The sequence below is a fragment of the Notolepis coatsorum genome, assembly GCF_963971535.1.
Source record: "Notolepis coatsorum genome assembly, chromosome: 10".
Taxonomy (NCBI): domain Eukaryota; kingdom Metazoa; phylum Chordata; class Actinopteri; order Aulopiformes; family Paralepididae; genus Notolepis; species Notolepis coatsorum.
The window spans coordinates 65,927,725-65,999,813 of record NC_140174.1 but is presented as its reverse complement, the minus strand read 5'-3'; positions in this window follow the sequence as shown (position 1 = coordinate 65,999,813).

Sequence of the window (72,089 nt, the reverse complement as noted above, 5' to 3'; positions counted from 1 at the left end):
ACTTTTAATTGTACCTAAACTGCACCTCGTCCATTTATGCCTTGCACTATATAGTATAGTATTGTATATTAGTAAACTGCACAGTATTGTATATTGTATGGTAACTACGTCTACGAACATTGTACATATGTCTAAACTGAACACTGTGACCTCTTTTTTTACTTCTAATTTTTACTATGTTTTTATTTCATACTTATCTTGTCATGCACAGTCTCTGGAGCGCAACAGTAAGAAGCATTTTGTACAAAAGTATTCTGTACTTCTGTATGACAACTATTAAAGAAACTTGAAACTTGAAACCAGTACTGAGAGTGTGATGTACGTGGGTTGGTCATTATCATTGTTACTGTATTAGGAGGCCATATGAACATCAGATTGGTATCATGAGTGGGCTATGTTGTTCTTGGTGGTGTGATGTGTCATCTTTTAATGCTGTTCCTTCTCTTTCCCCAGAGACCACTCATCCTCCTGATTGAGCTGATTGCACCTGCTTGAGTACACCTGTGGGCAGTTAGTTGGATGAGTGAATATAAGCGGAAAGATGACACACACACGGTCTCGTTGCTGGAGTCACTTGCCTTATGGTATAGTGGGGAGGCTGCTGTCTCGCTTATCTATGGCCTAAGCACAATACTGTGTGGCACGGTGCCATCTTATTTGCATGGAGTGTGGGTTAGACTCCACAGCTGTGGTGGCCTGGGATGGGCCCAAGGTAGTATCGTGACTACTAAGTGTTTGTTTGAGTTGTCTCATATGTATGTCTTGTTTGTCCTCCCATACCTTTTTCCCTTTGTGTGTGTTGTGGGTTGAAATCCCCACTGACAACATCCCTTTTCCCTTTGGGAAAAGGCCGTGGGTTGGAACCCCCACATTGCAATAAAACATAATTTACCATTTGAAAAACGTCTTTGTTTACTATCTGCCTACCCGGGACTGTTTAAAAAGCATTTTTCTACTGAAGGGGTTGTTTCTGCTCATGTACCACCTGCCCAGTTACTATCTTGTATGGTCGATAGACCTCTGTACATGACAGAGAGCCTGCTGCAGGGAGAGAAAGGAGAGCCTACAATACTACACTGTAAACCCGCATGTTCAAAATAATCAATTAGTTAACTCAATATTCTATGGAAGTTCACCTAACTTACATATGTTGAGTTTGTGTGACTTGTTCTTATGTTTTGATTAAATTAAACTCATCGTTTTTGATTGCCTTGGAACTATTCACATATTAAGTAAGTATAATGTAAAAGCATACCTTAAGTACAACTTAAAATAATTAAGTAAATACAGAGTATTGCGGTTCAGTGGTAGAATTCAATAAAGGAATATCTTATCTTATCTTATAAAAATATATATTTTCCACTAATTTCTATGTTTCAACATTACTGTCTGATGCAGTAACATTAGTGTGATGATGTGTGCATGAGAACATGCAACCAGCATGTTTTTGTGAGCACTTGATGCAGAACCACAGCCACCCGCAGGCTGGGGTCCCGCAGGCTGAGGCCCGCAGGCTGAGGCCCCTCACGCTTCCATTGGCTGATTTGGGTCACGTGACCGTCCCACCCAATGGCTGAATTGGAGTGTTGCACTGCGGGCATTGGCTGATTTGGGTCACGTTGCACTGCGGGATTGATTGATTGATTGATTGATTGATTGATTGATTGATTGATTGATTGATTGATTGATTGATTGATTGAAAACTTTATTAACAGATTGCAGAATGGGTACAGTGACCGTGACAGGCCCGGATTGATTGATTGATTGATTGATTGATTGAAAACTTTATTAACAGATTGCAGAATGGGTACAGTGACATCACAGACCCGGATTGATTGATTGATTAATTGATTGATTGATTGATTGATTGATTGATTGAAAACTTTATTAACAGATTGCAGAATGGGTATAGAGGTGTGATAGGTGTGATAGGTGTGATAGGTGTGATAGGTGTGAGAGGTGTGATAAGTGTGAGAGGTGTGATAGGTGGGATAGGTGTGATAGGTGTGATAGGTGTGAGAAGTGTGATAGGTGTGAGAGGTGTGATAGGTGTTATAGGTGTGAGAGGTGTGATAGGTGTGATAGGTGTGATAGGTGTGAGAGGTGTGATAGGTGTGAGAGGTGTGATAGGTGTGATAGGTGTGAGAGGTGTGATAGGTGTGATAGGTGTGAGAGGTGTGATAGGTGTGATAGGTGTGATAGGTGTGAGAGGTGTGATAGGTGGGATAGGTGTGAGAGGTGTGAGAGGTGTGATAGGTGGGATAGGTGTGATAGGTGTGATAGGTGTGAGAGGTGTGATAGGTGTGATAGGTGTGATAGGTGTGAGAGGTGTGATAGGTGTGAGAGGTGTGTGAGGTGTGAGAGGTGTGATAGGTGGGATAGGTGTGATAGGTGTGAGAGGTGTGATAGGTGTGATAGGTGTGAGAGGTGTGATAGGTGTGATAGGTGTCAAAATTCGTTCTGACAGGCTGCGCCTGTACTCCGACCCTCTGCTCAGATACCTACCTCTGTGTGTCTCAGAAGGATATGCACAGAATTACACTTCCTAATTACACTGTGTGTAAATGTGGTGATAGCAGTGCTCAGTGCTGTCTGACGTGACGTGATGGCGCCTGTATGTGTGGCTTGCCGTCTGCCGCTGTCAGTTTTGTTTGTGTTTATACTGCTTTTGTCATTTGTCACGAAAAACGTCAACTCTCTACTGGTTTATGATCGCCAAGCACTGCTTGATATCCGGCTTGCTAGTGAAAATCTGGCCAAGTTTGATCTGGGACATAAAACGTTTCCTCCACCGCTTCTGGCAGGAATACCGGCTCACCTCTACCGGGCATCGGCTCCTCCTCCCCGGCTGAGGCGTATCAGACGCCGAGGTAAACGAAGCGGCTGACTGGTGAAGCTAAAAGCCTCCCTGAAACTTTCTCCCGGGTCTATATTATTGACTGGATATGGATCGAACCATCGCTCTGCTGTTTCCCGTCGCTCTCTGGAGCCTGTCGGCACCTGGCTGGTACCTGTCATCACCGGCGGGGATGAGGAGTTTCATACACGCAGCCGCCTCTGTTCTCCCCGACTCCACAGAGGAGTGGTAAACCCCCGCAGCCTCAGGCCTCTGGCCCGGGCACCTCGGACGGCTCGGCCGGTCCCAGCTCCCGCCAGGATAGCCCTGGTAAACGCTAGATCGCTAGCAAATAAGACTTTTATCTTGAACGACTTCTTCACCACCCGCAACTTGGATTTCCTGTGCATCACAGAGACTTGGCAGAGCGTTGGTGAGTCAAGCTCTTTTTCTGAACTTTTGCCACCTGCGTGCACGTATTTTAGCGCTCCACGGACGACTGGCCGAGGAGGGGGAATTGCAACAGTGTTCAAGCAAAACTTTGACTGTAAACAATTGTCATCGGTCTCATTCTCCAGCTTTGAGCTGAACATGTTTGAACTGGGTCGCTATCCCCCTGTACTGTGCGCGGTGATTTACCGACCCCCAAAATACAATAAGCACTTCATCACTGACCTCTCTGATTTCTTGGCTGAAATTATGCCTAAATATGACTGCGTCTTAATCTTGGGTGACATGAACATACATGTGTGCTGTCCTTCTAAGCCGTTGGCTAGAGACTTTTTAAATCTTATTGACTCATTCGATCTTTTGCAGTCTGTGTCTGGTCCCACACAAGAACACGGGCACACACTGGATCTTGTCCTATCATATGGTCTACCCGTTTCTAATGTTGAAGTCTGTGATGCTTTTTTCTCTGACCACATGCCAGTTTTATTTGATGTAGCTCTCCCATGCTGTATTGACAAGCCATCTGCACCGGCCCGCCGATGCCGTATGTTTAGCCCTTCCACTGCTGTGCTTTTCTCGTCCGCTTTTACTAGCGCTACTGTAACTAGCTCAGCTAGCCCCGTGTGTGTTAACACAGAGGAATTAACCAGGTTTGACTCCACCTGTCTGGAGATCCTTGATACCGTCGCTCCATTAAAAACCAGGCGCTCCAAACCTAAACCTGAGCCCTGGTTGAACGACAGCCCTCGTGAAGCCAGACGAGAGTGCAGGAGGGCTGAACGACAGTGGAAAAAGGACAAGCTGCAGGTGTCTTTCGACATTCTGAGGGACAGCTGGTGTAGATATCAGCAAACTGTTAAGGCTGAAAAGAATATCATTTTAAACAACTGCCACAAGCCTTGTGTTCTTCTTAAAACGATTAATTATATTCTTGATGTTCCCCAGCCTGTTTGTCTTGAAGCTTCCACTGAAACATGTGAGCTTTTTATTCAGTTTTTTATTGAAAAAGTTGCCAACATTAGAGCTAGCACGTCCACCCCTACTTGTGACCATTCTACTACTACTGCCACCTGCCCTGCCACGTTTAGCCAGTTTGAGCCTGTGTCCCTTGCTCAGCTAGAGGAAATTATTACCCATATGAAGCCCTCAGGCTCCCCCCTAGACGTCCTCCCCCCTCACCTTATCAAAAAGGTCAGCAGGGTCATAGGACCAAATGTCCTAACAATTATGAACAACAGCCTTACAGGTGATATACCTGTACATTTTAAACATGCTGTGGTGCAACCGCTTATCAAAAAGCCTAGCCTGGACGCCTCTGTCCTCTCTAATTTTAGGCCTATCTCCAAGCTCCCGTTTTTATCCAAAATCTTGGAAAAAATTTTACTTGTCCAACTAATGTCTTTCCTTGACACACATGGCATTCTAGAGGTCTTCCAATCTGGTTTTAGAGCACTGCACAGTACAGAGACTGCACTTTTAAGAGTTTTTAATGATATCCTTCTCGCCACTGACTCTGGTGACTCCCTTATTCTCGTACTTTTAGATCTCACTGCTGCCTTTGACACAGTGGATCACAATATTCTGCTCTCCCGTTTGGAGCACTGGGTTGGCATTAAAGGCCAAGCCCTGGAGTTTTTTAGATCATATTTGTCTATGTGTGTGTGTCTATGTCTTTTTGTGTTAGCCTGGGCGACGCTGTATCCTCCACAGCACCTCTCCCCTGCGGGGTTCCCCAAGGCTCAATTCTCGGGCCAATTTTATTTGTGTTGTACCTGCTCCCCTTAGGGCCTATACTCCGAAAGCATGGCGTCTCCTTTCACTGCTACGCAGATGACAGCCAGATTTACATGCCATTAAAAAGAAACACTATCAACCCGGTAAAACCACTATTAGCATGCCTTGATGATGTTAAGGCATGGCTGGCATCAAACTGTCTTTGTCTCAATGACAGTAAAACAGAGGTCATGGTGTTTGGTCCCAGCAATGGTCATGTGCCTCCTCCTGGTGATTTGGGCCCTCTTGGGCTTTTTGTGAAGCCAACAGTCACCAACCTAGGGGTGAAATTCGATTGTGACCTAAAGCTGGACAAGCAGATCAATACTGTGGTGGGAAGGAGCTTTTTCCAGCTTAGGAGGCTGTCCAAGGTCAAACCTTTTTTATCCCGTTCCGTTTTTGAAACGGTTATCCATGCTTTTATGACCTCTCGCCTTGATTATTGTAATGCCCTGTACGTGGGCGTCAGTCAGGCCTCCCTCTCTCGTTTGCAGTTGGTGCAAAACGCCGCTGCCCGTCTGCTGACGGGAACACGAAAGAGGGAGCACATTTCCCCTGTGCTGGCTGCCCTCCACTGGCTTCCTGTGCGTTTTAGGATTGATTTTAAGGTTTTACTGTTTGTTTTTAAATGTTTGAACGGCTTGGCACCGGGTTACCTCTCAGACCTGCTGGAACCCTATGTTCCTCTAAGGTCCCTCAGGTCCTCTGACCAGCTCCTCTTGGCCGTTCCAAACTCCAGGCTGAAGCTTAGGGGGGACCGTGCTTTTGCAGTGGCAGCCCCAAAGCTCTGGAATGAGCTGCCACTGCATGTTAGGCAGGCCCCCACTCTGCAGGTGTTTAAATCACGCCTAAAAACACACTTATTTGCTCTGGCTTTTGTTTTTTAAACCGTTTTTTGAGAGATTGGCCTTTTTATGTGACACATTGTACTGTTTTATTATGTGTTTTTATTACATTTTTATGTTTTATGTTTTATCCTATGTTTGTGGACTTGTACAGCACTTTGGTCAACTTTGTTGTTTTAAATGTGCTATATAAATAAAGTGGATTGGATTGGATTGGATTGGTGTGAGAGGTGTGATAGGTGTGAGAGGTGTGATAGGTGGGATCGGTGTGAGAGGTGTGATAGGTGTGAGAGGTGTTAGCTTTTTATGGGTTTTCTTGCTAAAGCTTGCTTGATATTGCCTTCAGTGATATACTGACTGGATTTAGTCTGGAAATCTGCTTGGATTACCTGCTTGGATAAACAAACAAGCCTGCTAGGAGCAGTCAGCTAACACCAGGCCAGGCCCAGGCTCCAGCAGCAGCCAGCTACCACCAGGCCAGGCCCTGCAGCAGCTCAGGCCAACCGGGCTAGTAGTAGCCTAGTTGCTACCAGCCATCACCACCAGGCCAGCCCCAGCCTACCAGCTACCAGCCACCAGGCCAGGCCAGGCCCAGGCTCCAGCAGCAGCCAGCTACCACCAGGCCAGGCCCTGCAGCAGCTCAGGCCAACCGGGCTAGTAGTAGCCTAGCTGCTACCAGCCATCACCACCAGGCCAGCCCCAGCCTACCAGCTACCACCCACCAGGCCAGGCCAGGCCAGGCCCAGGCTCCAGCAGCAGCCAGCTACCACCAGGCCAGGCCCTGCAGCAGCTCAGGCCAACCGGGCTAGTAGTAGCCTAGCTGCTACCAGCCATCACCACCAGGCCAGCCCCAGCCTACCAGCTACCAGCCACCAGGCCAGGCCCAGGCTCCAGCAGCAGCCAGCTACCACCAGGCCCTGCAGCAGCTCAGGCCAGACTCCTCTTCCTCTTCCCCCTCCTCCTCCTCCCTCTCTTGGCATGTGAACCTCCGGGCCGCTGATAACCTGAAACAAAAGCAGGTGGAAAAACACGGCCTGCGTCAGTATACCTCTCCATGCTGTCGTTGCCTCCTGTCTAGCGGATACGGTGACGTGTCATACAGGAGTCATACAGGAGTCACCAGCTCATACAGGAGTCATACAGGCGTACATGCATAGTTGCATATACATAGCATGTTCTCAACATGAAGACATAGTGTGTTCTCTAATGTTCTCAACATGAAGACATAGTGTGTTCTCTCCTAACGTTCTCAACATGAAAAGAAGACATCTCTCAGCTAACCATCATGTCTGGTTAGTAGTAGGGCTGACCTTCAAATTTTTTTTGGCCTTCGAAGCTTTTTTTTTTTTTTTTTTTTTTTTATTGCAAAACAAAAATTATTAAAAGTCAGTACTCAACACATAATGCATAATGAAACTAACAGACAAGGTGGCTAAAATGACATGCAAGTACAGAAACAGAAAACAAAAAAAAGTCTATAATAATATTTTAACGTATATAGTGTATATCCAACGAAATTACCAATTATACAAATGCCTTATACAGGATATACCCCTATTACCTATTTTCGAAAACCCTACACACATATGCTCCAGCTCGAACCCCCCCCTCCCGGACCCCTCCTTGGATAGTACCTCCATTATCCCTCACTCTAACCAGACACTACCATTATAAGCTAGCTTTTATTCTCTCCACCACTTTTTTTTTTTTTATTGGTCTTTTTCCCCCTCCATTTTCCTCCGATTTTCTCCCATCCCAATGTTAGTCGTATGCCAATTCCCAGTCCCTTCCTGGTCGCTGCGCACTTACCCCCCACAGTCAGATCATCTGGGAGAGTGGAGGCTACCACGTGCTTCCTCCGACACACGTCCAGCCAATCACTGCTTCTTTTCACCTGGCAGCGCGGATTCTCATTGAGAGGGCGTAGCGTGTGGGAGGACCACACTATCCCCCTCACGTCCAATCCGCGCTTAGCAGGCGCCCCGACCGAACTGTAGGAGTCGCTGTTTACAACGACCCGGACCCACCCCGCCAGCTTCTCCCACCCTCTGATACAGCCAATTGTATCAGTGCAGACGGCCAGCCAAGCTGGTGACAACCCCGGAGCTGTGAGATGGATTCGAACAGGCAAATCCAGCTCAGCTCCGGGGCTGGTGACGAACGCAATCTCCGCTCGGCCACCTAACCGCCTCGCTCTCTCCACCACTTCTAACCACATTGACATTTTGGATTCGTTGAGACCCAGAATTCTTGCTGTAGATATTTCTTGATAAATCACATCGAGATATGTAATAGACCAAACCTTCCTGCACATTTTTTCCGGTTGAAACCAACGTGATGCGATCAGTTTTTTAGCTACTGTGATACCCGATAAAACCAATCTCTTTAGCTGTGGATTTACTGCAAACTCAAAAACATCATTCAATAGTAATACAGAGGGGTGTACTGGTATATTCCAAGATACGAGATTTGATAATTGATGGGTCACATCTTTCCAGAATGCCTTAACTGGTGGGCAGTCCCAATACATGTGCATAAATGTCCCTTCGTCTCCATTTGTACATTGGGAGCATTTTGAGTCTTGTTTAAGGCCCATTCTGGCCTTCGAAGCTTCTATATATTATATATATATATATATTATTCATAAAAAAAATCTTATGTTGTGGGACAGAGAGAGAGAGAGAGAGAGAGAGAGAGAGAGAGAGAGAGAGAGAGAGAGAGAGAGAGAGAGAGAGAGAGAGAGAGAGAGAGAGAGAGAGAGAGAGAGAGAGAGAGAGAGAGAGAGAGAGAATCACGGAATCACGTTAGTTAGTTTAGCATTAGCTGAGTGGCTAACAGCAGCTAACGTTAGCTGAGTGGCTAAGAGAGAGAGAGAGAGAGAGAGAGAGAGAGAGAGAGAGAGAGAGAGAGAATTAACTCACTTTGTTTAATTGAAACGTGGTCCAGCCGGAGGGCTTGATAAAGTGTATGTCCATTGACTGTCCCCCAGACTGTTGTCGATGTATATCCACTGCCCACTGTCCAGACTCCAGACTGCATCACAACACACAGCATCGAACATCCTGCAAACTACCTGGCGTTCTATCGTCCACACAAGCAAAACCGAGAAATGCGGCTACGGAAAAGTACTGGCATCGCGTCGGCCAATCAGAGAGCAGATTTTGATTATGATGTTCAGCCAAACATTACTTTGCATAATCTATGCAATAGTGTCATTGCATAAAATAGCAGTGCTATAGGCGCCCTCGTTGTATAATAGTATAATTATTATATGCTAGCACTGTACTACAATACCCAGAATGCACGTTAGGTCATGAGCAGCCAATAAAAAAATCCCCTCTCAGACCACGTGAGGTCACGTAGCTAGCTGCGTGCATGCAGATGAGTGACAGGTCACGAGCAGCCAATCAAAACAATCCCCTCTCAGACCAACCAATCAAAAATAGTCTCCAAAGGTCCTCACACACATCTGCGCCAAACACACATTTCCCCTGCAGTTCTCGAGTGTGTCCTGAAGGAATGCTGATGAGTCCGGGTGAAATCAATAATTATACCAGTGTGAGGACCTATTCTAAAAAAATTTATATTAGGGACTTAACGATCATTTTAAAGTCATCTAAAGTATATTATTTCTGAGGACCAGGAAAAAGTCCTCACAAGTGGATTTGTCCTCACAATGAAGGTTGGCCGAGCATAGAATGTCCTCGCAAGTACCTATAAACAAACACACACACAAACACACAGACACACACACACACACACACACACACACACACACACACACACACACACACACACACACACACACACACACACACACATGCCCACACACACTAGGAACCAAGATGTGACTGTCAGTGTGTGGTAGGCTATATATGACTTATGGCACACACACAGGCACATGCAGTGCATACTGTGTGTGTGTGTGTGTGTGTGTGTGTGTGTGTGTGTGTGTGTGTGTGTGTGTGTGTGTGTGTGTGTGTGTGTGTGTGTGTGTGTGTGTGTGTGTGTGTGTGTGTGTGTGTGTGTGTGTGTGTGTGTGTGTTTGTGTGTGTGTGTGTGTGTGTGTGTGTGTGTGTGTGTGTGTGTGTGTGTGTGTGTGTGTGTGTGTGTGTGTGTGTGTGTGTGTGTGTGTGTGTGTGTGTGTAAAGATTGTTGTATGTCCCCATGTGTTTTATCGGAAAATGTCATGACCTAATTTCACATGACATAAAGATGGTAAGAGTGTGTGTGTGTGTGTGTGTGTGTGTGTGTGTATGTGTGAGCGAGAGAGAAAGCGAGAGAGAAAGAGAGAGAGACAAAGATAGTGTGTGTGTTTGTGTGTGTGTGCGTATGTGTGTGTATGTTTGCACCATATTGTGCGGCCCACTTGAAAAGACCAGCAACCCGTATATCATTTAGAAAGAAATATTACTTTTAATCTTAAAGTGACAACGTGTAATTTTCTATATTAATTAAGTTTGGCATGAACCATGAATATTACATAGCAACATACTTTTAAATCCTTATCATTCTAGCAAATGCAAATTCCTTTAATAATCTATTAGAGAGAGAGAGAGAGAGAGAGAGAGAGAGAGAGAGAGAGAGAGAGAGAGAGAGAGAGAGAGAGAGAGAGAGAGAGAGAGAGAGAGAGAGAGAGAGAGAGAGAGAGAGAGAGAGAGAGAGAGAGAGAGAGAGAGAGAGAGAGAGAGAGAGAGAGAGAGAGAAGGAAATAGGCTTGGAGGGGGGTACCAGAGAGATTTGCTGATGTCATATACATTTACAGGACATTAAGTGTGTGTGCATGCGCGTCTGTGCGTGTGTGTGCACATGTGAATCTGTGTGTGTGTATCCTGCTGATGTCCTGTATTCATTTGACAGGCCATAATGATCCATATCTTCTCATTAACTTCCTTATCACATGACCTTTAGGAACACCAATCAAAATGGATGGTAATGGTGTCACAGGCTAAGCGCTCATTAAACATTTAACATTTATCATAGAAATACCACCATACCACGTGAAATCTTACCACCTTGGTGACTTGTTTCAGCCAGAAACTGAAAACACAGGAAGTAGATGAGGAAGTCGTTTTTTACATTTTTAAAAAGCAATAAAACACATAGTAATTTTGCTGCCCCCTAGTGGTAGATATTTTCACCCTGCTGTGCACTCTGCCCCCCCCCCCATGTGATTTCAACAGTAGGCCTACCTTGTCTTTTTTTGGTGCATCCAGCCGGTCCTCACCAACTTGTAGAGTTGTGATGGTCATGTGACCTAATTGTGATAGTGTTTGGGTGCGTTGGATAGATGAGAAGGTCAGGGCCAATCAGATCCAAAGCTGCAGTTTCAGCCACACTATTCATCCTTTCTCTCTTGATGCAGGTGGTTTCGATCAACTTTTAGGAATCACAGTATGTTGATGATATTCTTGGTTACACTGTTACACTGTTAGTGCTTTCGCTACCTGTTGAAATTTCCACACGGCCCTTGCATTATAATGAGCTGGACCAGGCGTGTTTGTATGTAAATGAAGTAAACGGGAACGACGTATCTCATTCTGGGCATCACAGCTGTGACCTTTTTGGCAATTTAAGACAGCCTGTTGTCAAGTTTCTCTTATGACCTTCCAAGGAGGTTGTCGTAAGAGAAATCTTAAGACCATGTTTTGAATGAGGTCCAACGTCCCTGATGACATCACCAGTGGCCATATTCAGACTTGTTTAATAAGAAGTCTTTATTTGGCATGCAGATGAACACACACACATGCAATATGGGTGACACACAGGAACACACACACACACACACACATGCATTGGGATGTCGATGAAATGCCTCATGTGTCATATTCTAGCCTGTCAAGACAAGCGGAAATGAACAGCAGAGGTTCGGCATTGCACTCAATCGATCCATTCAACAGGAAGCGATTTGCGACTGACCTCAAAATGAGATTAGATTCCAATGTATTGTTATTATACATGCAATGTATACATTCAAAATGTATCGTTCCAGCAAAGTAGGCTTCTATTATTCTAATTAGTTGTTTTATTGGGTATCATAATAGTAAGTCCTACTGTAGAACATATTAGCATGACATCTGATTTATTAATGCCAATATTGAACGACTGCGCAATTGGCTCTTGACAAGTGTAAATTATCGATTAGTCCGTTGCAGTTAACGTTGACCACTGTAGCTCAACTGGTTAGCAAATCTCTCGGTTACACAATTTGATTTAATTAAATTAATTTATGCATTTCTTTATCCACTCTGTACTTGTACTGTATAATGACAATACATTTGAATCTAATCTAATTTTGAGATTGCTACCTGTTGAGGGGATCAGCATGGTGCAATGCCGAACCTCCGAAGCAGTTTTATATACGGCACATTTCGCCACTGTCGTGTTCATATATGGTTGTGTTTACCTCCGCCTGAGTAATGCCCCCCTGTTGATGACGTTGGTTCTGCTTAAATAGGTGTAAACCAGTGGAGGTTATTGCATGACTACTAGTGAGGCAGTGCTTCACTAGTATACAGACAAAATATATATATATATATTATTAATTTTTTAAATTAACAAATCTTAATTTTTTTTCAATTTTCAAACACGAAACAACACAACTCACAACACAATAATAACAATAATACATAAAAGACATCCAATAACATAAACTAACACAACAATGATTAGACAATAAAGTTGTCACAGAGGAAAAGTATAATAAAATAAAATAAAATATATACTATAAAAAGTGCTTACCGAGCCCCCTCCACCTCCAGGCCGGGCAACCGCAAGCCACAATCCCGGAGGACCCACAGCCCGGCCCCCCTGTGAGCCAAAGCACCACGCCTCTTTAGTGCCTCGACCCGCAGTGACCCCGAACCGCGCGCCCCCCCCCCCCCCCCCCCCCCCAACCAGAGCACACAATCACCAAACCCAGATCAGAAGGGGGTCAGAAAATATACATAGGATCAGCATTGAATGAAAAATAATAAACAAAACAAAAATACAAAAACACCATTACCACCAACATACATGAATATTTGCTCGTTCTCCCCCCCCCCTCTCACCCCAGGACCCCAACGTGAGACATCCACATAATACCCCATTCAGTACTCAATTTCCAAAGTCATATGGGTTCTTTTAGTTTTTCCACCACAGCTAACCAGACCGCCATAATTGGCTTCATTAACTCTTTCCGTGCCACTCATGAGATATCTCGTGTTTTTTTTATAGGTGGTTGAAAGCCACTCACAAGATTTCTCTGATTTTTTTTTTTTTTTTTTTTTAGCGATCTGAAATCATATTGCATCACCCGAGCCTACCCGAGTATAGCTGAGCGGCGCCGGCGATCATTGTGGAAAAAAGCGCCCCCTGTCGTCTCCCAGATGACATAAGTGATTTTGGAATGGACTCAATGAAAATGAATGGGGGAAAAAATCCGGTACTCCACATTTTCCAGTCCACTGATCCAGCCGGGGTTACCACAGTTCATTCTGGAACCTCATATCCCCGCTGATCATGGAGTTCTACTGTATCGAGTTGGATCCATACACGTATCGATTTTTTCGAATGGTGATCAGGAATTGGAATATACCAGTTGGATACCATCTGATGTCAGGTAAGGACTCTATGTTATCAGTGTTAGGATAATCAGAGTAAGTTTGATGAAGTTATAAGCTGTTTTGTGAAATGTCTTCTTTCGGTTTCACTGTAAAAGTCCATGAGGAAATCAACGGGGCGATTATCCGTGCACGGCTCGAATGTGCTTGCGTGCACGTATAATATTGATCATCTAGCGTTTATTTGAAAACGATTCATAAAAAGGCAGACGAATATCAACGTTGTGGAATATTCCAGTAAAAGGCGATTTTCATAGAATGCTCCAGAATGGGCTGTTTTTTATCTGAAAACGGGTGCTTTTCTAAATGCTCTGAAACGGAAATGCCGCGATAAAAAAACAATCTGCCTTGACAGCACTGACTGGAAAATAGTCTTTGATAATGCGATGGGCAGATTAGACACATAGCCATAATTTAAAACATAGATTAGGCGATATTAACGTTAACATTGGCGCCGATGGTGGCATTCAGCCGGTAAAAAGGACAACCCGGCGTGGCGCTCAACGTGTTAACACCTATGACACGTGCAGTGGAAATCTCCAGATAAATAACATCAAGATAGGTGAGAATCCATACCTTCGGACATAGCTTATCTGGTTGTATCCAGCGTGAGGCAATCAGCTTTTTGGCAGCCGTCAGACCAGCCAAAATGAGTCTCTTTACATGTACAGAGGTCGGCAATTGAGAAACATCATTTAACAATAAAACAGAAGGCAAGGCCGGTATGGTTAAAGAGAAAATCTCTGATAACTGAGTGGTAACACTTTCCCAGAAGATCTCAACAGGAGGGCACTCCCAGTACATGTGCATATATGCTCCAATGGCACCGTCTGGACACAAGGTACATCGAGAGTCAGGCCTGAGACCCATTAGGTTCAATCGCCTGGGGGTCAAATAAGTCCTATGAACAAAATTTAGATGAATCTGTTGGTGATCTGGGTTGCGTGATGATAGTCTAATATTTTCCCAGACTGCATCCCAATCAAAATCTATATCCAACTCAGGGATATCCTTTCTCCAATCATATCTAAGGGTAGGTCTTTATACGAGGACGTAAGTAAGTGCCGATAAAAGTCAGAGACGAAGCCTCTCAATGTCTCCCTGTCATAAAAGAATTTGTGAAACCGGTGTCGCTCTAGTGGAGCGTCCCATGGGACTCCATGAGCCTTCAGAGCTGCCCTCATTTGTAAATAAAGGAAAAAGGAGCTTCTGGGGAGATCAAATCCGTTGGATAGGTCCTGAAAAGACTGGATACCCGAGTCATTGAAAATATCCCCCAATGTATGTATGCCTTTCCCTTCCCATCTAGGATATCTAATGGGTTGTTGTCCAATAAGGAGCTAATTATTATTGAATAGGGGGGAATGCGTGTGCCATTTATGGCGGTTAGTGCGTGCTTTCTGGGTGTCACGCCAAATCTGGATCACATGTGTGATCAGAGGGCCAAATCGTAATTTGCATTGCTTAATTGAAATGTTGGTATACACGACATCTTGAAGTCTATGTTGGGACACCATCTCCTCCTCCAATGGGCGCCAGGACACAGCCGCTTGAGCGTCAAACCAAGTGATAAGAGGTCTCAGAGAGTAAGCTTGAAAATAATACTTGAAGTCTGGAAATGCTAAACCCCCATCTAGTTTACTCCTCTGTGCAGTGGATCTCTTTAAGCGTGGGCGTTTGTTATTCCAGACGAATTTATATGCAGCAGAGTGCAGTTTTTGCCAGTAACCAACAGGGGGAGACAACGGTAGCATGGAGCTGATACAATTAATTTTGGGTAAAACATTCATCTTAATTATTGAGGTGCGGGCTTGTAGTGAGTTCTTCAATTTGGACCACCTGTCAAAATCCTTCGTAATCCTGTCACTCAAGCTGGAGTAGTTATACTTTACTGTCTGGTTAACAGCCAGCCTCAGGTACTCGCCCCAGCCCCTCATTGCCCGTCGCTCGGTGTATGCTCCACCGTGGCCGGTCTGTTCCTCTCAGTCGGAGTGACTGTGTTGCTTTTTCGAATGAAGTCCTCCGCCTCGGATGGTGACTTGAATAGTCGGTTGCACGATACCTCTCCCCATCCCGTCTTCACCTTCAGCGTTGCTGGGAATAGCAGATACACCTCCACCGCCGGATCTCGTGCTAGATCCATTGCGCCGGCGAATGCTCTACGACGTTTAGCTGTGTAGTCGCTAAAGTCAGCGGCGAATCTCAAGGTACGGCCGTTCACCACCGGAGGTTTCAGTCTGGCCTCTCTCAATATATGCTGTCTCGTCTGGAATCTCAGGCAGCAGAATATGAATGTGCGAGGGTTTGCACATTCGCTCTTCAACTGGGTAGCGGGTCTGAAGATCCTATGCGCTCTTTCGATCTCAGGGCGAGCCAGTTTCGGGAACCATTTTGGAATCATCTCCTCTAGGTATTTTATCGGTTCGTCCTCCTCCGTTTCATCCGGCAACCCGTATATTCTAACATTACATCTTCTACCACGGCCCTCCAGGTCCGCCGACTTCATCTCACAATCACGTAGTTTGTCCTCCAAGTATAATATTCCCGCGGCATTGGTCTCAGCTACCTCCACGACCGCGGACATACCTCCCTCCGCCATGGCTAATCGTGCGTCTATGGCAGTCACCGTCTCCTGTAGTGCATCTACCCTGCCAGCTAGCTTAGCCAAGATAGCGTCTGTTTCCTCACGGAATATCGACCTGATGAGTTCCTGAAGTGTATCTTCTTAATTCATGTATCTCTTATCTAAGTTCATTGATCGTATAGTGTTCTATTTCACCCTTTCCTCTGCATGGTTTTAGGTATTTTCAGATGTTCGGTTTCAAGTAAGAGGAGACTGACGATATGGTCAAAATCAACGGGCGGCGGTGTTTATTAATAAAACAGCTTTAGGAATTAAAACAGTACATCGTCTCTTTCATTTGGCTGTTGTCGTCTCTCGGTGCTGTTCGCTGTCTTAGGTTGTCCATGGCCAACACCGAGTCCTCTCTTGTGGTTCGCTGGTCTGGTTGTCAAGACAACCTTGTCTCCTCGCCGATCAGGCAGGGAGTGCTTGATTTCGTATCGGCGGAGTCCGCTATGAACCTCGGCTCGGTCATCTGGTCTCAATGGCTCTCTGAGTCATCGGCTCTTTAGTAGCCTGAGTGGCGAGTCGAGTGGCGAGTCTCCCTCTGTCGGTGGAGGTTTTCAGCGCTCCAGTTGCGATGCGATCTCTGTCATCGTCTGTCCCCATGTCTCTGGGTCTTCAGGTCCTTTCTGGTGTGTCAGCGCTTCTCCTGATGCGAAGCGATTTCGTCTGTCATCGGGTCTCAGTCCCTCTGTGTCACGGCTTGGCTCTGCAGGGATCCTTCTCCGTCTCCTCTGAGTGTCACCGGGTGTGTGTCTGTTTTTGTCCGTCGCCATTCGCCCTTTTTATCAGGGGGAGAGAGATAGAGAGGGGGAGGGGGAGACAGAGAGCGAGAGGGAGGGGGGAGACCCTGCCTGCCTGTTCACGTCCACTTATTTTTGGTCACATTCCAGCAGAAACATGTCTGAGGGTGTCCTGTGACCACATGTTACACAATTTCTTCTGCTGACACAACCGTTTTCATAGTCTATGGGGAGACAGACTGGCTCTTGATCCCTAGATAATACAACATGAGCTATTTCCATCTACAAACTCTTTACCATTCTGTAATTGCATTTTTAGAATACTAAGATAATTAATTTATTGTCTAGCCAGTGACTCACTGTCTTGTCTTCAGTTGGGTCCATTTTTTACTTTATTTGATGGAACTATTTATCTTACTGTTTGTTTTTCCTATTCTAAAGTACGCTGTAATCTAGGTTTTAGCTCTATTTTGATCACTTATTATTTTGTTCAGTATTAACATTAATTTACAAACAATGTCTTTGTATTTGGCTCACTTATGGTCAACTATTCATGCCTGCCAACCTATTTATCTAAGGTGATTTGGTATGACAGCTCACTTTTATCATAATGGTCCTTTCTTTACATATGTGTTGCAATGTTTTCTAAAGCCATCTAACTAATCTCTCTGACAAAGCCAATAGTTTTCTTTATATCCTTAAGGTCTAAAAACCATCTAGTCTACCTATTAGAGTGGCATTCTACTGTGTAAGGGGCCTGTGTCACCTTTCTGACCTCTGGGTTAGTCAGCAGTTGCCGTGTTGTAACTTGAAAGTCCTTACTTGTCTCATACCACTTACTTTAAACAACCTTGCTTCCTGCCAGCTGGCCGGGTGAGGGGCCATTGTCTCTCAACCTCTTTAGCCTAGGGTCTTCAGAAATAACTTCACATGGTGTTCAAATCACCCTGTCTTTCAAATCAACTTCTCTGTTTTATCATTTGGTACATTTATAGTTGCTTATGTTCATGTTTTCATTTAGAAATATACGACAATCCACCCTTAGGGGGTTTAATAACCTCCTATACAACATCAATATTCTAAATTAAAACATGTTAAAAATCATATCCATAATTTTTGCTAATATTTTTCAAAATTTCAAAAAAATCCAAAATTGACCCAAATCAAACTACAAAACCCCTTTCCATCTGTACAGTTACAAAATCATCATTTCACCTACCTTTCCCTCCTTTCACAGTTTATATACATTATCAGTTATTATTATGACATCCAGTCTAGGTCCGTCTCTCTATGCAAAGAGATGATCGTACCATTCTCAGCTTCTTTTCGTTTAAGACTATATTTATCCATGTACTTAGCTTAAATGTCTATTTTGTGTAATGGACTCTGCAAGAAAAGATTAATACATCACACCACTAAAAGATTAACTCTCTAAACATTTGAGGGAAATTCAAACAAGCAACATAAATCATTTTTACTCCTTAAAAAGACCACTGAGGCCTCAATTATCCTTTGCTTTCATCCCTGTCAGTTATCCCTGTTTAAACCTCCTAAGGCCTTTACTGCTGACTCGTTTTTGACCGTTTTGTTTCTTCTTGTTGTATTTTGTGCTAATCACCGCCTCTTTCTTCGTTGTATGCAGGTCTCTGGTACTGCTCCGATTTTCCACAGAAGGAATCGATTTTCCCTCTGTCCTTTTTGCATTTTGGATTATTATTTACAAAACACACAATAGATTGGAAACATTTATTTTCACAGATACATCTTTACTGTTCTGCATTTTGACAATACATTTTTCTCCAATTCATTATCTATGTATTTCACAGCTTCTTACGTTAACATTCAATCAAATCATCTTTGTCTCATTTCTTTTTGTGCTGTACTGTTTTACTAGATTCAATATCTCAAGATCAACACAACTACCTCCACCCTTGACAGTGGAATAACCATCATTTCACTTTCAATTACCTCGTTTCCCGACAGCTCCCCGGTCCGGACAGTCAGCTCTAGACGAGGCCAATCACCAACAGAACCTATGTGCATGGTCAACAAACCACAGTCCCTTTAAACACACATCACACACACTCCGCCAGCTTTCAACAAGCCGGTGCAGAGTCTTCCATAAGTCAATCATCAAATTCACATGTCTGCACCCTACATGAACACTAACTGGCCAAATTGCGACCAACAACCTACAGAGCCTTCTTATAGACAGAGAAATATGTTCCCCCAACACTTACCATAACCCAAAAAGTGACACAACCCTCCAGATTCTACATCTGGAGCCTTAATGAGCGGAAAACAAACCATGAACCAGCTCCCGTCCATCCTCAGTTTCCAGCTCATTATATTAGACCTCCTACCAGCCTCGCTGTGTCACCACCACCTGCTATCCCCGACCGGCGAGAGAACCCTCCCAGCCAGCCAGTTCCCAAAAAAAAATATAGTCAACCAAAAAACAAAGAAAATTAAAAATAAACAAAAAAACTGTGAGTGCCTACATGCTACACACCCATCCAACAGAATTAAACTATCATCCAGAGGCATAAATACCCCCGCAAAACTAAGACAGCAAAATTAGAAATCCAAAAAGAAATAAAATAAGTAATGAAATAATAATATTGTTGTTTTTTTTTTTTTTTTTTTTTTTTTTATTCCACCTTGACCACCCTTTGATCAAGTATTGTAATCACTACTATAAATAGTCCTTTGTTTCTAACTCTGTCTAATATTATATGTTCCATTGTTCCTGTCTAAAACCCAACTGTTTAACCCTTCTCTGACACCGTCTGGTTCAGAGTTCACATGACCACAAGAGCCATTGCGGTGACCATTTTTCTCTCTCTCTCCAATCTGTGCAGCCGGGCCAGGCTGCACAGGTGGGAGATACCAAAAATCGTCCACCATACCATTCTCCCTTACGTTTTTCTCACTGCCACAGCAAGAGTTGATCAGACACACTGTAGCAAAAAGGAAAACCCATGATTTGTCTATTTCTCTACTGTTAGTACGATTGGCTCATGCATCTATCAGTCATTTCATCTCTCCCTGTTAGTTGCACATCCATCTTAGTCGCTTCCACTCATAATCTAATGTACCAACGCTTCTATATATTTTTTATTCTATTTTTTTGTTCCAATCAGTCCTTCTTCCCATTTTAACTTATTAATAACTCTATTTTCCCGAGCACTATTAGCTCCGCTTGTGCATTCCTGCCTCGTTCTTAATTAACCTATGACCTATGCAGACACCCCCTCTGACAATGTCCCAACTCTCCACATTCCCAGCAACCCTGTTTGGACTCTTGCTTCTTTCTGGACGTTCGCTGAGGCCTCCACCCTTTGTCACATGACCGAGCGAAATGGCCAACCTCCCCACAACCCCAGCACACAGCCGACGCCGGCCATCCCAGGGGTTCCAGTTCACCCAGTTTACCACGACTCCCACAGTCTCTCGGCTGGCCTCCCACCGTCCTCTCCAGGTCCACCCCTCTCCTGTCCTCTGGTCGCATGTCCTGTTGCCTGGAGGAGAGAGGGGCATACCTGTCCTTTTCTGCTGCCTCTCCTCGGGCCTTCTCTTGTTGGGAGGGGCCTGGAAACTCACCCCTCCTGCGGTTCTGTTCACCCTGTTGCGGCCCAGTTCCCTGTCCGGGCAACAGAGCACAGGGCATTCTTTGATCACAGCGGCCTAGGTCAGACGCCCGAAGCATGATCTCAACAGCTGTCGCTTCTAGTAGCACAGTCTTTCTCGCCAGTTCTCGTCCCAGTCTCTGAGTCTCGTGTGCGGCTTGACCGATCTCCAGCTGTATCTTCATCAGATCTCGATGAACTGCCTCGTGTTGTTCGAACGCTGTCACAAACGCTCTCTGTTGTCTATAGTATGCTGCCTCTTCCCCCATCTCAGCACCGGCGGTTTGACGTCCCACCGTTGGGCTCCGCCTCTCATCTTGGCTTTGGTGCTGAGGGCAGGATGGATGTGGGAAACGGGTGGGCTGTAGAAACTGTTCGTGTATTCCATACCTGCTGTCGGTCTCAGTTCCAGCCATCCGGCCAGAGTGGACTTCGTGGGACGGCTGTAACCTCAGTCTCTTTTTCTGCCCCTTGGTTAAACCGCAGTCGCCTGCAATGGACACTCCAGCTTGAATCGGTTCTGGTTGGAGTAACACCGTTGTCACTGGTTCACTCCCCTGTGTTGGAATCAAAGTCATCATTCCAAGTCCTTCTGTCGTACTGGTCACATGAGAGAAGTCCATATTCAAATCAATCAGATCATCACTGGTATAGTCTATCTGGGAAATGTCTGCAGAGGCCCTCGGCCTACTCCCCCCAATGGCCCGATCACTAAGGCCCTCCTCCATATCGTTGTTGTTGTTATCCTATTGTTACTGCATTTAACGCTTCAGTTGTTCCTATCAAATGTCCCACTAAAGTGAACTTCCTATGTTACTGTCATTCATTCCACTTTCAACACACTCTTGTAATCACCGTTTGAAAAAACAAGTTTCTCTGTCTTCCCCTACTTCTACTTACTTGAGTTAAAACACTCACACTGTCAAATTTTTACTGTGCAGACAAGGATTGATAACTGGCTTATCATTCATACTTATACCAAGGCGCATTAAAGCCGTTTTCCCTAGATGGTTGTGGAAGTCGTTAGAGCACCTGTCCGGCCGAGCATCTGTATAGAAAGAAAGCAGAAATCCAGACTTAATACAGTGGCATTTCCCTTATTATTTCCACTCTTCGTTACGCATTGGAAATGTCGGGCAACACTATACTAATATTTTAAAGAGACACAGTGTGATTTGCTTGAAAAAATAACGATACAGCTTATCTTGTTTTTTGTCCGTTCCTTCAACAGGAACACTGGAGTTTTCCAATCCCCTGTGTGCTCTCTCCTCCTGATTTCCTGGGAAATATAATCATTAATCCCCTTCCTATCCATTGTCTAATAATCCTTTGTAAACCTGGTCCTTCATCTGATTCTAATCTCTCTTTGCTTGATGAATCTGTTCATCCTAACCTTATTTCTTACTTTTAAATGCCCGATTAGCGTATCGACTAAATGTATTATTCGCTTTCGCTTCACTTCTCATACTACATCCATTTCATTCATCCTTACACACAACCATTACCCCCCACCACACTTAATAAAAATTAATCAGTGTTGCTACTGCTACCAACCACCTAATCAGGGAAAACAATAAACTTTTAGCAACTTAGATCACTAAAACCCTGACCGACACATAGTACAGCTGGCCACGTTAATAATTTCATGGACACCCGCACTATGCCACCGCAATATCCACCCAGTTCTCCGAATACACAAAGAACCGTCAACTCACAGCCCAAAGCGTCCTCCCTTCAGTTTCGAACCTGAACGGAATCACCCCAAGCTTCTACCACACCAAGAATATCACAAATCATCCTACCACCACCTGCACCTAGACAGGCCAGCGCCCATCCGGTACCTACTTCACATATACAATAACAACGCAGTACAAATAAACCTACAACCAAATGCCCACAACACACGCCGCAATCCAGGGATGGCGAAATACAAGGAGAGACAGGGAAGGGAAAAGAAAAAAGGAGGGAGGGATACAGGGATCCAGGGACTAAGGGGAGGAAAGGGGGGGGGGGGGGGGGTCACACAATGCAACATTAACTACTACCAAAACCGTCTAAATCAACCTTAACTTTAATCAGACCAAAAAAATGACCATGAATATTCCATCTATCCTTATGTAATCCTATTTTAGCAAGTAACACTATATTAATATAACCAATACTCCAAACCCATGATGAATTGAAAATGGGGGACCCCGATGTAAACAAGACGAAAGTCTTCCTCCGGTCTGCATCCCCTTAACAATTGTGTGTATTGAGCTGTACCGTATCGTACCCATTAAACAATCCGTTAATAAAAATTTTCAATCAATCAATCAATCAGGCAATCTATACTAAACAAAAACTCCCTTTGTGCACCTGTCCCCTCACAAAGTTAAGCCGGGAGACAGGGATGGAGCGGAGGGGGGGCGGGAGGGGGGAGAGAGGGAGGGAGGGAGGGAAGGAGGGAGAGAGGGAGGGAGGGAGGGAGGGAGGGAGAGAGGGAGGGAGGGAGGGAGGGACAGAGGAAAAAGGGGGGGGGGGGGGTTCACGCCAATCCTATCACAAAACGCCGCTGCTCTCACTTCAACCATACTTGGCCCATAACAAATACAGATTCATAATCAAACCAGTAAACACCCCCATCATCAACAACAGAAAAAACCGAACATAAAGAATTTATAAATCCCCACAAATGGTCGCTACTCAAAACTTATAATAATTACAAACCCTTCTCCACTGCCAACTGCACCCCGTTCCACCTGTAAAGGTGAAACTATAAAAGAGGCAACAGCGCCCTCCGCTGGAACGTCCTGTCCATCACCAACGCACCACAACACTCACCACTTCCTGTAGGAGGCGCCACGCCCCCCCGCAAGTGCGTCATCACGTAAACCACCCCAAGACGTCAACTCGACGTTCTACCTCAACCACAAAACTACAATTCCCAGAACCCTCTACACCGGAAGTACCTGTCCATCGCCTCTCTAAGATCCCGCACTAGCAAAGAGTAGCAACACACGAGATTCCCCGAGAGTTCAATCATGCTATATTGTTAGCACAGGTAGCTTAGCATCTTAGCTTCGTTAGCTCAGTGCCGCTAGCACCAGCTTAGCTTAGCATCCAACATCACTTCTCCTAAACGGCCCAGTCCTGTTGACTCGAGCGGCACAACACATCGCGACGTTTACACAACCCCAGCTACACCCCGTAACATAACTTTAATCCTATTAAGCCCCCGTTTATAAATCCTACAGTATCAGCCCCGGCCGGCTCCGTATTTTAAATCTAACGCTCCCGATCCAGCCCGGTATTTCAAATCTAACGCACCCCCTCTAGGCCCCCACCAAGCAGACGCACCCTAGTGACGTCATCAGTGGTGGCCGCGATCTGCCATTAAATCATTGTAGCAGAAGAAGAACCCTGCTTTCTTTGATATTTACCACATTAAACCACGACCTTATTACCACTGATATAAAAAAAATTCAAATAACGTGACACATCCTTTTGGTTCCATCTCACTCGCCATTCACTCAATTCATTCGATATCGCAACGCAGCGTCCATACGGTATGTACGACGTTCTTGCGGACAGTGCTATGGTGTCCCCGCGGCCGTACCCGTCCCTAGAGTTATCATAATGATACAAAAAATACCGGCATCCACTCCATAACCTCTAGCAGACTCATTCACACACATCCTCTCTCATCCACACAGTTACACTCATACTTCCATTCAGCAACTTAATCATTCTTAGCACTGGTTAACCTTGTACATCATGCAGCATCATTTGGTAGCCTTTCAGCCACCATGGATGAAGCTATAAGTTCCGTCATCTCAACACATCAGTCGTACTAAACATTATTAGCCCCAAGCATTCCCTGTTAGCTTGCAACGTAGCTTAGCATGTATTAGCCCTGCTTTGTATAGCAGTAGCTTCCCGGGTATAAAACGGCTTTATTCCGTATTGGTTGTAATATAGTAATCCGCGACGTTTAGCGTTATGATGACGTACGTTTGATTATAGCCATGATACCATGCATGTGTCATCCTATTTCATCTAAACAACATATATACATTGTTACATACCAAAGTCCTTATATAATGCCTCATCGCTTCTAAGTGCAGTTTTTTAGTTCGAACATAAGCGCAGATCTTTATAACCCCCCAGTGCACAAGTGCTAATTTTTCCGAGGTTTAAGAGGACTACCTTACGCGCTCCAGATCTCTTGTTCCGTAAGAACTAAACGGATTCGTACGACGTCGATTTGTCTTTAGCAACGTACAAACCAGACGTCTCCAGTTATTGTCATTGCATTTGAACCTACGATTCTAAACAAGAGTCTCTGTCGCCTAACCTGGCGCAATCCTCTAGCCCCTCAGCAGTGCGCGACCTGAACTATATTATTGTCCAACCCGATCGCGCCAATCCCCTTCATTTCATTAGTGCCGATACGGCTGTGCGCTCAATCGTTTAACTCGATCGCGCCAATGCAACCATTCCCTACCCCTGTTCGAAATCTGCCCAAACAAACCCCGACAACACAGACACATCTTCAACTCACCGTTTGGCCTCGTACCAATTATAGGCATCCTAACTGAACATAAGTGCAGCGCCGGTGTGTGGCTGAGACCAGAGCCAGGTTGTGAAACCTGGACCCCGGTACCCCTCCAACACCAACATTATCCTGGTCCATTTACAACTCATTTCTACCTAATGCAATAGCAACCCCAAAATGCGAGACTGCTTCGACCATTTACCAATTTTAAACACATTAGTACTACTTACCTATTCCCACTGGCCTCGGTCGCAACGGTGACGATCCTCAGTCCTCAGTCGTAGAGAGCATCGATGAGGGGGAGAGAACCTCTCTGTGTCCTTGAGAAGTGGCTGCTATGGTTTTTAAACCGGTACTGGCCGAATGCAGGACGGGTCATGGCACCAATTGAAGTGTATCTTCTTAATTCATGTATCTCTTATCTAAGTTCATTGATCGTATAGTGTTCTATTTCACCCTTTCCTCTGCATGGTTTTAGGTATTTTCAGATGTTCGGTTTCAAGTAAGAGGAGACTGACGATATGGTCAAAATCAACGGGCGGCGGTGTTTATTAATAAAACAGCTTTAGGAATTAAAACAGTACATCGTCTCTTTCATTTGGCTGTTGTCGTCTCTCGGTGCTGTTCGCTGTCTTAGGTTGTCCATGGCCAACACCGAGTCCTCTCTTGTGGTTCGCTGGTCTGGTTGTCAAGACAACCTTGTCTCCTCGCCGATCAGGCAGGGAGTGCTTGATTTCGTATCGGCGGAGTCCGCTATGAACCTCGGCTCGGTCATCTGGTCTCAATGGCTCTCTGAGTCATCGGCTCTTTAGTAGCCTGAGTGGCGAGTCGAGTGGCGAGTCTCCCTCTGTCGGTGGAGGTTTTCAGCGCTCCAGTTGCGATGCGATCTCTGTCATCGTCTGTCCCCATGTCTCTGGGTCTTCAGGTCCTTTCTGGTGTGTCAGCGCTTCTCCTGATGCGAAGCGATTTCGTCTGTCATCGGGTCTCAGTCCCTCTGTGTCACGGCTTGGCTCTGCAGGGATCCTTCTCCGTCTCCTCTGAGTGTCACCGGGTGTGTGTCTGTTTTTGTCCGTCGCCATTCGCCCTTTTTATCAGGGGGAGAGAGATAGAGAGGGGGAGGGGGAGACAGAGAGCGAGAGGGAGGGGGGAGACCCTGCCTGCCTGTTCACGTCCACTTATTTTTGGTCACATTCCAGCAGAAACATGTCTGAGGGTGTCCTGTGACCACATGTTACACAATTTCTTCTGCTGACACAACCGTTTTCATAGTCTATGGGGAGACAGACTGGCTCTTGATCCCTAGATAATACAACATGAGCTATTTCCATCTACAAACTCTTTACCATTCTGTAATTGCATTTTTAGAATACTAAGATAATTAATTTATTGTCTAGCCAGTGACTCACTGTCTTGTCTTCAGTTGGGTCCATTTTTTACTTTATTTGATGGAACTATTTATCTTACTGTTTGTTTTTCCTATTCTAAAGTACGCTGTAATCTAGGTTTTAGCTCTATTTTGATCACTTATTATTTTGTTCAGTATTAACATTAATTTACAAACAATGTCTTTGTATTTGGCTCACTTATGGTCAACTATTCATGCCTGCCAACCTATTTATCTAAGGTGATTTGGTATGACAGCTCACTTTTATCATAATGGTCCTTTCTTTACATATGTGTTGCAATGTTTTCTAAAGCCATCTAACTAATCTCTCTGACAAAGCCAATAGTTTTCTTTATATCCTTAAGGTCTAAAAACCATCTAGTCTACCTATTAGAGTGGCATTCTACTGTGTAAGGGGCGATTTCCAAATAGCCTGTGTCACCTTTCTGACCTCTGGGTTAGTCAGCAGTTGCCGTGTTGTAACTTGAAAGTCCTTACTTGTCTCATACCACTTACTTTAAACAACCTTGCTTCCTGCCAGCTGGCCGGGTGAGGGGCCATTGTCTCTCAACCTCTTTAGCCTAGGGTCTTCAGAAATAACTTCACATGGTGTTCAAATCACCCTGTCTTTCAAATCAACTTCTCTGTTTTATCATTTGGTACATTTATAGTTGCTTATGTTCATGTTTTCATTTAGAAATATACGACATTCCTTATCCACGTCGTTCAGGGTTCCCAACTTGCTCTGCGTCTGTTTAGACATAATTCTAACTTCAAGAAAATCAAATGGTATAAAAAATTAAATGTAATCAGGGTTAATGTGGTTTGGTTGCCGACCTCCCTAAAATCAGCCAGCTGTGGAACGGAAACGGAAGTCATTATTACATATTTTTATAATTTGTATTATTATAATTTTTTTAATATTTATTTTTATTAGAAATGTTTTCCTCTGTGAAAAAAACAATGCCAGTGAATTTTTTTTTCTTAAAAAATGTCCAAGTGACAGCTCTCTGACCCTGATCCGATAACACATTGATGCTGGTCAGGCTATCAGCTGTCAATCAGTCACTGCAAATTTGGTGCACTGGGCAGGGCTTAAGAATCTAATAATCCAATCAAAATAGGGTATTTGAAAAAAATAAAATAAAAAAAGGCTGTTAGTGAGGCTTAGCGCACTTGATTGATTGGCGTTCACGCCGTGTTACATTGTGTTGACAACCTTGAGATCCAATCAGAGAATGGTGCCAGCTAATGATACGGAACTGCAGCTGGACCCTATTGACTGTGTGTGCAACTTGATTTGAAAGAGACTGACATAACGTTAAAGAAAAGAAGATTCATTTGCCTAATATAATAATTCATATTTTAAGATCTTTATTCAATTGTTCATGAACTTATTGTGCATCGTTTGATGATATATATATATTTTTAAAATCTCAGTTGAAGTAGTGTAATTGACGTGAATGTGCCGTATTGGACTCTGTAAGCTAAATTGTTGTAGCTAACGTTAGCTAATAGCTAAGTCATCGAAACGTTCACCCAGAGGAAGAAGAAGAAGAGGAAGATGGGATAGGTGAGCCCACAGCTTTGATGAGTGCACTGCTTTGGCAATCGCTTGGGTCTGAGTGACCACCTGTCGGAGTCGGAGTCCCGAAAATGGAACATGTGTCACGCATCAACAGAACAATGTTTAGTGGATTTCGACAGCATCCTCACGCAAATGAAGGATCGATTAGATCACAAAAGACTGCTGTTTGTTGCATTGCCTGATTTGCAACTGTTTGCAAGCAGAGCAGGTCATTGAACGTTTCATCAGAAAATATCGAAGGATGGATTTAATTTACAAGTGATCAGATGGGAGGGACACTATTTCCTCGTAAAGAAGTACATCAAATGGTGAGTGGATTTAAAATATATATATATTGGGCCGCTGCGTCCAGTGTGCGTTTACTTTCGAATTACCCATGTAATTGTCCTTGTGTTACATAAAACCCATCTGTGGCCTTGTGCAGAGGAAGGTGGTAAATACATGTTAGAGGAGACTGAGGAAGGGGTTCTATCAGTGTCTGTCTGATCACCAGCTGTTCCTGAAGTCTGGGGCCAGGCGGATGTTTCTCAGGAAGTTTGTCAAAAGGTTATGGGAAGCTCCTTCAGATAAAATCGGTTCCTGAAGTAATCAGGTGTTGTGGCTGATGTTTGACTTAGAGGCTGAGGTTCAGCAGCTTGTTTTCACCGTGCTGCTCTTATTCACGTTTCCCTCGATATTCCAATGTACAGTTTTGCTTGTACAGTTGTACAAGCATGTACCATTGACTCAGAATGGTCTGTTTTATTGAAATCGTCTATGCAGTATAGTTTGTTTATACTTCAGAAGTATGATATTTAAACATGGTCCCCAAAATGAATGGAAGCGAATGAGGAGCCTGACACCTGGGAGGAATGGGGGTGTTGCAGCCTTGGGGATGTTTTAAAAATATAATTTAATAATATAATAATTTGTGCTTCACCAAGAAATTTGGTCAGCAGCCGCCACTAAACACAGGCTGGTTTGCCAGAAAGTTGGTGAATCCGGGGGTAATTGTCGTCGGCTTTCTCTTACGACCTTCCAACGAGGTTGTCGTAAGATAAATCTTAAGACAATGTTGGTGAATGAGGTCCAGTGTGTTGCCAATGGTTTTGGAAACATTGGAAAGAGAAAATGTTAGCATTTGTAAGCATAATGCAAGGCATGCTAGTGGGAGTCAGTGGAAGGCCAGAAGCATGAATATTGCTTAGCAGGAGAATTTAGAAGGCTTCATGAAACAAAGTGTGACACCTAACCAAGCTGCCATGTTTGAAAATATCCATGGACACATACCCACAGGAAGATGTTTTTAGTAGGGGGTGCTGTGCCGAACACGCAACCCCCCGCCCCCCCTCCTGCGAAAAACTGTGTTGTATCTTGCTGCGTTGTATCATGTGGTGGCACTGTATAGAGGCTGTATACACTAGTATAAATGCGACCTTCAGCACCATGGACAGCAACGCTGTCACAAAGGACCATACAAGTCTTATACACTAGTGAATTACTAGGCTATAATTTTTTATTAAGTAAGAAACATAGGCAGTGGCTTTTTAATAATAGCAGGCCTCTCTATCTCTGTAGGCAGCGAAAAGCCCACCGCTTTTTAAAACAATTTGAAATCTTTGATTGATAACAAAAACGCAACTGACACAAGGAATGAATAATCAGGCTTAGATTACAGAGAGATTTTATGACAGAACTCTCTTTAGAATTAAGTGTGGAATGGGGATCTTACGAGACCGGGATGCATTGTCATGCGCACATTTTGCAATATTATACCATATACAGTATGGCTCTGCAGCCCATCAAGCACACGCAGAACATGTACAGTATAACTCTGTGGACGGCGGCCCATCAGAAAATTACAAAGTATGCTATGACATGGCAGATCATGTACAGTATGACTCGGCGGCCCATTAAAAAATAACAGTAAGCTATGACACGGCAGAACATATACAGTATGGCTTGGCGGCCCATCATAGGACAACACAGCTATGGCAGAGCAGGCCATCAGAACACAGTACACAGCGGCCCATCAAAACGCATGTTGCTTAATTATAAACGTATTTACACACACAGCAAGTCAAGTCCAATGTCTTCTTTATAAAACACAATATGACAATACACACAATACAATATTACTATAGTATAGTATAGCGTATAATATACGCTATAGTTATTACCTTAAAATACTCCAAAGGTGCTCTTGCGCTCTTCGGTGACGCTGATGAATTCCTTCATCAGGGCATGTATGTCCAAGGTCCACATTCTCCTCTGGGGCAATTTCCAACGACTCGGCCTCGGGGTTAGATTCAGCCGGAGGCTCTTCCTCGTCTACATATTCAGCAGGTGCAGGTGATGGAGGATCAACGCTGGTTTCTGTGGTCTTTTTGGATTTGGAAGGAATAGGCCTACCAAAGAAATCCGAAATTTGTTTTTGCAGCATGTTAGTTATATCAATTAACGTGTCAATGTGATAATGACGAATGCCCGCAGGGGCATTATGGGTCATTCGGGAAACAGTCTCAGACAGTGCATTCGTGATAATATGTAAACATGTAAATGTAAATGTAAATAATAACCAAAACAAATTAGTTTAAGAATATTTATTTTCTAAAATAGGCGTATGTTCTTTTATTCCCCTACCCCAATTACATTATTATTTATAATAACGTGACAGATTTATTTTGCATCAATATCTGTTTGTGCCGCGAGGGGGTGCTGCACCTGGAGGTGGGGGTGCTGCCGCTCCCGCAGCACCCCTACTTCCCACGGCTATGCATGGATACAGTCTTGCTGTGATGATGGAATTACAATGTACATTCAAACTGAATTTACATTTACGCTTTAAAGGCACTTTGGAACAGTATTGCAATTAACGGTACAAGGCATTTAACTACTAACTGCTCCAGTGGAGCTGCTCAGTTGGGCAACAGTAGAGATACTGTGGTTGTTCTGGGAAGCTCCCAGGTGTGAATGTGTGGAGCTCTGTGAGAACCTACCCTTGGTAATTAATGGTTAAGGCACTTAATTAAGCATGCATTCATGTTGGCTAGCAGTAACATGATGAGATAGGGAACATCATTTACCACCCGGGTAGTTCCAATTAAGGTGACTTTGAGGATTTCTGTGTGAGGGTACTGACGTACTTCAAAGTTCCCCTTTGCTCCTGATTAAAATGATTTAAACAAAACCTAATAACTTTCTGCAACGGTAAGAAAGGAGGAGCAGTACAACTATTGAAGGAACACTCCAACATTTTGGGAAATTAGCTTATTTAACATCTTCCCTGGAGTAAGACAAGAAGATACATACCTTTGTCGTCTCTGTGCGTGCATTAGGCATCGGGAACGCCTGCACCGTTAGCCTAGCTTAGCGTCATTGGAAGTAGGTTACACATTTAGCCTAGTTCCCAACAGTCACGACAGTCATGTATTAATTTATAAATATTTATTTAACAGTCATTGTATTTCGATTGTATTTGGAGTGTATTTCGTGACTGTTGGGAACTAGGCTAAATTGTTCCTTTAAGAAGGTAACAACGTAGGTGACTTTTGTGTTACCATGCCAACCTCGTACTATGTAAACTGCCAGAAAGTACATTACCGATAGGTTATGACTATAACCAAGTTCTGTTAGTTAGGGGCGATGCTTGGCATCACTACTGCACTATCTCGCGTACGTGCACGCGTACTGAATAAACCACAAATGTACCTCTAATACCAGTATTAGTCTGACCACACCCCTCATCAGCTTACCTTCATAAGCAGGTGTGTGGTCACCTGCTCTCCTCCTTCCCAAGCTTTCACCACAAGGTGAGGACAAGGGCTGCAGCGGCCGTCTGATGCCAAGCATCGCCCCTAACTAACAGAACTTGGTTATAGTCATAACCTATCGTTCTGTATCGTTAGTGGCTTAGCTTGGCATCACTACTGCACAAGGGAGGCCAAGCGGAGCCACTTGGCTGACAAATACACCCCGCTGACAGCCCCCCAAAACCATCAGAACAGGGAGGGCCGAGCCCCCCCGACCCCCCCTAATGGAGGGTATCCCCCCTATTAGAGGCTTCACGGGAAGGCGACGGACGCGACCGTGCGAAGAGGCACTCAAGCAACTTAACGCACAGGGTGAGCAGACCGTGGCTTGACCCCACGACTACACACACGCACAACCCGCATGCCACCCGGGAACGAACGGAGGAACAACCTCGTTACTGCCCCCAGAATCACGGGGCCAAGGGCAAACCCAACCCCGTGGCAAGGCCGTAGCAGCTGAGCGCGAAGGAAGACCCAGACCCACCAAAAGGACTGGACTCCCTGGAATGGGGGCCCGGAGAAGTCCATGATGCCAGCATCAAGACCCCACCAGGTGGGCACGTAGTGCCCCGCCCCCCACATCGCCAGCGTATTCGGACAAAGGCCCCTCAGTTACTGCACCTGGTATTCCCAGGCGGAATCCCATCCAAGTACTAACCAGGCCAGAACCTGCTTAGCTTCCGAGATCGGACGAGATCGGGCGTGTTCAGGTTGGTATGGCCGTAAGCCGAGCGGGCCCCGTCCCCCCAATAGTACACCGCCTGGCACACTGACCCTGCAGAACAGGCAGTCAGCATGGCCGTAAGCACACAAAAAGGTTAACCAACGGAAGCAGGCAGCGCACCGGGGAAAAACCAGGCAACAGGCTGTTAACCCTAGCCTGGAGACTGCGGACGAGACAGGCGCCAGAGGGGACAGCTGAACACAGCCGCCCCGGCGGAAGGAGCGTAAGCTGGCGGTGTTGCATGACCAAGCCTCCATTTAAAAACCCCCACCCAGAGGGGTCGAGGCAGAGAAGGCTGACACGATTGGCAGACGTCATGAACGTGCAGGGGCACCCTCAAACGGTGAACCCGGGAGTTGACACTGCTCCAACACACCAGGGAATCAACCACCTCGGTGTTACCCAATGCGGTGGTTGTTCCTATAACCCCTCAAGAAAAAACTCCAAAACACACCTGCGGGCATACACCGGCTATACCGCAGTACAAGTGTTTCAGTTTCCAAAAAGGGTTAACCCAGGCCTACGGGTCGCAAACATCACTTCGGACCGGGCCTGGCGGTACGGGAAGCACAGGGTCACCAGAGGAGGTCAAAAAACCACCCCCACAGGCCCCTCTTCGCCATGCGTGAGAGAGGAGCGAAAAATAATGGAGAACCAGCCCCTAAGCACACCGTACCTGGTATTCCCCGGCGGTCTCCCAACCAAGTACTAACCAGGACCAACCTGTGTAGCGGCCGAGATCCGACGAGATCGAGCGCGTACAGAATGGCATGGCTGTAAGCCATGACGACAGTGCTGAGTAAAAACATACCCAACCAGGGTCTCCATAGCGCTTAACCCTGTGACACCCAGACCGACCTGGCATTTTTCCCCCTGAAAAAAGCCCAAGTCCCTCAGGGTACCAGAACAGCAGATCTGCATCCCCGGCGGACAACGGGTTCAACTGATCTGGACCAGCGTGACCAGAACCAGTCCCGTGCCCTAACCACGCCGACATGCCTACTCCAGGAGAAGGGCAGATATGCGTGTTGATCTTAACATGAAAAGAAGGCGCCACCCAGACGTTCGGACGAACCGCGCCTGGTGGCCCACCCCAAGGGCGTGAGACCCCACTACATATGTTCAGATCCATCCAGTCATCATCCCCCAGACATGAACGAGAATCCGTCGACAACCCACCCAGGTCATGGGATGTGGTCGTCGGAAGAGGAAAAACCCCCATCTCAGTTGCTTTATAAAAACGCTGTTTCAACCACAAGCAACCAAGGCGTGCCAGCCAATCGCCTGTTTACAGCGAGCTAGCACTATACGTGCGTCGGGACACACCCCCATCAATGAACAGGCTATTTAGACCTGTCATTGAATCCCCAAGGCGCCCAGGGGAACGACAAGAGGGGTGTGACACTCCCTAACTCCAACACTTCTGGAATAGAAAGAAGGAAGCATCAACAGTATGTATCCCAGTCTACACAGCCGGGGTAAAAAATGTTCACATTTTTACATCCCACCACCCTCCCATAGGAAAGAGACGGGGATCCCCAGAGAGACTTCCCACGCGAGCTGTACAGATTGAAAAGAATATATTGCACCTTGAGCCATGTAAAAAACTGGTTTTAGGGCCTCCGGGGAAGAGGCACTGAACCCATACACACTCAACAAACGAATTGAATCGAATATACATACAATAGAAAAGGACCCTTCTAGAGGGTCCACTCACTTTGACAATCTGAGGAGGAAGGCTCTGTACTCTGATGGAGGCTTCCTCACATGGAAGAAGGAGTCCGAACTCACAGAAGGCCTGAATAGGCGCTTGGTGAGGAGGAGCCCTGACCACCCCCCCTGAAAACAGATCCATCACATGGACCTGAACAGCACACGGAAGTCCTACCAACAGAGACGCGCACGGTGACGTACTCTATGGCGGGGGAATTCCTGCGGTGCACACGCCCAATATACCAGGCCGTGGGACCAGGAACCCCCTCCCCCCCCCCCCCCCCCCCCCCGTAACGTGCCGGACCGCCACGTGACGGGAACCTTGAAGGACAGGGGGTGTACCCCTGACCGACAGAACAATGGGGAGAGGAAAGGTTACCAGTTCACCCCTTTACGACCCCACACCCATGATACGACGTAACGACAAAAAGAGAATATGACACAGTCATAGTCAGCTCTATGAAGCGTTTCACAGCTCCACACAGCGCATGAGCTAACCTGCTATCTGATTTTTACTAAGGAAAAACACAGAATAGAGAGGGCTCTAAGAACCCCGGTCCAACATACACATGTGCTTCTGTGGCCAGTACAACCCAGTTGTAGGTCACATGACACACACAACCCATCATCACCTACAAAAAATGGCAAAAACACTCAACAGAGGAACGCCGTTTTCTTCACAATGAGAGAATACATCATTCTTGATTAGTATCGACCACAGGCCTTGCTAAGCACACATGACAGCAACCAAACCAATTTCCCTTTAGGAAATAAGTTTCTCCAGCAGATTTAGCACAACCTCAGCAATCAAGCTAAGAGTTACATCGTATCCCTACCACACAAAAGACACAATTAATGCACAACATGTCTGATACTAGGTGATAAAGTCCCCAGGGAACCGGGGGGGAAAACACAATCCTCCTATTTTACCCTCAAAACGGCCAGTTAAAACAGGAAAACCTGTTAATGTGTGAACACACTGTTCATTGTCATTACAGTCTGAGAAAGAACATTCTTTTACTCACTTGTCACCAAGCATAGCTTCATAGGTTAGTTGCCTTAGTAGTGAGTACACGGTACACATAAACACCATGATGTTTCTCACACAACAACCAGATCAATACATCACGATCTGCACGGAGAAGCTAACTGCCAGTGACAAAAACAGCTCACACATAACCCGCAACGTATCCTAAATGCATTGCAACAACACACGTCTTGGGAAAAAACACCGTTATTCACAATACATTTAGCAAAGTAAAACCAGAAGACGTGTTATGAGGTCTGGCCAACCCCGTACCTACCCGGAACGCAGATCAGCGAAGTGCAGTCACAAGACACCGTAGAACACAGCCGACCTGTGTTGTTCGATCCGGGCAGCGTCGCCGCTCCAACCAGTCGCTACAGTCCTCTTTGTTGACGCAATCCCCGTCCAGGCTCAGGGCAGGGTCGACGAAACATCCCCTGTCAAGGATGACGTCGCGGTCAAGAGTGTAAAACATGTTAAAATCAAAGCACGTTCAACAGAATAGCATCAAGCCAACGGCGATCAGAAGCGAGCTCCGGCGGCGCGCGAGAAGCTAAGCTACCCCGCGCCAGCCATGGCCCTAGCAGCAAGCTAACGTTTACCCAGCGACCACGACATGCTAGCCCCGCAGCTAACAGCTGACTGGCTATAGTAGGCCTTAAGCAGGCCATGCAGCGATCCAGCAGGCTAACGCAGCAGTTAACAGCTGACTGGCTAACCGTAAGCTATGAACATGTAAACAATGACATAACACTCACCCAGACAGGCCGCCGTTCTGAACCTCTCCTCACTTTTTAAGAGAAAAGAGAAAACAAGACGTCAACACCGCTTCACAACGGTGAACATCCGGCGGAATCAGTACAGTACCAACTGGCCTGTGTAGCTGACTTCGAACATGAATCTGCCGCTATCGCACATTACATGCACATATCCCCTCGTGAAGGAATACTCTCATTTGGATATGAAAGATGGGGTCTTAACACGGTGACAGAGAGAATCCACTCGTCCAGAACACACAGGGATCACCAGTGTCAATGGTCGCGGCCCACTAGTTAAAACTATAATGGTCTCCAGACCAAGGCCTTCTGTCGCCTAGGCGGCTAAACAAAGGACCCTAGCCTGGGGCCGGTTTCCATAAACTTTGTCAAGTAGCCCCCATAGCACTAACAGACAAGTGGAGCCCGCCAGCAAACACTACTCACCCAACCTGGAACGCACCGCTTCTCACAACAGCGGCATGTCCGACAGTTCAGCTGTGGCCTGACAGGTTTCACCCCAACAAACACAGCAAGGAACTGCAGTTGAGAAGCATGCAGCGGCGTGCTCCCAATACGAAAACCGGTGGAGGGTTTTTAGAATGATCATCATCTTCTAGACACTCCAGTACGAAGACAATATCGCCGTATTTTCTCGAAAAAAGTGAGAGAGAAAATAAAGATATGTCAACGTATCCTTGTTTCCCAAGCTGTTCCTAATCCAATTTCTTCCATCATGGTGTCAAGTGTGGGGATCTACCGAGGCACCTCTTCCTTGTGGTGAAAGCGAGAAGGAGGAGAGCAGGTGACCACACACCTGCTTATGAAGGTAAGCTGATGAGGGGTGTGGTCAGACTAATACTGGTATTAGAGGTACATTTGTGGTTTATTCAGTACGCGTGCACGTACGCGAGATAGTGCAGTAGTGATGCCAAGCTAAGCCACTAACGATACAGAACACAACTTAACATGTGTTGCAAAACAGGCGCATTTCAACAATGTTATCTTGCATCATGTGCAAACCCTATATAAAAATATAACACCTCACAGCCTCATATTCAAGATTTTTCCCTTAGGAATGTAAGGGTACTTTATTTAAACATTATCGCTCCTTAATGAACCTTTTAACATAATGACTTATAATTAAGAGTTTCAAATTTGATTCATTGATTCAATTGTTGTCATAAAGCACTCACACCCCTGGTCTCAGTGACAGTGTGTCTTTACACTGGGAAGCGTTCTGTATAGGGTTTGCATTTAAAGTATGTCATATTTGATTAGGCTATATCTCAATAGAGTTTAATTGCTGTTATTATTGTTATAGCCAGATGAAAGCCATTACATTTTTTGTGTTGATTATTTACCCTTGGGAATGTACAGAGCTGTATTAAAACTAGTATCTTGGTGAATATTTAGACAGGGTACAGTAATTACAGCTGCAGTTTGAAAGTCTCCTCTGGAAGATCATGATTGTTTGATGATTCCTCTGCTTTCTGGTCAAAACATCTATATATTTTTTCTTGACCCCAGCACCATGAGTGTCAATCTGAGAATGACAGCTTGGCCCTTTTTGAGATGTGAGGACACCAACAACCTTTTGTGTCTGACATTATTATTATTATTATTATTATTATTATTATTATTATTATTATTATTATTATTATTATTATTATTATTATTATTATTATTATTATTATTATTATTATTATTATTATTATTATTATTATTATAATAATAATAATAATAATAATAATAATAATAATAATAATAATAATAATAATAATAATAATAATAATAATAATAATAATAATAATAATAATAATAATAATAATAATAATAATAATAATAATAATAATAATAATAATAATAATAATAATAATAATAATAATAATAATAATAATAATAATAATAATAATAATAATAATACGCATATGGGCTTGATACCTTCTCTGAATGGATCAAAACGTTCTACAAAAACCCCAGATCTAGAGTTAGGGTAAATGGACACTGCTCGGAATTCTTCTCTCTGGGGCGCGGTACGCGCCAGGGCGACGCCCTTTTGCCCTCCTTGTTCGCGCTAAGCATTGAACCACTAGCTGAACAAATAAGGACTAATCCCTTAATACGAGGAATTCATGATGAAGGAAATGACCAACACAAATTATCACTATTCGCAGACAATATATTATTATTATTATTTCTGTCCCCGCACTTCTACATAGCCTAAGTGAATACAGTAAAGTGTCAGGATATAAGATAAATATAAACAAATCCGAAGCCATGATGATAGTCTGGGAATGGCCATCCCAATTAGATGATTTGGTCTCTTTTAAAAAATCCAAACAGGGATTCAGATATCTTGTTGTTCTTACACCCTATGCATGTGGTCTATCACAGGTAATTAACAAACCAACTAGGATATGTTTGAAAAAGGATGGTAACCAGGTCTCCACCTGCATTGATCACATTTTTACTAACAATGCGGAGCTACAAGGCGGTATCTGTAACTGTTGGTTGTAGCGACCATAACTTAATTGCTATTGTGAGGAAGACTAAAATGCCAAAACTGGGACCTAAAATAATTTACAAAAGATCGTATAAAATGTTTAATCAAGACAGCTTTGTGAAGGATGTTGAAAATCTATGTTGGTCAAAGGTGTTGAGGGAAAAAGATCCTGAAAAATCTCTATGGGAATTTGATACCATTTTTATGCCACTTGTTGACAAACATGCACCATTGAGAAAGTTTACAGTCAGAAGCGTCAGAACACCATGGTTGGATGATGAACTAAAAGAATATATGATAGAACGTAATCGAGCTAAATTAATAGCAAATACATCAGGTTATAAATCAGACTGGGAGGTATATTGTAAATTAAGAAATGTTGTTACAAAATGTAATAAGAAGAAGAAGAAATTGTATTATGAAAATAGGTTTAATTATATAAAAAATGACAGTAAATTATTATGGAATACTCTAAATGAAATAATGGGCAGGAATAAGAAACCTACCCCATCCTTTCTAGAAACGGAAGGAAAATGTCTCACCAAACCAGTTGAGATTGCTAATCATATTAACAATTATTTTATTGGAAAAGTAGATAATTTAAAAAATAATATGCAAACAATAGATAATGAAAAATCTTATTTATTAATAAAGAATAAAATAATGAAAGATAAAAATTGTCAATTTAATTTTGATAGTGTGACTATAAGTAATGTAGAACATATGTTAAGTACCACTAAAAACAAACCACCAGGTGTTGACGGTCTTGACGGGAAACTTCTGAAATTGGTCCCTGATTTAATTGCCCCTGCTATCTGTCATATTATAAATCAATCCTTTATCAATCTGTTGTATCCGCAACAGTGGAAAACTGCCAAAGTAATACCACTGCCAAAAAAATTGAAATTGCCATTCTCAGGATCTAATAGTCGTCCCATAAGTTTACTGCCAGTTTTGAGTAAACTGATGGAAAGAATAGTAAGTGAACAGATTAAAAGCTACTTTTCTTTTAACACATTGACCACTGATTTTCAACATGCATATCGTGAAGGACATTCAACAGCGACTGCTTTAACCCAAATGACGGATGATTGGCTGAAAGAGATAGATAAAAAGAAAATGGTTGGAGCTGTCTTGCTTGATTTTACTGCAGCATTCGACATCATAGATCACAAATTCTTACTTAAAAAACTTGAATGTTACGGTTTCTCCTCATCTGCACTATCTTGGATGCAAACTTATTTAGCAAACCGGAAACAAATAGTTTGTTTTAATGGGAGTTACTCAGAAGTTAAAACGGTAAGGTGTGGAGTACCCCAAGGAAGTTGCCTTGGGCCTTTGCTCTACACCATATTTACAAATGACATGCCTCTTGTCCTAAATAAGTCCTATATTTCTATGTATGCGGATGATTCAACGATTTACACATCAGCCTCAACAGCCAATGAATTAAATACGGTCCTAAAGGCAGAGTTGCAATCAGTGATGGAATGGATAAAGAATAACAAACTAGTTCTAAACATATCAAAGACAAGTAGCATCATTTTCGGTTCAAACCATACTCTAAGAACGAACCCAGTCTTGAAACTTTTGATAAGTGATGTGGTAATTAATCAAGTCCAGGAGACTAAACTCCTAGGGGTAACATTAGACAGTAAATTGTCATGGTCACACCATATAAACAATATAGTAGTGAAAATGGGAAGAGGGATTTCTGTTGTTAAAAGATGTGCTCATTTGTTACCACTAAATTCTATCAAACAGGTAATTCAAGCTCTGGTTTTGTCAAATCTTGACTATTGTCCTGCAGTATGGTCGAATGTAACAACGAATAAACTGAAAAAATTACAAATGGTACAAAACAAAGCAGCACGTATAGCGCTTCGCTGTGAGTACAGAACTAATGTTGCAGCGATGCACATTTGTTTAACTTGGTTACTTGTCAAACATAAATTACTCTGCTCACTCCTTGTATTCACAAGGAATATTCTTGTTACAAAGATCCCCTCAATTTTATATAACAATTTATCAATAAGTCTTGACAGACACAACCATTCCACCAGACATGCTTCTGCACGAGGTTTTACACTTCCAAAAGTGAGGTCGAATGCAATGAAGCGAACTGTCATGTTCCGTGGTATGCAGGAATGGAACTCTCTTCCCAGACATGTTAAGCAGGAGAATAGTAAATGCCGTTTCAAAATCGTGGTAAAACAACATTTTCAACCAAAGAAATTGACATTCCCTAATAGATAGTGTGTACGTAAATGAAAATGTATGTGTCTGATAAAGAGATAGGTATATATGGATGAAAAGGCATGTGTCTGATAGGGATATATTATTAAAATATTGTATAATTGGCTGATATGAACAGGTATTATTGTATTGTATTATGAATTCATAAGGCGTATATATTTTTATCTTGTATTATGAATTTGATTAGGGTTTTTATTGTTGTTTTAATTGTCTGTATGACATGTAAATGTTGTGAGTGTATAAGGGTTTTTATTGTTGTTTTAATGGTCTGTATGTCATGTAAATGTTATGAGTGTATAAGGGTTTTTATTGTTGTTTTAATTGTCTGTATGATATGTAAATGTTGTGAGTGTATACGTCTGTAACTGTATTTTATGTGTTATGGACCCCAGGAAGAATAGCCCCAGCACTGCTGTGGCTAATGGGGATCCAAATAAACTTTAAACTTTAAACTTTAAACTTTAAACTTTAAACACCCAAGACTACACAACTATTCTCCTCAAACCACGATAAACTGATTAAAGAAATTAAAAAAAGATCTAGATAGATGGGATCTACTACCCCTGTCCCTTTTTGGCAGGATAGAGTCAGTGAGGATGAATATCCTACCAAGACTACTCTCCCAATTTCAATCCATCCCTATACGAGTAACACAATCCACATTTAAGATGTTGGAAAAACTGATATCAAAATTATTATTATTATTATTATTATTATTATTATTATTATTATTATTATTATTATTATTATTATTATTATTATTATTATTATTATTATTATTATTATTATTATTTTTTTTTTTTTTTTTTTTTTTTTTTTTTTTTTTTTTTTTTATTATTATTATTATTATTATTATTATTATTATTATTATTATTATTATTATTATTATTATTATTATTATTATTATTATTATTATTATTATTATTATTATTATTATTATTATTATTATTATTATTATTATTATTATTATTATTATTATTATTATTATTATTATTATTATTATTATTATTATTATTATTATTATTATTATTATTATTATTATTATTATTATTATTATTGTAACTGAGGGGTACAATTCCCTGACTGTATTGATAAGTATGGTATCATTAAACCACTACCGATTATGTACTTTAACTACTGGCCACACAGTACATGATATAGATATGATGAACACTTTCCCACCATGAAACCAAGTCCACACAAATGTATAAATCGAATATTTTATATAGCAAAGGGTATATACAACGTTCACTTAATGACATTTATGATTTGAATGCACTTGTAAGGCAAATGAGTATTCGTAGGCAAATCAACATTGAATGTCCAATCTCTGGTTACGCAGGAAGCAAGTATACAACCTGGTTCTTTAGGGAACTATAGCGATGGTACTTAAATGATTATAGCTGGATATACTAAAAGGGGGTCCCGCTGGTTGTAAGTCAGTAGGGGGGGGGGTTAGGAGAGCCGCTGGCGATATCCCATCTGGCCAACGATTTCTTGGGAGAATTCAGAGTGCTGAACACGGTGCCCACAGAACCTTGGTCCACAGATGAATACAGCTGGGCCCTCTTGTAGACGGTAGCTGCCGGTCCACAACGAAGAGACGTGAGGCGACCTCACTCGGGGTAGAGCGCCGTCTCACCTGGACTCCTCTCGGGGGGTAGTTCCAACACTCACCAGTGTTGGCTGTTATCCATGGCATAAATTTTTTGTTTTGTTGTTATTGTTTGTTTTGTTTGTTTTTTTTTGTGTGTTGTGTTTTTTTTTTGTTTTGTTGTCATTTTGTTGTCTTTGTTTGTTGTTGTTGTGTTTGTTTGTTCTTTTTGTATGTTTATGCCTAGCCTGGTTAAGACTCTAGATAACGCCAGGAAACGATGGGGGTACTGCTCACTTTATAACTCTAACCGAACGATGCACCATACATAATAGACTATTATTAACTTAATAGAAATACGTCCCACTCGACGGTATAGTGCCAAACTATGACAATTCAACTATTAATCCACACGATGTCTCAATGCCATTCTGAGGCCAAGCTGACCATACTGCACCACACGTGTATCGTGGGTGAGGCTTAACGTCTTGCCACTAGGTTGGAGGGTAAAGAACTAAGGGCTAAGGGACGAAAAGAAAGTTCTACTTTACTTGCGCCATATATATATGCGCTGTGAACAAATAGTACCATTCGTATTTCGCCAGACGTATTCCTACGCGGAACCGGGCTAGTAACGACATGTTCGTCGGCACGATTGAACTTGAACCAAGGGGCTTGGCTGCTGGCGCCAGGTTCTTGTCCAATGAGAGAATGAAACTATTATGGGCTGTTAGTAGACTAAAGGGATATTCAGTGTATATGTACAAGGAATATACAAGGGATATCAAACGATATACAAATACTATTAAATATATATCCATAAATAAATATATAGATTCGGTTTAATCTGATCCTTCACAACAGCCGCCCCCTAATTAGTCCCACCTAATTAGCTAAGCAGAGACAGATTAACCGCACTGTCTACCACTCAAGGTCCGCTGTAAGGGTCAGTCAACTCACAAAGTCATGGGGTCATGGTCGTCATCGATAGTGTCTGGGAGTCTGGGCAGTTCTATTAGCCTCGCCACGGGTCGTGTGTAAGTTCGCCCTTGGACGAGCACCTCAGCTGCTCGGACCTTGCCATCGGCACCGGTGATCACTTTGCTTACGCGGCCAGCCGGCCACATAGCTCTGGGTAGTGACTGGTCGATGATCATGACGACTGTTCCTTCTGTCAAATTGTCTCTCTCTTTTACCCACTTCTGGCGGGTCTGTAGAGACGGTAGGTAGTGGAGTAGAAAGCTGTTCCAAAACTTGTCAGCTAGTACTTGACTGTACCTCCACATTCTTCGGCCGTTCGCTTCTTCAGGCCTGTACATTGTCTGGGGTAGCGCGGGGTCCAGCCGCACCATCAAGAGTGTGTTGGGGGTGACTGGGTCGACATCTGCTATATCACTGGAGACGTAGCCGAGGGGCTTGGAGTTCAATACTCACTCGATCTCCGTGAGGACTGTCATTAGGACTTCTTCCGCTACAGTCTGGGCCCCAAGCACGGCGTACAGGGCTGTCTTTATAGAACGTACTTCTCGTTCCCAGGTTCCACCGAAGTGGGGTGCGTTCGGGGGATTAAACTGGAAGTCAATCTGGGATGGAGCGAGGTGGGTCTTAAGTTCTGGGCCCATAGCTTGGAAGCTCTCTCTCAGCTCTCTTTCTCCGCCTTTGAAGTTTGTCCCGTGATCAGACAACAATGTAGACGGTTTTCCTTTCCGTGATGTGAATCTTCGGAAGGCCATAAGGAATGAGTCTGTGCTCATGGTCGGAAGGAGTTCGATATGTATCGCTCTGGTGGTCATGCATTTGAATACAATACCCCACCGCTTCTCGGTTCCTCTTCCTTTCTTTATATACAACGGGCCAAAACAGTCCATGCCTGTGGAGTGGAATGGCTTGTCGCCGAGTCGGAGGCAGGGAGGTAGGTCAGCCATCCGGGGTATGCTGGGCTGCGCGCGCCACTTTCGGCAGTCTAGACAGGTTCGCTGGAAGCGTCGCACTGCTTCTCTTCCTTGAAGTATCCAATAGCGACGTCTGATCTCCGCGAAGACTCTCTCTGCTCCTGCGTGGTGTACATCCTCGTCGTATTTCTTTATGATCAGCTCTGTGACCTTGTGTCGGCTGTTCAAGACTATCGGGTACTTAATGTCATCCGGTAGATTGGGGGCTCTCCGCAGACGACCACCCACTCTGATGAGATTATGGGCGTCACTCTCGGGTGCCAGGTGGAGCAGTCTGCCGTCTGATGGGACGGGCTTTCCTCCCTGTAGACAGTCTAGCTCGTCGGGGAACGAGTCTCTCTGGGCTCGTTGTAGTAGAAGAAGTTCTGCTTCTTCGTAGTCAGCTGCTGAAATGTCGGCAGTGGCTGAATCTCTGAGTGGTGCCACAGGAATATCTTTAGCTGCGCACTCTGTAGGGTAATGCAATCATCTATGTTGGGGTCTGTGGAGGCGACTGTGCTCAGTCCACAGAACATAGGTTTCTTGTTCTCAGCCTCCTCTTTACTCGCTTCCCGTGGGGTGGGCGTAGGCCACTCTTCTTCCGGGAGCTTGAGGAACTCGGGTCCGTCACTGTAGATGTTGCGACGGGTGAGGTCATCTAGGGACATTCCCCGGGTGATGACGTCAGCTGGGTTGTGTTTGGTGTCCACATACCGCCAGCTCGCTGCTTCTGTTAACTCTTGAATCTCGGTGACTCTGACTCCCACGAAGACCTTGTATCTGCATGAATCAGACTTGATCCATGTGAGTACTGTCGTGGAATCTGACCACAAGATTGTTCTGTGCACCGGAATGGTGAGTTCACGTTGGATTAACGTGGCTAGATGCGCTCCTGCTAGGGCTGCGCAGAGCTCTAGACGCGGAATAGATTGTTGCTTTCGTGGGGCTATTCTTGAGCGAGCCAGGATGAAAGCAGTGTGTATCTCTCCTCCCTTCTCTTGGGCACGCAAGTAGGCCACTGATCCATAGGCTACTTCGGAGGCGTCGCTGAAGACGTGTAGATCCATCTTGCATGTCTCTGGCCTCACTGTGGGTGGGAAGTAGCTGCGGCGTATATTGACGCCTGGGAGTGAGCGGAGTTCCGTCTCCCACTCTCTCCATGTGGAGGCAAGGGGTGCGGGTATTGGGTCGTCCCAGCCCTGGTCCTTGTCCCATAGTGCTCGTACAATCATCTTTGCCCTGGTGGTGTAAGGTAGGATACATCCCAACGGGTCATATTGTCTGGCGAGTGTTCTGTACACACTCCGTCTGGTGGTCGGTATCGCCGTCGACCTTCCCTGCTCCGTGGTCAGGGGTTTGTGTCTATAGTGGAGCGAGTCTGTTTTGAAGCGCCAGACTAGTCCTAGTGTCATTTCTTGGGCTTCTCCTCGGATTGTCGCCATCCTGGTCTCGCTGCTGGCAGCCTTGTCCGCGGGGGAGAGGCTGCGCAATACGTGCGGGTCGCTGCTGGCCCACTGCCTGAGATCAAAGCCGTCTTTGATCAGAGAGGCGCGGAGCAGCGCACGGCGTCGCCAGTCAATCTTCTTTACGTGTCCCGCTGTGATTAGCTTCTCAATCTCAGCGCGGTACACACTCTCTTGAGCGGGGTCTTTGGCTAGGCGCCGCTCTGTGTTCAATAGATACCGCTCCGTAGCGTCTTTCTTTCCGTGAAAGGTGGGCATTCCCTCTCGCCTCAGGAGTGGAGTTGCGTATCTCATCACTCCGCCGACTGTGACTCTCTTTGTCCCTTGCTCGAGGAGGTTTATGGCGTAAATGTCTTCTTTAGAACGAATGTCTTTCTTTTCGTTCTTAAAGGGCATTGTCTCTAGTGTCCATAGCCTCTCGACATGCTGCAGGAGAGTGGTGTCTTCTTCTGTCGCTCTGGAGTGGAGGCAGCTAGTGGCTGCTGTTCGGTTGAGAGATTTAGCGAGGGGGCCTTGTAGTGTCCATCCTAGGCGGGTCTCGACTGCTGCAGGACAGCCTCGGGGTCCTGTATGGACCCGGTCTATCGGGACTATGAGGTCTGCATGGTCGGAGCCTATCAGCAGGGTCGGGGTGGCGCCGTCTATGAGCGGGATAGGTAGTTGACGCAGGTGCACATATTTATTCATCAGCTTGGCGATGGGGTAGGTGTACTGCGATAGTCCTATTTCTTGGCTGGTGAAAGCATTTGTAATCCTATGCCGTCGCTTTGGCTGCCCGCTTGCTGCGATAGTGAAGGAGACATTCTCGCCTTTTATCGTCTTTAAATCTCTTCTTATTGTCCGAATCGTCATTTGGTTCTCGCTCCCCCGCAGTCCCAGCTGGGCCGCAGCGGACGCGAGCAGAAGGGTCTTCTCTGACCCGTCATCAAGGACGGCGTAAGTGTCCATGACTTTATCTTGGTAGCTCAATGTTACACGGACTACCTTTAAGAGCACTTGGGCGCCGCTGCTGCTGGCGGGGTCAATGTACATGACACTTGCCTTGGTGCTGCTCGATGGTGCAGGTGCAGGCTTTCTTCTGTTACTGTCGTGTAGGACATCTAGGTGGGCTCCATCACACCGACTGCACCTCTTCTTTAGGCGGCACTCGGCTGCCATGTGACTGCGCGCACATCGGTAACAGCGCCTGTTGGACTTTATCCATTGACTCACTTCTTCTGCATTCATCTTTGTGAACAGGTCACATTGTGACAGCCAGTGTTCCTTCTCGCAGTACGGGCACACCATCTTCCACTTCTCTTTTCTCGAGGGGGTACTGTGGTTCTTACTGCTCGGTACTGATTCTGATTGGTGCATGACAGTCACCGATCTTCTTCCATCGTTTATTCTCCTGGGTCCCTCTCTGGAGCTTGGTGTGCTCCGCACGAACGTATCCAGTCGTAAGCTGCTGACTTCTCTCGCCAGGAAGTCGGCTAGATCGAGGAGGGATGGTTCGGGACCGTTAGGATCACGGTGGTCTCTCTGCCGCCTGAAGCCCTCTTGTCTGGCGGGTGGCAGCTTCTCTAAAATCCTCTCGACGTTAGAGTTGGCGTATAGCTCGTGCATACCCTTTTCCCGTTGCGCTCCCAGCATCCCTACCAGGGACTGCACTTTTATAGACAGGTCGTCTAATGAGCGATTGTCTGTTGCTGGGGGTAGGCGGTCAATATGCCTTATCTCTTGGATTACGTAATCCCATATACGTCCATATCTCTGGTCCAGCGCTGCTAGAGCCGCGGTGTATGGGGTCGTAGAGGTGGCATAGGCTAGCGCTATATTGTGCGCCCGGGGTACTTTCAGGTGCTTCAGTAATATTGCATACTTGTGGCGTTCATCAGCGACATCCACCATCATTGTCTCTAAGCACATCTGGAGCTCCGTGTACTGTGCTCGATTCTCATAGGTGAAGTCTGGAAACGTCGGTGTGGCAATGTATGACGCCGTGGATGGCTGATACATCGGCGAGCGTTGGGGGAGAGGCCTCCTAGGCGAGTCTCCCCTTGCGCCTCTCTGTGGGCTGGTACCGGCAGGGTACCATGGCCCGCTGGTCCAGGTGCTATTCCTCGGGGCTGGTCGTGCGTCGTGCTCACCCGTGAATAGGGTCGGGGGTCTGTAGCGCAGCGCCGCGGGGGTATAGCCTGGGCTGTACTGGACCTCCTGGTCCGGTGGAGTACTGTGCTGTCGTCGGGCTTGGTTCTCCTCCTCTCCCTCTTCTTCTTCTATCAGGTCCTCTAGATCCTGTAGTCGTTTATTTAGCTTCTCCGCAGTGTATGCTGCTCCTTCCTTGTAGCTGGGTCTCGCTTGGACCGGTCTGGGAAGGGGGTCTGCGGGGGGTATAGGCTTGGTCTGTTGGTCAAGTTCAGGGTCGCTTGCTCGGTTAGGAGACGCTGCCCTTGACTGTTGTCTCGACGAGTTCCTTGAACCCCTGGCGGAGGGAGAGGGTGTTGCCTTGAGGATCAGCTGCTCCATTAGCTGCGCTTGTAGTCTGTCGCGCTCGGCTTCGCGCTTGGTGAGATCTGCTTCTCTTTGGGCACCGGCAGCGGCGCGCTGGGCGTCGGCCCGGTCTCTTGCCATATTCTCTTCCGTCTGAAGGCGTCTCATCTCCAGGCGTATGCGCTCTTCTTCGCTCCGTTGCTGTGTCTGGAGTCGATCGCGTTCACCCTGAAGTCGATCGCGTTCACCCTGAAGTCGATCGCGTTCGGTAGAGGCTGTCAGGCTGGCGAGGAACGCCTGTGATAGCATCCTCTCCGCTTCGCTGGGGGAAGACGGTTGTAGAGGTGAGCCGCTCCTGTCGGTACTCGTTGGGGAGTCCCGGAGCTCTATTTCCTCGGCGCTCTCCTCCTCTTCTTCTGTGCAGAGTTCTCTCTCTGTAGGGTTGTCTTCCTCCCGGGGCTGGTCGGGGACTACTTCTTCGGTATTGGGGGGGGGTAAAGGCATGTCAGCTCCTTCCTGGTCCCCACTGTGAGCTTGGTCAGTTACATTAGAACCCACTAGGGCCTCTGTGGTCGGGGTAACCTGGTCGTTAAGGTCAGACATAATTTTACTTTCTACTTTTACCGCGTTTACCGTTTGTCGAAGGCTAGGTAGTTGACTGACAGCGTAATCCTCTAAGTACTGAGGTGTCTGTCGTCTGTGCCGCGGGCGTTCTACGTTAGGAGGACCGTTTCGTGGAGTGTTCATCATAGGCCATTTCAATATTAATAACACTATATTAATATTACACTAGTTACCATCCGGCTCGAAGGACCAATTGTAACTGAGGGGTACAATTCCCTGACTGTATTGATAAGTATGGTATCATTAAACCACTACCGATTATGTACTTTAACTACTGGCCACACAGTACATGATATAGATATGATGAACACTTTCCCACCATGAAACCAAGTCCACACAAATGTATAAATTGAATATTTTATATAGCAAAGGGTATATACAACGTTCACTTAATGACATTTATGATTTGAATGCACTTGTAAGGCAAATGAGTATTCGCAGGGCAAATCAACATTGAATGTCCAATCTCTGGTTACGCAGGAAGCAAGTATACAACCTGGTTCTTTAGGGAACTATAGCGATGGTACTTAAATGATTATAGCTGGATATACTAAAAGGGGGTCCCGCTGGTTGTAAGTCAGTAGGGGGGGGGGGGGTTAGGAGAGCCGCTGGCGATATCCCATCTGGCCAACGATTTCTTGGGAGAATTCAGAGTGCTGAACACGGTGCCCACAGAACCTTGGTCCACAGATGAATACAGCTGGGCCCTCTTGTAGACGGTAGCTGCCGGTCCACAACGAAGAGACGTGAGGCGACATCACTCGGGGTAGAGCGCCGTCTCACCTGGACTCCTCTCGGGGGGTAGTTCCAACACTCACCAGTGTTGGCTGTTATCCATGGCATAAATCAAAGCACCCAAAGCAAGTAGATAATCCAAGCCGTGTAGGGCTCGCCGTCGTCCGGGTAAGGTAATCCAATGTGCAGGTCCACTCGTCCTGGCCCAGAACTCCTCGGATGAAAGCACCACACGTGGTCTGCCCAGCCTGGTTAAGACTCTAGATAACGCCAGGAAACGATGGGGGTACTGCTCACTTTATAACTCTAACCGAACGATGCACCATACATAATAGACTATTATTAACTTAATAGAAATACGTCCCACTCGACGGTATAGTGCCAAACTATGACAATTCAACTATTAATCCACACAATGTCTCAATGCCATTCTGAGGCCAAGCTGACCATACTGCACCACACGTGTATCGTGGGTGAGGCTTAACGTCTTGCCACTAGGTTGGAGGGTAAAGAACTAAGGGCTAAGGGACTAAAAGAAAGTTCTACTTTACTTGCGCCATATATATATGCGCTGTGAACAAATAGTACCATTCGTATTTCGCCAGACGTATTCCTACGCGGAACCGGGCTAGTAACGACATGTTCGTCGGCACGATTGAACTTGAACCAAGGGGCTTGGCTGCTGGCGCCAGGTTCTTGTCCAATGAGAGAATGAAACTATTATGGGCTGTTAGTAGACTAAAGGGATATTCAGTGTATATGTACAAGGAATATACAAGGGATATCAAACGATATACAAATACTATTAAATATATATCCATAAATAAATATATAGATTCGGTTTAATCTGATCCTTCACAACAATTATTATTATTATTATTATTATTATTATTATTATTATTATTATTATTATTATTATTATTATTATTATTATTATTATTATTATTATTATTATTATTATTATTATTATTATTATATTATTATTATTATTATTATTATTATTATTATTATTATTATTATTATTATTATTATTATTATTATTATTATTATTATTATTATTATTATTAACATACACTTTATTTGTATAGCACCTTGTAAGTGCTTCACAGATGTAATAAACATCAAATGAGCATAAAATAGCATAGCAATGCAGAGAATAAGAAAGGTTTAGAGCCTGACAGTCTTTCTTCCTGTTTGATACCCACACAGTTTTAAACATGGCAGTCTTCAAAATTGGAGCAGAAATAGCATACAATAACAGCATAAACAACAATAATATAGCTCTCACTTACAATACAATAATCACAGTGTACTGTACAGTAGTGAGTGCAAAGTGGCAGAGTGCATTAAAAGACCAAGGTGAAGAAATACTTTTGAAAATATTTAGTTAGCTAGCCTCCCTAATGTCTATGTACATTTTCCATAGTGTTGGTGGGTAATTAGCAACGGCTGCAACTAGAGATGTCGGATATTATCGGCCTACCGATATTATCGGCCGATATCGGCATTAAAATGTGATATCGGAAAATATCGGTATCGTTTTTTTTTTTTTTTTTTTTTTTTTTTTTTTTTTTTTTTTACATTTCTATAGAAATGATGTCCGATATTATCGGCCTACCGATATTATCGGCCGATATCGGCATTAAAATGTGATATCGGTATCGGAAATTAAGAGTTGGACAATATCGGTATATCGGTATCGGTAAAGAAGCCAATATCGAGCATCCCTAGCTGCAACCCCCGATTTTCTTTTGGTTGTTACTGGGAAACAGTAGTAGATTATCGTAGTTTTCTTGGGGGCAGTGGCACATAGTTGACAAGCGTATTGGCAGTGTAGCTTGGTCCTGTTCCATTTAAGGCTTTATAAGGAGGAGAACCTTCAAATCTATTCTAAATGTTACTAGAAGCCAGTACAATACCAAGACTTGTAACAGCGGTGTCCCCACTGCCCAACCAAAATTACCATACAGCATCTAAGAGAGACTTTGAGTCTAATTATTTGTACACACATGTACCACGTCTGTCACTGGGGCTGTCACTAGGTCTGTCACTAGGGCTGTCACCAGGGGTGTAGCTCCCGATTCTGGGCCCCATGAAAGAATGTATTTGTAGGCCCCCAGTGAATGCGAGCGCGCGTAAGCGCGCAAGCGGAATTTTTTTGGGCCATTTTCTTATTGATGAAAACGCATAATATGGTTTTTACCTATACATTCGGATCAGCAGTTCAGCACCTGCACTGTTGGTGGGTGAGCCTAGTAAAGGATGTCGCATTGCGTTCATCTTCAATGAATGGACCAATGCAATAGTCTACCAAAGCCCCCCCTCTCTCTATATATATCTCACACACGCACACACACACACACACACACACACACACACACACACACACACACACACACACACACACACACACACACACACACACACACACACATATACACACACACACACACACACACACACACACACACACACACACACACACACACACACACTTCAGAAACAAACATAGTATCAATGAGAGCATCAATAATACACAGAGTGATGTCTAGTAAAAAGAAAAAAAAATGTTGCCCCCCCCCCCCAGTGCTGGGCCCTTGGGATCATCCTAAGCTACCCCCCCCCCCCCCCCCAGCTACGCCCATGGCTGTCACTATTGTAGGTCTGTCACTAGGTCTGTCAATAGGGCTGTCACTATTGTAGGTCTGTCACTATTGTAGGTCTGTCACCAGGTCTGTCTCTAGGTCTGTCACTAGGTCTGTCTCTTGGGCAGTCACTAGGTCTGTCTCTAGCTCTGTCTCTAGGTCTGTCACTAGGTCTGTCACTAGGTCTGTCACCAGGTCTGTCTCTAGGTCTGTCACTAGGTCTGTCTCTAGGTATCTCACTAGGCCTGTCACTAGGCCTGTCTCCAGGGCTGGCACTAGGTATGTCTCTAGCTCTGTATCTAGGGCTGTCACCAGGTCTGTCTCTAGGTTTGTCACTAGGTCTGTCTCTAGGTCTGTCACTAGGTCTGTCTCTTGGTCAGTCACTCGGGCAGTCACTAGGTCTGTCTCTAGCTCTGTCACTAGGGCTGTCACTAGGTCTGTCTCTAGGGCAGTCACTAGGTCTGTCAATAGGTCTGTCTCTAGGGCTGGCACTAGGCCTGTCACTAGGGATGTCACTAGGTCTGTCTCTAGGGCTGGCACTAGGTCTGTCACTATAGGCCTGTCTCTAGGCATGTCACTAAGGATGTCACTAGGTCTGTCTCTAGGGCTGGCACTAGGTCTGTCTCTAGGCCTGTGTGGAATATATTGATGTATGAACTACGCCCCCTTCCTCCCCTCCCCTTCCCCCACCCCCCCCCCATTGTTCACCTGGTACTTAACTGCTCCCCCGACTGGGGAGCAAGATCTTTTTACCTGACTGACGGAGCTGGTCTGTTTAGGTAAGATCTCCAGCCATATTCTCTATTGTTGTAATGATTTGATTTGATCTGGGTAATAAACCTTATTATCTGGACCCTCTGAGTGAGCAAGTCAATTGACTCTATTCCTATTTGAATACTATTATTATCCTACAATTTGGCGTCGCGAACTTCGAGTTTTGTGCAGACTGATCTGTTCTCAGGTGTAGAGAGAAAAGGATTAGTTTAGGCCGGCCGGTATCTGGAACACATTGGTGTGATCCCCACTTCTCTCTACACAAGGTGAGCATTTACAGTGTGTTTTAATATTCGAGACTATGGCTGGACAATAGAATAACGTGTATTGAATATCTGGGCTGTATTGGGATTTGTTACGGGGGAAACGCGTGTACTCCGGTCCTATATCAGGAGGTTCTGATAGGATTTGCTATAGGTTGAAGTGCTATTCCTGGTCGAGTCGGAGCCGACCAAAAGCTAAGGCACACAGTAAGGTTGTCGGATTGCTAACCCAAGTCTAATTCAGGCTGAAATATAGGCAACAAAAGGAGATACGTGAGCTTATTAGAGTGATATCATTGGAACACGCTACTCTCTTAGAAACTATTCTATGATTCTTTTGGCAAAGAGGCGGGACGTTAGGACCGAGAAGCTGTTATAATCGAATTAGATTTAACAGAGTAACGATATATATTCATAGATGCAACCTTAAACTAAGCTCACAACCTCTTCCATTCCTGAAAACGATATATTTGGATTGAATTAATCAATTAATCATACAGAGAGCGGGAAGGAGACCGGCGATGCCTCGGCAGTACGTGAATGTACATTTAACGGGACATTAATCGCGGGTTCAAGGGACCGAGAGTATGATTAAAAGGTATATATAATCTAATATATCGCTATTAAATTTCGAAGTTCAGGATTCGGTCGTTGTTGTGAAGGATCAGATTAAACCGAATATATATATTTATTTATGGATATATATTTAATAGTATTTGTATATCGTTTGATATCCCTTGTATATTCTTTGTACATATACACTGAATATCCCTTTAGTCTACTACAGCCCATAATAGTTCATTCTCTCATTGGACAAGAACCTGGCGCCAGCAGACGGGCCCCTTGAGTCAAGTTCAATAGTGCCGACGAACATGTCCCAACTAGCCCCGGTTCCGCGTAGGAATACGGCTACCGAAATACGAATGGTACTATTTGTTCACCGTGCATATAAATAGGGCGCAAGTAAAGTAGAACTTTCTTTTAGTCCATTAGTCCTTTACCCTCCAACCTAGTAACAGACGTGAAGCCTCACCCACGACCCACGTGTGGTGCAGTATGGCCTATTTTGGCCCCAGAATAGGCATTGAGACCTCGTGTAAATTCATAGCTGAATTGTCATAGTTTGGCACTGTACCGTCGAGTGGGACGTATTTCTATTAAGTAATAATAGTCTATTATGTATGGTGCATCGTTCGGTTAAAGTTCTAAAGTGAGCAGCACCCCCATCGTTCCTCGCGTTATCTAGAGTCTTAACCAGGCTGGGCAGACCACGCGTGGTGCTTTCATCCGAGGAGTTCTGGGCGAGGACGAGTGGACCTGCACATTGGATTACCTACCCGGACGACTGCTGAGCCTATACGGCATGGAATATCTATTTGCTTTGGGTGCTTTGATTTGTGGAGCGGATAACAGCCAACGCCAGTGAGTGTTGGAATTACCCCCGAGAGGAGCCCAGGTGAGACGGCGCTCAACCCAGACCGAGGCCGCCTCGCTTCTCCTTCGTTGTGGACCTACAGCTACCGTCTACAAGAGGGCCCAAGTGTATTCATCTGTGGATCAAGATCCTGCGGGCACTGTTTTATGTACCTGAATTCTCCCCAGGAATCGTTGGCCAGATGGGATGCAGCTGACGGCTCTCCAAACCCCCCCCCCCCTTACTGACTTACAACCAGCAGGACCCCTTTAGTATCCCGCTATAATCCTTAAGTACCATCGCTATAGTTTCCCTAAAGAACCAGGTTGTATACTTGCTTCCTGCGTAACCAGAGATTGGACATTCAGTGTTGATTTGCCTACGAATACTCATTTGCCTTACAAGTGCATTCAAATCATAAATGTAATTAAGTGAATGTTGTATATACCCTTTGCTATATTAAACCTTCAACTGTTATATTTGTGTGGACCTGGTTTCATATGTGGGAAAGTGTTCATCATACTTAGATATCGTGTACTGGATGGCCAGAAGTTAAAGTACATCAAGCGGTAGTGGTTTAATGATACCATACTTATCAATACAGTCAGGGAATTGTACCCCTCAGTTACAATTGGTCCTTCGAGCCGGAGGGTAACTAGTGTAATATTAATATAGTGTTATTAATATTGAAATGGCCTATGATGAACACTCCACGAAACGGTCCTCCTAAAGTAGAACGCCCGCGGCGCAGACGACAGACACCTCAGTACTTAGAGGATTACGCTGTCAGTCAACTACCTAGCCTTCTACAGACGGTAAACGCGGTAAAAGTAGAAAGTAAAATTATGTCTGACCTTAACGACCAGGTTACCCCGACCACAGAGGCCCTAGTGGGTTCTAATATAACTGACCAAGCTCACGGTGGGGACCAGGAGGGAACAGACATGCCTTTACCCCCCGCCAATACCGAAGAAGTAGTCCCCGACCAGCTCCGGGAGGAAGACAACCCTCCAGAGGTGGAACCCTGCACGGAACAAGATGAGGAGAGCGCCGAGGAGATAGAGCTCCAGGACTCCCCAACGAGGACAGCCAGGAGCGGCTCACCTCTACAAGCGTCTTCCCCCAGCGAGGCGGAGAGGATGCTGTCACAGGCGTTCCTCGTCAGCCTGACAGCCTCTACCGAACGCGATCGACTCCAGGGTGAACGCGATCGACTTCAGGGTGAACGCGATCGACTCCAAACACAGCAACGGAGCGAAGAAGAGCACATACGCCTGGAGATGAGACGCCTTCAGACGGAAGAGAATATGGCAAGAAACCGGTCCGACACCCAGCGCGCCGCTGACGGTGCCCAAAGAGAAGCAGAGCGCGACATCGCTCTCATCCACCCTCTCCCTCCGCCAGGGGTTCAAGGGCCTCGTCGATACAACAGTCAAGGGCAGCATCCCCTAACCGACCAAGCGACCCTGAACTTGACCACCAGAGAGAGCCTATACCCCCCGCAGACCCCCTTCCCCGACCGGTCCAAGCGAGACCCAGCTACAAGGAAGGAGCAGCATACACTGCGGAGAGGCTAAATAAACGACTACAGGATCTAGAGGACCTGACAGAAGAAGAAGAGGGAGAGGAGGAGAACCAAGCCCGACGACAGCACAGTACTCCACCGGACCAGGAGGTCCAGTACAGCCCAGGCTATACCCCCGCGGCGCTGCGCTACAGACCCCCGACTCTATTCACGGGTGAGCATGACGCACGACCAGCCCCGAGGAACAGCACCTGGACCAGCGGGCCATGGTACCTTGCCGGTACCAGCCCACAGAGAGGCGCAAGAGGAGACTCGCCTAGGAGGCCTCTCTCCCAACGCTCACCGATGTGCCAGCCATCCACGGCGTCATACATTGGCACACCGACGTTTCCAGACTTCACCCATGAGAATCGAGCACAGTACACGGAGCTCCGGATGTGCTTAGAGACAATGATGGTGGATGTCGTTGACGAACGCGACAAGTATGCAATATTACTGAAGCACCTGAAAGTACCCCGAGCGCACAATATAGCGCTAGCCTATGCCACCTCTACGACCCCATACACCGCGGCTCTAGCAGCGCTGGACCAGAGATATGGACGTATATGGGATTACGTAATCCAAGAGATAAGGCATATTGACCGCCTACCCCCAGCAACAGACAATCGCTCACTAGACGACCTGTCTATAAAAGTGCAGTCCCTGGTAGGGATGCTGGGAGCGCAACGAGAAAAGGGTATGCACGAGCTATACGCCAACTCTAACGTCGAGAGGATTTTAGAGAAGCTGCCGCCCGCCAGACAAGAGCGCTTTAGGCGGCAAAGAGACCACCGTGATCCTAACGGTCCCGAACCATCCCTCCTCGATTTAGCCGACTTCCTGAAGAGAGAAGTCAGCAGCCTACGCTTGGATACATTCGTGCGGAGCACACCAAGCTCCAGAGAGGGACCTAGGAGAGTAAACGATGGAAGAAGATCAGTGACTGTCATGCACCAATCAGAATCAGTACAGAGCAGTAAGAACCACAGTACCCCCTCGAGAAAAGAGAAGTGGAAGATGGTGTGCCCGTACTGCGAGAAGGAACACTGGCTGTCACAATGTGACCTGTTCAAGAAGATGAATGCAGAAGAAGTGAGTCAATGGATAAAGTCCAACAGGCGCTGTTACCGATGTGCGCGCAGTCACATGGCAGCCGAGTGCCGCCTAAAGAAGAGGTGCAGTCGGTGTGACGGAGCCCACCTAGATGTCCTACACGACAGTAACAGAAGAAAGCCTGCACCTGCACCATCGAGCAGCACAAAGGCAAGTGTCATGTACATTGACCCCGCCAGCAGCAGCGGCGCCCAGGTGCTCTTAAAGGTAGTCCGTGTAACATTGAGCCACCAAGATAAAGTCATGGACACTTACGCCGTCCTTGATGACGGTTCAGAGAAGACCCTTCTCCTCGCATCCGCTGCGGCCCAGCTGGGACTGCGGGGGAGCGAGAACCAGATGACGATTCGGACAATAAGAAGAGATTTAAAGACGATAAAAGGCGAGAATGTCTCCTTCACTATCGCAGCAAGCGGGCAGCCAGAGAGACGGTATAGGATTACAAATGCTTTCACCAGCCAAGAAATAGGACTATCACAGTACACCTACCCCATCGCCAAACTGATGGATAAATATGTGCACCTGCGTCAACTACCTATCCCGCTCATAGACGGCGCCACCCCGACCCTGCTGATAGGCTCCGACCATGCAGACCTCATAGTCCCGATAGACCGGGTCCATACAGGACCCAGAGGCTGTCCTGCAGTAGTCGAGACCCGCCTAGGATGGACACTACAAGGCCCCCTCGCTAAATCTCTCAACCGAACAGCAGCCACTAGCTGCCTCCACTCCAGAGTGACAGAAGAAGACACCACTCTCCTGCAGCATGTCGAGAGGCTATGGACACTAGAGACAATGCCCTTTAAGAACGAAAAGAAAGACATTCGTTCTAAAGAAGACATTTACGCCATAAACCTCCTCGAGCAAGGGACAAAGAGAGTCACAGTCGGCGGAGTGATGAGATACGCAACTCCACTCCTGAGGCGAGAGGGAATGCCCACCTTTCACGCCACGAAAGAAGCTACGGAGCGGTATCTATTGAACACAGAGCGGCGCCTAGCCAAAGACCCCGCTCAAGAGAGTGTGTACCGCGCTGAGATTGAGAAGCTAATCACAGCGAGACACGTAATGAAGATTGACATTAAAGAGGCCGATCAGACGACCGAATCATGGTACGTGCCGCACCACAAGGTCCACCACAACGGCAAGGATCGCATTGTGTTTAACTGCAGCTACCAGATCGGATCCCAGAATCTGAATAAAGAGCTCTTGCCCGGCTCACACTCTGCCCCTCTCTACTAGGCGTGCTACTACGCTTCCGCCAGGACAAGGTGGCTATCAGCGGGGATATCAAAGGGATGTTCCTGCAGGTGAGACTAGTGGAGGAGGATAAGCCCCTACTGCGGTTCCTATGGAGAGAGAGGATCGGAGATGAGCACCCAGCTATCTACCAATGGGAAGTCCTCCCCTTCGGAACCACATGCAGCCCGTGCTGTGCTACATTTGCACTGCAGAAACACGTCGCAGAGGACCCAGCAGCAGATGAAGAGGTCCGACACAGTGTGAAGAACAGTTTCTACGTGGACAACTGTTTACAAAGCGTTTCGACCCAAGAAGAAGCCGAGGCTCTCCTACTCAAGCTACGCGCCTCCCTGATCAAAGGCGGCTTTGATCTCAGGCAGTGGGCCAGCAGCGACCCGCAAGTATTGCGCAGCCTCTCCCCCGCGGACAAGGCAGCCAGTAGCGAGACCTGGATGGCGACCATCCCAGGAGAAGCCCAAGAAATGACACTAGGACTAGTCTGGCGCTTCAAAACAGACTCGCTCCACTATAGACACAAACCCCTGACCACGGAGCAGGGAAGGTCGACGGCGATACCGACCACCAGACGGAGTGTGTACAGAACACTCGCCAGACAATATGACCCGTTGGGATGTATTCTACCTTACACCACCAGGGCAAAGATGATTGTACGAGCACTATGGGACAAGGACCAGGGCTGGGACGACCCAATACCCGCACACCTTGCCTCCACATGGAGAGAGTGGGAGACGGAACTCCGCTCACTCCCAGGCGTCAACATACGCCGCAGCTACTTCCCACCCACAGTGAGGCCAGAGACATGCAAGATGGATCTACACGTCTTCAGCGACGCCTCCGAAGTAGCCTATGGATCTGTGGCCTACTTGCGTGCCCAAGAGAAGGGAGGAGAGATACACACCGCTTTCGTCCTGGCTCACTCAAGAGTAGCCCCACGAAAGCAACAATCTATCCCGCGTCTAGAGCTCTGCGCAGCCCTAGCAGGAGCGCATCTAGCCACGTTAATCCAACGTGAACTCACCATCCCGGTGCAAAGAACAATCTTGTGGTCAGACTCTACGACAGTACTCACATGGATCAAGTCTGATTCATGCAGATACAAGGTCTTCGTGGGAGTCAGAGTCACAGAGATTCAAGAGTTAACAGAAGCAGCGAGCTGGCGGTATGTGGACACCAAACACAACCCAGCTGACGTCATCACCCGGGGAATGTCCCTAGATGACCTCACCCGTCACAACATCTACAGTGACGGACCAGAGTTCCTCAAGCTCCCGGAAGAAGAGTGGCCTACGCCCACCCCACGGGAAGCGAGTAAAGAGGAGGCTGAAAACAAGAAACCTATGTTCTGTGGATTGAGCACAGTCGCCTCCACAGCCCCCAACATAGATGATTGCCTCACCCTAGAGAGTGCGCAGATAAAGACATTCCTGTGGCACCACCCAGAGATTCAGCCCACCACTGACATTTCAGCAGCTGACTACGAAGAAGCAGAACTTCTTCTACTACAACGAGCCCAGAGAGACTCGTTCCCCGATGAGCTAGACTGTCTACAGGGAGGAAAGCCCGTCCCATCAGACAGCAGACTGCTCCACCTGGCACCCGAGAGTGACGCCCATAATCTCATCAGAGTGGGTGGTCGTCTGCGGAGAGCCCCCGACCTACCGGATGACGTTAAGTACCCGATAGTCTTGAACAGCCGACACAAGGTCACAGAGCTGATCATAAAGAAATACGACAAGGATGTGCACCACGCAGGAGCAGAGAGAGTCTTCGCAGAGATCAGACGTCGCTATTGGATACTTCAAGGGAGAGAAGCAGTGCGACGCTTCCAGCGAACCTGTCTAGACTGCCGAAAGTGGCGCGCGCAGCCCAGCATACCCCGGATGGCTGACCTACCTCCCTGTCGCCTCCGACTCGGCGACAAGCCCTTTCACGCCACAGGCATGGACTGTTTTGGCCCGTTGTATATAAAGAAAGGAAGAGGAACCGAGAAGCGGTGGGGTATTGTATTCAAATGCATGACCACCTGAGCGATACATATCGAACTCCTTCCAACCATGAGCACAGACTCATTCCTTATGGCCTTCCGAAGATTCACATCGCGGAAAGGAAAACCGTCTACATTGTTGTCTGATCACGGGACAAACTTCAAAGGCGGAGAAAGAGAGCTGAGAGAGAGCTTCCAAGCTATGGGCCCAGAACTTAAGACCCACCTCGCTCCATCCCAGATTGACTTCCAGTTTAATCCCCCGAACGCACCCCACTTCGGTGGAACCTGGGAACGAGAAGTACGTTCTATAAAGACAGCCCTGTACGCCGTGCTTGGGGCCCAGACTGTGGCGGAAGAAGTCCTAATGACAGTCCTCACGGAGATCGAGGGAGTATTGAACTCCAAGCCCCTCGGTTACGTCTCAAGTGATGTAGCAGATGTCGACCCAGTCACCCCCAACACACTCTTGATGGGGCGGCTGGACCCCGCGCTACCCCAGACAATGTACAGGCCTGAAGAAGCGAACGGCCGAAGAATGTGGAGGTACAGTCAAGTACTGGCTGACAAGTTTTGGAATAGCTTCCTACTCCACTATCTACCGTCTCTACAGACCCGCCAGAAGTGGGTAAAAGAGAGAGACAATTTGACAGAAGGAACAGTCGTCATGATTATCGACCAGTCACTACCCAGAGCTATGTGGCCGGCTGGCCGCGTAAGCAAAGTGATCACCGGTGCCGTTGGCAAGGTCCGAGCAGCTGAAGTGCTCGTCCAAGGGCGGACTTACACACGACCCGTGGCGAGGCTACTAGAACTGCCAAGACTCCCAGACACTATCGATGACGACCATGACCCCATGACTTTGTGAGTTGACTGACCCTTACAGCGGACCTTGAGTGGTAGACAGTGCGGTTAATCTGTCTCTGCTTAGCTAATTAGGTGGGACTAATTAGGGTGCGGCTGTTGTGAAGGATCAGATTAAACCGAATATATATATTTATTTATGGATATATATTTAATAGTATTTGTATATCGTTTGATATCCCTTGTATATTCTTTGTACATATACACTGAATATCCCTTTAGTCTACTACAGCCCATAATAGTTCATTCTCTCATTGGACAAGAACCTGGCGCCAGCAGACAGGCCCCTTGAGTCAAGTTCAATAGTGCCGACGAACATGTCCCAACTAGCCCCGGTTCCGCGTAGGAATACGGCTACCGAAATACGAATGGTACTATTTGTTCACCGTGCATATAAATAGGGCGCAAGTAAAGTAGAACTTTCTTTTAGTCCATTAGTCCTTTACCCTCCAACCTAGTAACAGACGTGAAGCCTCACCCACGACCCACGTGTGGTGCAGTATGGCCTATTTTGGCCCCAGAATAGGCATTGAGACCTCGTGTAAATTCATAGCTGAATTGTCATAGTTTGGCACTGTACCGTCGAGTGGGACGTATTTCTATTAAGTAATAATAGTCTATTATGTATGGTGCATCGTTCGGTTAAAGTTCTAAAGTGAGCAGCACCCCCATCGTTCCTCGCGTTATCTAGAGTCTTAACCAGGCTGGGCAGACCACGCGTGGTGCTTTCATCCGAGGAGTTCTGGGCGAGGACGAGTGGACCTGCACATTGGATTACCTACCCGGACGACTGCTGAGCCTATACGGCATGGAATATCTATTTGCTTTGGGTGCTTTGATTTGTGGAGCGGATAACAGCCAACGCCAGTGAGTGTTGGAATTACCCCCGAGAGGAGCCCAGGTGAGACGGCGCTCAACCCAGACCGAGGCCGCCTCGCTTCTCCTTCGTTGTGGACCTACAGCTACCGTCTACAAGAGGGCCCAAGTGTATTCATCTGTGGATCAAGATCCTGCGGGCACTGTTTTATGTACCTGAATTCTCCCCAGGAATCGTTGGCCAGATGGGATGCAGCTGACGGCTCTCCAAACCCCCCCCCCCCCTTACTGACTTACAACCAGCAGGACCCCTTTAGTATCCCGCTATAATCCTTAAGTACCATCGCTATAGTTTCCCTAAAGAACCAGGTTGTATACTTGCTTCCTGCGTAACCAGAGATTGGACATTCAGTGTTGATTTGCCTACGAATACTCATTTGCCTTACAAGTGCATTCAAATCATAAATGTAATTAAGTGAATGTTGTATATACCCTTTGCTATATTAAACCTTCAACTGTTATATTTGTGTGGACCTGGTTTCATATGTGGGAAAGTGTTCATCATACTTAGATATCGTGTACTGGATGGCCAGAAGTTAAAGTACATCAAGCGGTAGTGGTTTAATGATACCATACTTATCAATACAGTCAGGGAATTGTACCCCTCAGTTACAGTCGTTATGTTTTAAAAGACGATGTATAGATAGATCAAGGGTATAAATGCCTTGTCGCAGCAGAGTGCTGGCCGACTAAACGAACAAGCGATCCAATACAGACCAGGTATATACACACGTTAACTTTTATGTATTTTCGTTTGTTTGTCTGTTTGAGTCTTGTTTGTATGTGCACAGTATTATAACCCGCCGAGGTGTTTTATTGAGTTAAGAACGAACCGGCTGATATCGCAAAGCATTGAGAGACGAGTTAAAGGATAACTCCACTATTTTGGGAAATTAGCTTATTTAACATCTTCCCTGGAGTTAGACAAGAAGATGCATACCTTTTTTGTCTCTGTGCGTGCATTTTAGCTTTGGGAATAGATGCTCCGTTAGCATAGCTTAGCTTCATCACTGGAAGTGAGGCAGGACAGTAGCCTTACAGTGCCTTACAGTGTATTGCAAGGTCTGACATTGACCAAACTTGATATGCATGACCTTGGTGGGTTCTAGGTCAACTCCTGAAAAGGGGGTCAATGTCAGACTTTGCAATCAAAAGTTAGGGGGCTAATAACCCTTGCCATAATTTCAGTGCGCCCCTAACTTTTGATTGCAAGGTCTGACATTGACCCCCTTTTCAGGAGTTGACCTAGAGCCCACCAAGATCATGCATATCAAGTTTGGTCAATGTCAGACCTTGCAATACACTGTAAGGCACTGTAAGGCTACTGTCCTGCCTCACTTCCAGTGATGAAGCTAAGCTATGCTAACGGAGCATCTATTCCCAAAGCTAAAATGCACGCACAGAGACAAAAAAGGTATGCATCTTCTTGTCTAACTCCAGGGAAGATGTTAAATAAGCTAATTTCCCAAAATAGTGGAGTTATCCTTTAACGTTATACAAGGAAGCCAGGAAAGTGATTTCCGGTAGTGATTTCCGGTTGGGAATTGTAGTTTTGGTTCCACTTCCGGTTTCACGATAGGTAATGATAACGGCACTATAAATTACATAGTGATAACGATACATAAAGTAATTGGAATAATATGTATAATGATTCAACATCTAAATTAGGTATAGCAGTATACAACTGAAATACATATATCTTAGAATCAGCCCTGACAAATTAACTTTGACTTGCATGAATACCCAAATTGGTTCTCTAGAACAATATAGATTGCTACAGTTAATAAGTTATAATTAAGATACCAAGTATACAAAATAAGTTATAATTAAGATACCAAATATATAAGATTGAGTGTCTGGTCTCCACCTTATATACAGTTATTTAGTTATAACTAAAAACAGGGCATTTGTTCTAGTTATTTGTCTGTCTATCTCTCTCTCTCTCTCTCCTCCTCACTGTTTACCAGTCATACCGGTTTGACAACACGGGTGATCATATCAGGGACGTTACATCGAGGGCAACGCGGAGCATATAGCTGGTATCATGGGGCGTTCACTAAGCAAAAATGACGTTACCGGCAACTCTCCGTGCGACTTCATGCTAACAAAATATGGACCTATAGCTGTAAAATATTTGGGATTGTGGTCAAAATGGACAAAAAACAACTGGCCAGTCCTAGGGTGTTTTCATAACGGGAAACTTAGAGGCGTACGCGAAAGTTTCCGTGAACGTGCCAGATCGTTTACCGTGAGAAAACAAAGTCGTATCGAACATGCATTGGTTTTGTGGCAATGTGAAATTGATTTGAGAAATATGACACGTTTAAAAGAAGAGGCGGAAAAAAGTATTATAACGCAGTCTCAAACTAAAACGCTTGACAACGGAAAAGACAGAGAAAGTAACACAAGGCCCAATATCAAAAATGTTAAAGGCCTATATCCAAGCCTGACCGCAAGCGTGGTAGAAGACGATTCAGACGATGACATATCCACAAGAGTGACGTTTAACAGAGACGCACATGTGGTTTTAGATAGGAACCCAGACGAAAGAGAAAATGTAGAAGCAGGACCATCAAGGAACAATAGACCTGCTAGAACACAGGACAGTTCACCAACAGTGCAACCGCCGTCACCACCAGCGAATAAAATAGAAAAGGTTAAAACGACTCCGGAACCATTACAAATGGTCACTAGATCCGAGAAACCGACCAGCACATATCCTATGAGGATTGTCCCACTAGGCGAAAATGTAAACGCTACAGTTTACCGACCATGGTCACCGACAGAATTAAAAGGACTCGTTGAACAATTTCCCAAACCCGACAGAGACCCAATGGGTTTTATCGAACAATTGGATTTAATATGCCATTGCTATAGCCCGACCCCTACAGACATGAAACAGCTAATGTTGGGATGTCTAGGAAATAAATATCACAGCGTCTCAACGCAAATGGCTATTCCAAGCAGTGATGCCTGGAGTGAAAACAACACTAGAGAACAGTGTATTACTGCGATAACAGCCGCGGTACAAGGTTTGGCAAGGCGAAATGCATGCATGTCAAATATCACAGCTTGCGTTCAAAACGAGTCTGAAACAGTCAATGCATTTTACAGTAAATTCAAAGCGGCTTGGGCCGCGAACAGCGGATTAACGGCAGACGAGGGACTCGCAATCCAGGTATCCTATTTCGTTAACGGCCTGCTACCACACGTTGGAAAACATTTGAAAGCCGTCCAGTTAGATTGGGAGAGCTCTCCTATTACAAACGTTAAGAACGCAGCCATCAATATAGAACGACAGCATCACGACAAGAAACGTGTCATCAAAGACATCGGAGTCTTTGTATCTCGACCAGAGGTGGTAGAAGAGGAAGCAATACACTGCTATCCAGCTAGAAATTATTACCCCCAGGGAAACAACCAAAGGGGTGGGGGTGGGAACACGCGAAACGGGCCTCCACAGAGGAACGGGGTACAAACATGTTACCACTGCAATCAACCAGGACACCGAATACAGGAGTGTCCCCATGTAACATGTCATATTTGCCAACAAAAGGGCCATGTGGCGTTCTATTGTCCAAAGGAGAATAGAAACAATGGTAACAAAGGGGAATATATGCAAAGAGACTCACGCAGGCCCCACAAACCCCATCCTAGCGCCCCACCATATGCAGATTACACTATGGTGGATCCGTTCAAAGGAGACGAGGCGACGAATGTCGCATAGAGGTGCCAACAGGAAAAAAAGATCTGTCTGGAGAATGTTATGCAAATATTAACAGCAAATCCCGAAGAGGAACCCAAAATTAACTTAATGATAAATAACAAAGAAGTTACTTTCATGATAGACACCGGAGCCACACAATCATCAATCGATGAGAGTACAATGTCATTACCATCGTCTGGACAGTCTGTATTAACAGTCGGGATAAGCGGCATCCCACAGACAATCCCTTTGTCTATACCAGTTAAAATAGAATCAACTAGTGATTCTTTTTCAACTGAACACTCTTTGTTATTAACATCTAAAGCAGCAGTTAACCTTTGTGGACGAGATTTGCTTTGTAAAATGAACGCTAACATTTACTGCTCACAAGATGGAGTCTTTTTACAGCTACCAGAGAAGGGAGAAAGAATTGAAATGCAACAGATGATGTCACAACGAGTGGGAAATGTGATAGAATACAGATGGAAATTAAATAATGATCCTATCAATGAGTTTGTTTCCACAGCATTGAAAGAAATAACAGAAGCCGACACAGGAGTGAACGCGAGGTGTTTACAGATGAAGTTCCTGGCCGAACACCACGTAACAGCGTCCAAATGGGATACAGACGTACCAAAAGTATATATAGAAAAGGTAAAATCATCCATTGGTAAGACCACACTGTTTCCAGCATTCTCAGAAATATCTCCCATGAAGGCATTGCAGCCACAGTAATCTTATCAGAAGTTCAAAGAGTGGCAATTCATGACTCTGATTATACCCCACACATATCAATCGCATTCGACACGGCGGAAGGAGAACAGGACTTGTCCCCCATGATGATAAGACTACAGACAGACAAAAGAACGGCTACCTCCCACACTGTTAAGATGAAAAATGGGTGGAATTTAACTAGATTGAAAGATGGATACATAATAGCCATACCCCCATTCATGATTGAAGGGCCATTGATATGCATACCAGAGCCCCCACACGCTGTTTTCCTTCCTGAAACTTCATTGTCTAAGGTACCTCATAAACTGTGGGCGTCGCACTCCACTGAGGTCGGGCTAATGACATCTGCAGTCCCCCACAGAGTCACACTGAAACCAGATTGTACCCCTCCCAAACTAAAGCAGTATCCGCTGAAACAGGAAGCCATCGATGGAATAACACCAGTAATAGAATCACTGCTATCACAAGGCATTTTAAAACACTGCGAAAGTCCTTGCAACACACCAATTTGTCCCATTATAAAGGCTAACAAACGTGATTGGCGATTTATACAAGACTTGAGAGCCATAAATCAATGTGTGATCCCCATCACCCCATTAGTTTCTGATTCATCTACAGTAATGGCATTAATTCCCGCAACAACAACACATTACACAGTCGTGGATTTATCCAGTGCATATTTTAGTTTCCCAATCCATGCCGACTCACAATATCTTTTCGCTTTCGAATTTAATGGTAAACAAATGACGTGGACAAGAGCACCACAAGGATACACAGAATCAGGAACATTGTATAGTCAAGCTTTGCACCACGACCTATAAGATATACAGTTCCCCGGCGGAAGTACACTGTTAATGTTCATAGATGACCTATTGTTGTCATCCCCAAGTGAAGCAGCATGCCACACAGACTCTGTCATACTATTGACTGCCCTTGCAAACAAAGGACACAAAGCGTCATTGCCAAAACTACAGTTTTGCAAAACCAGAGTAAAATACCTGGGACACACACTCGACGGTTCGAAACGGGTAATATCCCACACCCGAATACAAGCTCTGCAAAACTGCCCCAATCCAAAATCAAAGACAGAAATGCTATCATTTTTGGGAGCAGCTAATTTTTGTCGCCAACACGTGTTCAACTACGCCGCGATAGACCAGCCTCTTCGTGCACTAACGTTATCTGACCAACCCAAACAGATCGCATGGACTCCGACACTACAACTTGCGTTCCAAGCAATGAAAGAAGCTTTAACCACAGCGCCCGGCCTTGGCATGCCAGACTACAGTATGGAATTCTCACTTTTTGCCGCAGAAAGAGAAGGCTATGCGACAGGGATCCTAGCCCAGAGACATTGCGACAATATGAGACCAATAGCCTACTATTCACAAAGACTTGATAGTGTAGCCTTGGGGTATGCTCCGTGTCTACGGTCAGTTGCTGCAGCCGCGTTCTGCGTATCGAGAAGCGCCAACATTACTCTAGAACATCCAGTAACAGTCTACGTCCCACATTCTGTGTGTATTATTTTACAAAACGCAGCTACACAACACTTATCAGCATCCAGACACACTACATACACAGCGATCCTATTGGCAAACCCAAGCTTGACCATAAAACGTGCACCGCCAATAAACCCAGCAAATTTTGTTCCCCTATATGAGGATAACGAAATGTCACATAACTGTATTGATACAATCTCAGCTGTCACCTCACCCAGAGCCGACTTACAACAAACACCACTAGTTAACAGTGATCTAGTATATTATGTTGACGGTAGCGCGTCAAGACACACTAATGGATGTGATTTGAATGCTGGATACGCTGTTGTTGATGACCATGTGATGATTGAAAGTGCAAAACTACCTAATAATTGTTCAGCACAGGCAGCGGAGATCTTCGCTTTGACGAGAGCGTGCGTGTTGGCCAGGGGTAAGTCTGCTACAATTTTCACCGACTCAAGTTATGCGTTCAATGTAGTGCACAATGTGGGATTAATATGGAAACACAGAGGGTTCATTAAGACATCAGGCATTCCCATCAAACATGCTGTATTAGTCACTAACCTACTAGAGGCGTGTTTACTTCCTAAGCTATTGGCTGTTGTAAAATGTGTTGCACATTCTTCTTCTCCTTCTCTGGTTGCAAAGGGAAACGCCAGAGCGGATCACTGTGCCAAAAGGGCAGCGACCGTCCCTTCCCTGTTGGTAAAACAAATGGCTATCACAATCACCAATGATAATACTCCCACTTTTGATAATGTCGTTTCATTACAGGCAGAGGTGACATCTGAGTGGCCAGTATGGACGTCAGCAGGTTGTTCCAAAATGCCAGACGGCATGTGGAAACATGCTGACGGTAGAGTTGTAGCTCCAAAACAACTCCTTCCCCTGTTAGTAAGATTAGCACATGGACTTAGCCACGTGTCAAAATTCGCAATGGTGGGCAATATCACTTCACAGTGGCACGCGCCAGGCATCACCAGTTTAGCTCACCAATACTGCTCAAGATGTGTTGTATGCAATCAACACAATATAGGTAAAGCTATAAAGACTAGACGTGGCGCCCACCCACCACCTTGGGGACCATTTGTTAACATCCAAATGGATTTCATCCAATTAGAAAAAAGCATGGGATACCAGTACGCGCTAGTCTTAGTAGATATGTTCTCTAAATGGGTCGAAGTCTTCCCATGCAGACGCAACGACGCTCAAGCAGTAGCTAAGGTATTAGTCAGAGAAATAATTCCAAGATTCGGGTGTCCACACTCCATAAATTCAGACAGAGGTACGCACTTTACGGCACAACTGATAAACAACTTATCTACCGCATTAGGCATGAAAATACACCTGCACACACCCTACCACCCTGAAAGTGCAGGTGCGGTAGAAAGACAAAACTCAACCATCAAGAACCGTCTAGCTAAGACATGTACAGAGACAGGCCTTAAATGGCCCGACGCCCTCCCCTTAGTATTAATGCAAATGAGATCAATGCCAAACAGAGGAACAGGATTGTCACCTCACGAGATATTATTTGGACGTCCAATGTCGACACCAACCACAATGCTTCCCCCGTTATCACAAGTCCAGTTATTGCTAGCAGACGAAATTGCTATTAACTATTACAAAGCTTTGTGTGCCCAGATGAAGAGACTCCACCCCTTAGTGAGGCAGGCACAACCACAACCACCAACAACACCATGTCATGGATTGAACCCAGGTGACTATGTATATATAATGGTGTTCAAAAGAAAAAGTAAACTAAACCCCAGATGGTCTGGTCCATTTCAGGTGCTGCTAGTAACGGACACGGCAGTAAAGTGCGACGGAAAAGCATCCTGGATCCACGCATCCCACTGCAAAAGGGCGAATCTACCATGAGACCAATAACAATAGGAAAAATTACCACCAACTGGAACTGCTTAATCATCGCATGTGGCATAGCGGGATGCATTGTGTGGGCGACACTGGACGAACCTCAATCATGGACCAATGGGTTTAAGGGCGGTAAGGGGAAAGCAGTTGAACGCACCAAAAGATATGTTAACAGTCACCGCAACAACCTATATTTAAAGCTAAGCCAAGCAGTCGCACATTTTGCTAACCAATCAAATTGCTATGTATGCGGCTTAATACCCCATTCTACCGAAGATGGTTTTCCGTTAATGGGCCTCCCACTAACAGAATGCCACAAAGCCTCTCTAAACAAGTCCACAGGGACAGCTGAAAGCTGCACAAAATCAAACATGAAGATTCGACAAAGTCATGATACAAATGGAATACCAGTTTCTATTACCCCAGTGAAGTTTACAGAATGTGTATCTCAAAAGGGTTGGGGAAAGAATGTCGGGGTGTTGGAACATTGTGAAGTGCCCCAGGCGACCCGCAAACGAAGAACGATATCCCCCCGGACCAGAGACAATATCTACCCCATCCGCCAACAAAGATTAACACCACCCTGGGACAACATCTACCCTGTAAAGACACCACTGAAACCTACAACCAAAGAACCCCCCACCACCCAACGAACGACAACACCAGCACCGCCTGGGACCTACTGGATATGTGGCGCACAAGCTTACCCGTCCCTTCCACCCGGATGGAAAGGCACATGTGCATTAGGATATTTAGTGCCAGCCATGAGAGTGACACCGACCCTACCACAACACCCACTGACTAGAAAGACACGCCACGCAAATCACTTCCACACACATGACCGGGCCTGCAAGACATGCGACTTTTTCAGAGCACTAATCCCCTCCTATGGTGTGATGTCAGCCCTAGATCAAATCGCAGACCTATCCACACTGATAGAAGACTTAGCCAACACAGATGCTGAAGGACTGTCACTCGTCAGCAACGAACTGACATCAATCAGATTGATGACATTGCAGAACAGAGCAGCACTGGACTTCCTGCTATCTAGTACTGGAGGAACATGTAAACTAATCGGTCAAGAATGCTGTGTCTACATACCTGCAAACGACAACATGACTATACCAAGCATCATTGAACACCTGCACAACATCTCCAGAGCCGCACACATCCCCCCAACGTATACCATGTCCGATTGGATGACCGAGAAACTTGGTACAATAGGAGCAGTGGTAGTTCGGTACATTATGTATGCAGTAATAATATTTGTTATCCTAGTAGTGTGTGTGCATACTATAAAATTCGGAGTTGGATACATCACAAAAGTACTCTGCACAAGCCAACCCCCCCCCGATAACCATGATGATCGCCACGACCATGAGAGAAGAAACGCAAAACGAACCCACCAACCCCCTCGCACCATACTTCCACAGATACGCACTAGAATCCACAATGCAGAACCTCTAATGTTTACTATTTTAATTCATTTTATATTTCTCTTTAACATTCCTGTAAATTGTGTCATTCACTGAGCTGATGGTCATATTTGCATTAAGTCCTATTCCATTCATGTTTTTACCGTTTTATCTCATTGTTTACTATTTTAATTCATTTTATATTTCTCTTTAACATTCCTGTAAATTGTGTCATTCACTGAGCTGATGGTCAGATTTGCATTAAGTCCTATTCCATTCATGTTTTTACCGTTTTATCTCATTGTTTACTATTCTAATTCATTTTATATTTCTTTTCATTTCTTTATCCAACCTTTAAATGATGTATATTTTACCATTTTATCTCATTGTTTACTATTTTAATTCATTTTATATTTCTCTTTAACATTCCTGTAAATTGTGTCATTCACTGAGCTGATGGTCATATTTGCATTAAGTCCTATTCCATTCA